Source organism: Salarias fasciatus, chromosome 3, assembly GCF_902148845.1.
Source record: "Salarias fasciatus chromosome 3, fSalaFa1.1, whole genome shotgun sequence".
Classification (NCBI taxonomy): Eukaryota; Metazoa; Chordata; class Actinopteri; order Blenniiformes; family Blenniidae; genus Salarias; species Salarias fasciatus.
Genome location: NC_043747.1, coordinates 25,031,796 through 25,099,793, shown reverse-complemented (window position 1 = coordinate 25,099,793; position 67,998 = coordinate 25,031,796). Strand labels below are relative to the sequence as shown.

The 67,998-nt window shown below is 46.2% G+C and overlaps 7 protein-coding genes across 8 annotated transcripts in view; 2 read left to right on the top strand and 5 right to left on the bottom strand.

Annotated features, from left to right (window-relative positions):
- Positions 1–11,779, bottom strand: part of LOC115409974 (OTU domain-containing protein 4) — a 12,747-nt gene extending 968 nt beyond the window's left edge. Inside the window, exons 1-21 of one of the 2 annotated variants that reach the window (XM_030082161.1) lie at positions 11,416–11,779; positions 10,752–10,835; positions 10,512–10,562; positions 10,393–10,439; positions 8,424–8,496; positions 7,939–8,020; positions 6,946–6,997; positions 6,835–6,891; positions 6,632–6,680; positions 6,436–6,538; positions 6,131–6,195; positions 5,958–6,058; positions 5,767–5,855; positions 5,548–5,692; positions 5,273–5,405; positions 5,014–5,091; positions 4,172–4,835; positions 1,744–2,631; positions 1,621–1,661; positions 871–1,447; positions 718–791 (exon numbers count right to left, since the gene is read on the bottom strand). In XM_030082161.1, coding sequence (XP_029938021.1) covers positions 718–791; positions 871–1,447; positions 1,621–1,661; positions 1,744–2,631; positions 4,172–4,835; positions 5,014–5,091; positions 5,273–5,405; positions 5,548–5,692; positions 5,767–5,855; positions 5,958–6,058; positions 6,131–6,195; positions 6,436–6,538; positions 6,632–6,680; positions 6,835–6,891; positions 6,946–6,997; positions 7,939–8,020; positions 8,424–8,496; positions 10,393–10,439; positions 10,512–10,562; positions 10,752–10,835; positions 11,416–11,550 — 3,588 coding nt within the window. In that variant the 5' untranslated portion in view covers positions 11,551–11,779. Of the gene's footprint in view, positions 1–717; positions 792–870; positions 1,448–1,620; positions 1,662–1,743; positions 2,632–4,171; positions 4,836–5,013; positions 5,092–5,272; positions 5,406–5,547; positions 5,693–5,766; positions 5,856–5,957; positions 6,059–6,130; positions 6,196–6,435; positions 6,539–6,631; positions 6,681–6,834; positions 6,998–7,938; positions 8,021–8,423; positions 8,497–10,392; positions 10,440–10,511; positions 10,563–10,751; positions 10,836–11,415 lie in introns of both variants that reach the window. The other variant, XM_030082153.1, reaches the window with a different exon arrangement.
- A 1,623-nt stretch (positions 11,780–13,402) lies between these two features.
- Positions 13,403–24,008, bottom strand: LOC115382591 (zinc finger protein 827-like). The gene is made up of 10 exons (XM_030084405.1): positions 23,888–24,008; positions 21,610–21,747; positions 21,193–21,381; positions 19,031–19,585; positions 18,802–18,862; positions 18,680–18,729; positions 18,553–18,601; positions 17,133–17,318; positions 16,501–17,037; positions 13,403–13,415 (listed from the first exon to the last, which is right to left on the bottom strand). The coding sequence occupies exons 1-10, from the start codon at positions 24,006–24,008 to the stop codon at positions 13,403–13,405; spliced, it is 1,899 nt and encodes a 632-aa protein (XP_029940265.1).
- A 3,585-nt stretch (positions 24,009–27,593) lies between these two features.
- On the top strand, positions 27,594–33,002 carry si:ch73-14h1.2 (reelin domain-containing protein 1). Its single transcript, XM_030084392.1, has 5 exons — positions 27,594–27,696; positions 29,005–29,061; positions 29,107–29,275; positions 29,361–29,467; positions 32,701–33,002. Exons 1-5 carry the CDS (start codon positions 27,594–27,596, stop codon positions 33,000–33,002), a joined length of 738 nt encoding a protein of 245 aa, XP_029940252.1.
- Positions 33,003–36,247: 3,245 nt separating this feature from the next.
- On the bottom strand, positions 36,248–43,018 carry LOC115381498 (sodium/bile acid cotransporter 7). The gene is made up of 11 exons (XM_030082943.1): positions 42,794–43,018; positions 41,529–41,611; positions 41,274–41,410; positions 40,967–41,042; positions 40,831–40,869; positions 40,661–40,696; positions 40,263–40,512; positions 38,514–38,565; positions 38,162–38,235; positions 37,848–37,993; positions 36,248–36,894 (listed from the first exon to the last, which is right to left on the bottom strand). Exons 1-11 carry the CDS (start codon positions 42,891–42,893, stop codon positions 36,862–36,864), a joined length of 1,026 nt encoding a protein of 341 aa, XP_029938803.1. The 5' UTR covers positions 42,894–43,018; the 3' UTR covers positions 36,248–36,861.
- Positions 43,019–43,492: 474 nt separating this feature from the next.
- Positions 43,493–46,974, bottom strand: LOC115382575 (uncharacterized). Its single transcript, XM_030084380.1, has 10 exons — positions 46,955–46,974; positions 45,992–46,075; positions 45,485–45,544; positions 45,121–45,359; positions 44,862–45,017; positions 44,697–44,774; positions 44,239–44,650; positions 44,025–44,148; positions 43,784–43,873; positions 43,493–43,642 (listed from the first exon to the last, which is right to left on the bottom strand). Exons 2-10 carry the CDS (start codon positions 46,072–46,074, stop codon positions 43,493–43,495), a joined length of 1,392 nt encoding a protein of 463 aa, XP_029940240.1. The 5' UTR covers position 46,075; positions 46,955–46,974.
- A 3,864-nt stretch (positions 46,975–50,838) lies between these two features.
- On the top strand, positions 50,839–54,850 carry LOC115381414 (endothelin receptor type B-like). The gene is made up of 7 exons (XM_030082762.1): positions 50,839–51,361; positions 51,533–51,660; positions 51,742–51,940; positions 53,745–53,897; positions 53,972–54,105; positions 54,189–54,297; positions 54,725–54,850. The coding sequence occupies exons 1-7, from the start codon at positions 50,885–50,887 to the stop codon at positions 54,818–54,820; spliced, it is 1,296 nt and encodes a 431-aa protein (XP_029938622.1). The 5' UTR covers positions 50,839–50,884; the 3' UTR covers positions 54,821–54,850.
- Positions 54,851–60,216: 5,366 nt separating this feature from the next.
- Positions 60,217–64,761, bottom strand: LOC115382571 (NLR family CARD domain-containing protein 3-like). The gene is made up of 5 exons (XM_030084366.1): positions 63,017–64,761; positions 62,317–62,490; positions 62,048–62,212; positions 61,622–61,626; positions 60,217–60,731 (listed from the first exon to the last, which is right to left on the bottom strand). The coding sequence occupies exons 1-5, from the start codon at positions 64,759–64,761 to the stop codon at positions 60,217–60,219; spliced, it is 2,604 nt and encodes an 867-aa protein (XP_029940226.1).
- Between the last annotated feature and the right edge of the window lie 3,237 nt (positions 64,762–67,998).

The following is a 67,998-nucleotide window of genomic DNA, read 5'->3' as shown; positions in this document are numbered from 1 at the left end:
ACACTGAGGCGGGGCTTCCCTGGTAGTTAGCGGATAACACTTGCTAGCGTAGCGACATTTGTCTATATTTTTTAAACGTAGCGGGCAAAAATTCAAGCGTAGCGGGGCCGCTACGCTATAACGCTTTAGGGGAAACGCTGTTGTTGAAAACATACACTCTATGGAAACATTGTTTTTTTTTTTAAAAAAAAAGTTCTGATTCTAGAAAATGAAACTTTTCAAAAAGGCTACAACCTCGCAAATTCTGTGGAAAAACAACTTTTTGAAAACCCTTCGACTCTGTGAAAATAGGAGAAAATAACTATTTGAAAATGCCTCGACTCGTCTTTAAAACACTCCAACTCTGTGGAAAATATAACTTCTACAAAATGCTCAGAATATGTGGAAAAAGCAACTTCTCGAAAATGTTCTGATTCTGTGTGGAACAACTTTGAAAATGCTCAGAATCGATGGAGAACAACATCTTGAAATCATTCTGATGATGTGGAAAACGCAACTTTTCAAAAATGCTCCGAGTCCGAAAAACAACTTTCTGAAAACCCCCCGACCTTATGGAAAGCACAACTTTTTGAGAACACTCCAAATGGAAAAAAAAACAAAAAAAAAAATTTTGAAACTCCAGCTCCTACACTGCCCTGCCTGGACGGTTTGAGTCGACGCGGTGGAGCAGTGTTGCTCCTGGTGCGGTCCGACCTGGACCGTATGCGTGCGTCTTACCAGCGATCTGTTGCTGAGCGGCGGGTCCATGAGCATCATGGGTCGGGTCACGCCGTCTCCCGGCTCCCTGCCACCTGCAGGAGGAAACAGGACTCAGCTGTCTGTGCGGACGGCGGCCGCCGTGAAGACGCCACGCGGACGGAGCGCACGTACCGAACCCGGGCGCCACCATCACCGCTCTGTCGCTGTTGGCGTTAGCCATGGTCGCGGCAGGGGGAGGGACCCCCAGCAGACTGGGGCCCGGAACGGGGCCCAGGCCGGGCATGGGGTTCCCGTTGGGGGGCAGGCGGGGCTCCATCGCCCCCTGCCGGCCCTGGAGGTCTTCGGGGACGTGCTGGGGCGGGTAGCCCAGAGAGGGAGGGGGGTACTGGGGCATCACCGGGGGGTACACCGGATGCCCAGGAAACTGCCCCTGGTGGTAGCCCTGAGAGGAGGGCGGGATGGGGTACACCGGGGGCGGGGGCGGGAACCTGCTGGGGTAGGGGGGGTTTCTGGGCGGGGGGAGCTGTTGCCACGGCATCTGCTGGGGCGGCGGGGGAGGGGGCGGGGCGACCGGCGCCCCGTACCCGGGCTGACTGTACTGCTGAGGCGGGGGAGGGGGGGGCTCCGGGTGCCGGGTGGGGGGGTTCACCGGGGAGGGGGAGCGAGGGGGGGAGGGGGGCTGCAGGAAGTGGGTCTGCATCAGAGGGAGGATGTACATGTAGGGGAAGCACATGGGCATGGAGTAGGCCTGCAAACAAGACGGGACACTTCCTGTTAGAACGGCTTCCCGACAGCGAGGACCGACACCACGACTCAGTCCTACTGCGCGAGCCGACGGTACGTGAAGGGTTATCGAGGACCATCAAACACACTAAGGAGCTCGGCTCCGCCCACACTGTGGTTCCTGTTCCGGCTGCTCACCTTCACTCCCAGGTTGAAGAAGAACCTCAGGACGTTCATGTCTGCAGGACCAAACAGAAACAGGTTGGCTTTGTCACCGGCTTCTTTCGCTTTGGCGTTTCTCGGCTGTGGGGAGCGGCTCACCTCGGGGGAGGTCGTCTCCGGACTTGTTGGTGGAGTAGGGCAGAGTCGGGGCCACGTCGTCTTTGTCTCCTTGGGGCAACCTGTTGTACAGGAGGTCCTGGTAGACCTGGGGCAGCTGCAGCAAGGGGGCGGGGCCTGGAGGGGGCGGGGCCTCTCCCTGCATCATGTCCTGGACCTGTGGGGCCAGACCTGGACCCTGGCTCTGGATGTGGGGTCTGGGAGGAATCGTGTCCTGGTCTTGGAGTGCAGAACTCTGGGTCTGGATCTCAGCTGGGGGGGTTCTGGTCTCCTGATTTTGTAATCCTGCACTTTGGAAATGAATCGGAGCTGCAGGGAACATCTTGTCCGGGTACTGCAGAGGAGCCTCTGGATTCAGAGTCTGGATCTGGGATCCTGAAGGCATCAGGTTGGGGTCTTGCATTGCTGAACTTTGGATCTGGGATCTGGAGGGGATGGCTTCCTGGTTTTGCAGGTTCTGGATCTGGGGCCTGGAGGGCACGATCTCTGGGTTCTGGATATGGGATCTGGAGGGGACGGTTTCCTGTTTTGGCATGTTCTGGATCTGGGGTCTGGGGGGCATGGTTTCCTGGCTTTGCATGTTCTGGGGTCTGGGGGGCATTATCTCTGGGTTCTGGATCTGGGGCTTGGAGGGCATGCTCTTGTGGTTTTGCAGGCTCTGGTTTTGGATCTGGGGCTTGGAAGGCATGGTCTCCTGGTTCTGGACTTGTAGTGCAGGACTCTGGGAAATGACGTCTTGGTGCTTTGGAGCAGGAGCAGGACTCTGACTCTGGATCTGGGCTCCAGAGACCTGGGTTTGTGTCTCAGCCGGCGGGGCCGAGTTCTGGATTTGGTTCTGGAGCAGAGCGGATCCGGCTTTTGGCATCGACTCTGAAAACAGAAAGAGGAGTTCTGTTACGACTCTGCTGGAGTTGTTCCGATTCCGATACCAGTATCAGAAATTGCGCCGATACTGCCGAAAATGCTGGCATCGGTGTGGGCGAGTCCTGGAGTCCAGGCACCGATCCGATACCACGTCATTAATTCAATTAGTAATCTATGTACTGGTCAGCTCCGTTAGCTCCATTAGCTCCGTTAGTGCTGACACTTCTTCTTCTGTAATGTTTTACGGCAGCCTGCATCCCGTTGGTTGCACTACCGCCATCTGCTGGTCGTTAGCTCTGACACAGTTCTTTGCCGCGCCGCTGTGCTGCAGCTTGCTGTTTTTGACCGACAAGGAAGAATGGATCACGTGACAGACGTACAGCGCCTTTAAAGAAGTCTTTGTTTTGTTTAGAGTGCAGCTTCTGCTCTTTGGATTTTTATTTTTTTTGAATGTAACTTCACAGGTTGGTTTTGGACTGTAACATTTTGGAAAGTAATCTTTTAAGTTGCTGTTGAACTATTTTTTTTACTATTCTATTTAAATTCCGTGTTCATTTTACTATGTTATGTTTGCACCTTAAAGGATTAGTGCGGTTTATAAATTTTTCACGTTGTTTATAGAATGAAGAAAAACAATACGGTGTGTAGCCTCAGGTTGCCGTGGAAACAATGAGCCGTACCGCGCATGCGCGTGGCAGCCATAAACGAAGCTTTCAGTAGATTCGTTTAAGTTACTGTTGCACTACTGTTATTTATATATACTGTTGAAGGGATACTTCAACATTTTGGCGTAGTGAATGTGCGGATTATAACGTGTCCACCAAAGTGTTTTGGGGTTGTTGGATTGAGTATTTGATGAGTTTGATGAGGGGGAACAAAAATACCATCCACTTCCATTGTGTTCGTCCCGAAAACCTTCCTCTACTCACCTCTGATTAAACAACAGCTCGCCCTCACAAAAAAGTATGCTGTTCGAAATGACTAAGGAATTGCGCTAAATGGGCCAATTTGCCAAAATGTTGAAGTATCCCTTTAAAACTACTGTTCTATCTAAATGCCTTAATTTTACAATACTGTGTCTGGAAATTAAAAATGCAACAACATATACTCCTAGATTTGTCGTTGCACTATTGTTTCATATTGTTCTATTTAAATTCCCTTTTAATTTAAAAATATTGAGGCTGCACTTTAAGTTATTGAAACGAATTATCCCTAGATTTATTTAGTTCAGTTGCATTTGCACGACTGTTTTTTAAACTGTTCTATTTAAAAATAAATGGCTTGAATTTGCTGCATTGATTCATGTTTTACAAAGAGTTTATCAGCCAGGCCTCACCACAGTGATAATAATGTGACAGTCATGCAGGCGTGGCATGGTGTTATTTTATAACGTACTGGTATCGGATCGGTATCGGCCGATACCCACAGTAAAAGGATCGGAATCGGTATCGGGAGGCAAAAAATGGTATCAGAACATCTCTAGACTCCGCCTCCGTTCTGAACCGTAACGGTTAGCGATTAGCAGTTAGCTTTAGCGGGGTCTTACTCAGACTCGCTGCCGTCGGATCCTGGAACAGCCCGACCGGACGGGCGAGGGGGGGCGAGGGGGCGGTGGGGGGGCTGGCGGAGGGCCGGGGGAAGCCCGTGGGCGAGGGCGCGATGGGGGCGATGAAGGTGGGGGGGGAGGCGGGTGGGGGCGTGCAGGCGGGGGGCAGGACAGGGGTGAGGAAGGAGAACATGGAGGGAGGGGCCGCGGGAGGGAGGGGGGCAAAAGGGGGCGGGGTGGCGGGGGCAACGGCTGAAGAGTACGACTGTGCGCCTGCTTTCGGGGCGCGGGCGGACGCCGTCGCCGTGGTTACGTCCAGCATGGAATCCCCAAGGAAAGTCAGCTCAGCAGCCGGGGGCTTGGAGCGGGCGGGGGCAACTGGAGCGGGGGCGACTGGGGCGGGAGCGACTGGGGCGGGGGCAACTGGGGCGGGGGCAACTGGAGCGGGGGCGACTGGGGCGGGGGCGACTGGGGCGGGGGCGACTGGGGCGGGGGCGACTGGGGCGGGGGCAACTGGGGCGGGGGCAACTGGGGCGGGGGCAGTTAGTGCAGGGTTGGAGGCCTTTGCAGCAGGTGCGTTCGCCCCCGGGGCGGGCGGGGTGGAGGATCGGGGTCGCTCTCTGCTGGACGGAGACGGCGGCCGGACGTCTTCAACTGGACTTTTCTGGAAAAGACAGAGAGAAAGAAAGACAGTCAATAAAAACCCGGCGCAAAGTTTCATCCATTCCATCGTTTCATCCATCACTGAAAAGTCGGGGGGTGGGTTACTTATTGTGCTTTTAAAATAAAGGAATGTTTTAATCGACAGTAATGAAGGAAACTTGTTGGATGTTTCATCTCACCGTCTTGTTTCTCTGAGGCTGGTTTCTTCTCTCGCCTGATTTTTTCTTCCCGCCTTCAGTCGACGCCGAATTCTGTTTCTGGCAGACGAAACAAAACAAAACTTTAGAGACAGACGTGGACTAACGCTTCATCAATCTTCCAAGATATGTTTCAGAGCATCGTCCTCCCACTGACTGAGCTTTCAGGTTTAAAATCTTCTCATTTGGCTAAGGACTAAAGGAAGCTGTGGGGACCAGAGAGGCGTCTCTTTCGTCTCACCCCCAGGGCTGGAAAGCTGAGCTCGTCCCGGAGCTGGATCTCCACCAGCGCCACGTTCAGCTCCTCCTCCTCCCGGGCCTTCAGCAGCTCCTCCGTCAGGCCGAACGCCTCCTCCACCAAGCTGAGGGACTTCCTGTCAACCCCAAACGTGCAAACGCATCAGGACGGCGCCCTGTCGTGGCTTCCAGCTGCGTCGTCGTGGAAACGAACGACCCAAACTCTACTGGAGGTGGTGTTCTGACGTAGAGGGACGAGTGGCGGGACGGGTCACCGACCTGCCGCTCTTCCCGTGCTCGTCCACGGAGGACTGGGCGTGCCAGGAGTGCTGCTTCTGGACGCGCCCGCCGGATCCCTGCGTGCCGGACGAGGACGCCGGCGTGCTCCTCCCCCGTCCTCTGCCCCTCCCCTTCTCCTCCCAATCTGAGAAAAGAAAAAAAATCCAGATTAGGACGAGGAACGGCGGCCCGGCGACGAGCGGCGAGCACGAGCTCCACCTCCGTTGTTGAGCTTCCTTTCTCGGCTGACCACGGTGCTCCAGCCGCCGTCCTCGCGCGCCGGCTGGATGGACCACAGAGGAACATGTCTGCACAGAAACAGGCCGGATGAGACTCTCCTGATCCTCCCTCATCATGCAGCACCGCATCAGAGTCCAACTTGAAACGTGACGGCAGAACGAAGAGCTCACTTCATGCCCAGCTCCTCGATATAGACCGACATCAGGCCGTTCTTCTGAGGAACCTCCTTCACCGTGGCGCTGTAGCTCCGCCCGTTCGACTCCAGGCGAACCTGAAGGCAGCACACCGACGTGGTTAACGGAACAGAGGAACCTGAAGGCCGGGCGATTCGCTCGGCACACACCTGGCAGCGGTCGCCCACGGAGAAGTGCATCCCGGCGGCGATGCAGTAGTCCATCTTCTGCTGAGCTGAAGGGAAACGGTTCAACTGAAATTAACTTCCAGCGTTCCTCACCTTCCTTCTTAATCATTTAAAACCACTTCAGCCTTCTAAGAAACAAACGTCCTCTGGGTTTATGTTCCAGAAGACGAGTGGTGCCGCCGCCCCACGGCACTGAAAAGCCCCGTTGACCTGTGCCTTCTGAAACCTATCATCTACGGACACTTTGAGACTCCAGAAAAGTGCAGTCTGGAGGCTCCCGCCCTCACCTCTCTTGCTCTTCTGCCAGACGTCATACTCGACGTTCCGGAGCAGCGTCGGGTTCAGAGACCGCCGCACTCTCTCAGGCAGGTGTCGACCACGCCCACGACCCTGCTCGACAAAGACAACAAAAACAACATGATTCGGATTCGGTATTCTCCAGGCGAGCAGGTGTGCGGAGCTGAGGAGGCGTCCGAGTGTTACCCTGTAGTTGTTTGGTTTTGGTGGCATGGAGCTTGTTCCGTTCTCCACCCTGCAGCACAGAAATGTAGGATTTTAACTCAAGAGCTTTCACAAAATTACGGTTCAGACCACGGCTCAAACGACAGGATAAGGATGACTGTGGTCGTCGAAACAGAATTCTTTAGAAGCCGTTGCCAATGAGCCACCGGACTCGGTCCTCTCACCCCGGCGGCTCGTCGACGTCCCCGTCGGAGTCGTCGCTGCTGCGGCAGGCGGCCAGGCCGTCGTCGATCAGCACGCCGGTCGGGCGGCCCGGCCGCTGGCACGCCGCCAGGAGGTTCCGGTCCACCTTGAACACGCCTTCGTACAGCAGCTCGTAGAGGATGGCTGCGTCAGACCAGCAAAAACAGGAAACGACGTTACAAAGACGCGCTTCGATCAGATGAATCGGCTCGTCACAGCATGACCAGAAAACATGGCGGCCACCAGAGGCTACGGCTCGGGGTTGACCCTGAGCTGACTTAGGAATTTTAAAAAAAAGAAAAAAAAAAGTTTTAAAATCCTAAGAGCTAAAAACAAATTAATTCATGGTAATTAAAAAAAAACTAAAGTTTAATAAAATGAGTCAAAACATCATAAAAAAGTGAAATATTGAGTGAAAAAAAGTCATTTCTGGTATTACAAATTAAAAATGTGGAGTTATTTATAATTTCCTTAGGAGGACTTTAAAAAAATCTTGAGGCAAACATTGTAAGATTTTACATTTTGAGTAAAAATAATACGGATTAAAAAAGTTTGTATTATCAAGTTAGAAAAGTTAGAGAAACTGCTAAAAAGCCTACATTTCCAAGTAAAATGTTGAAATATTGGAAAAAAGTCAGAAAAATGAGTAAGCAGATATTGACTGTTGAAATAAAAGACTGAAAGGTTTGAATATTGAGGACCACAGTGAGATTCTAGGGCAAAAAATAAAGTTTACATTTAGAAAGGCTTTAAATGACTTTGAATATTGATACAAAAAACTATGAAAGTTTAGAAAATTCAGTTACATTTAAATAATTTCAAGAAAATTTAAATCTTGAAATGAACTGCTCAGTTTGAAAAAAAAGAATGATATGGATAAGACTTTGAAATATAATCGGAACTACAAAGTTAAAATGAGGCTAAATGTTTAAATGGCGCCGCAAACGGCCGAATTGGTGTCACTGCATCAAATTCCTTGTACGGGCAACTGCACTTGTCCAATAAAAACGATTGTGAAACGGTTTCCCCTGAGCTGAATGGTCTCGGTCTGGACTGACGGTTGAGATGCTAACAGGGAGACTCACACTGGCACAGAGCGGCGTTCTTGATGTGGCTTTCCGGATAAACGCTGTCGTAGTGATTCCCGTTCAGGAAGCACAGCTGGACCTGAAGAAGCACATTCAGTGAGAAGAGAAGGCGAGCAGGAAACACGCGCTTCACAACCATTAGCCCTGCAGTGAGCTCGCGTCGCCTGACCGCAGCATTGAGGTCTGAAGTCGTTCCACCTCCGAGCTAACAGGAGAGAAACTGTACAAGTGTTCGCAGCTTTTCGCAAGATGTGAAGAGGAGAACAAACCGAAACGTTTGGTTCTCCAGAAGGGAGGCTTTGGCTGCATCTATTAAAGTGATCAGAGCCGATCAGGTCAACGGATATTAGAACCACTTTAACAAGAGTCTGGTACTTTGATTACAGAGACAGATTCTCCGGACTGACTCCAGGGCGGGGGATGGAGGGTTTCCAACACATTGCTCTGGAAACAGGAGCTGGACGGCGGTATCGGAGCCAAACCTTGTCCTTGAAGTTGTTGTCGGTGATGGAGACGGCGGGTTTGCCGGGTTCCTGGAAGATCAGGAAATCCCTCCTGGAGGAAGAACACGAAGATTCCCATTTACCAACTCATTTAGAATTCGATTCTGATTAAGAAACGTGAGACAGAAGTATCCGTCTCCGGACATATTCATCAATAAAGAAGTGTGTGTGTGTGTGTGTGTGTGTGTGTGTGTGTGTGTGTGTGTGTGTGTGTGTGTGTGTGTGTGTGTGTGTCTGTTTTAAATCGGGAAACGGTTAGGATGCACTGCTCAGACATTTGCAAATTATTATTATTTTAAGTCAACCTAAAAAATAATTAAGATTTTATTATGAAAAAAGAGGTATATTTCTATCATCTCATCCACCTCCATCATGGTGCTTAAAAAAAAAAAAAAGAAAAAATACATAAATGAAAACTTCAGCTGTGAATTTTTATTATGAAATGCGTCATTTCCTCAGTCAGTCAGTTAATTCCGTTGAAGCTGAGCAGTTAGTTCTGAATCTATGCTGATTGAGACAATATGAATCTGTGAAATCAGTCACTGAAAAGCTTTTCTAAGAATTTGGATATCTGATAATAACTGCTGCGTCATCATTGCTTCTTAGAAACAACAAAAATGTCAGGATGCATCGATACTGGGGGTGTGACGAGATCTCGCAAGATTAAATCATTACGAGATTTTTCGTCTAAATGAAAAGCTGTCTCTCAGGCCCAGACTGTCAAGACTATAAACACACACCTAACAGAGAGGACCAGACAGGAAAACAGCAAAAATGCGGTCAAAATACAGTTTTTAAGTCCGTCTTCCAGCGTCCTGCAGAAGCTACCGATGTTACTTGGTTGAATAAAGCTTCATCTTCTTGTTTTGTCTTCTTCTGTGTTTTTTTGTGCTACAGCATTACAGCGCCACCTAAAGACCTGGAATATGAACTATCTGGTTTTAAGTCATTCTCATGATTTCCTGTGGATCCAGACACACTTAACCCCGAAATTATTCCTATTCCAGGCAAATTTAAGCTCAAAGTTACTTTTATTCAACCAAAAAGTTTTTTGTTTTTTTTTTTTTAATTTACCAGACATGATACAGGCAAATTCTAAAAGTTAATAAGATGATGTACAGGAAGCATTATTGTGGGGAAAAAAATACTTCTCAGCTTGTATTCACATATGAATAAAAAGTAAAGTGTCATGTCCACAATTATTCACACCCTTCTCAATATTAAAAGTCTTCATTAGCTGTTACAGCAATTAATATCTTCCTAGACTTACTGAGCAGTTTTTTTTTCATGTCTCCACTGGGATTTTTGCCATTCAATTTCAGCAATGAGCCCAACTCTTGTTTTCAACATGTCCTCCATTTAGTCCTCATAACAGGTCCCTCTAAAGACACACCTGTCTCCATGGGACACTACCGCTTTGATTTTAGGGTGTCTCCTCATCAGACCTGTGCACAAAATGCACCTGTATTGTTTTATGACTGTCAAATAAAAGGTCTGTTTTCCAATCATATATTTTGTCATTTTAGCTTTCTTAAAAGCAAACTGGACATCTTGTCTCATCTCATGATCGTGACCCCAATATCGTGTCTCGTCTCGTGAGCTGAGTGTCTCGTCACACCCCGGTACCAACATCCGGTCCGGTACTCAAGAGGAGGTGAAAACTAGCTGGTACAACACCAGAAACCTGATTACAAGTGACAACTGGACCAGCTACGCTGCAGGCTAAAGAGTGTCAGGGATCGCACACCAGTGATGCTACATACTAAACATGATGAAGGTCTGACTGATTCACACATCTTATGAAGTCTGCATTTGGCTTCAAGTCATTTAATAAGTACTTCTACTAGTACTTGGTATCAGAAAGTATCTAGAGGTTTGTCCTGTTACTCTTTCAATTCAAAAATAATGCTGTATTCAGAGACAACAAGCGGGACGATGCTTTACTCACTTGTACATGATGGACAGAGCGTGGATCTCCACTTCTCCCACCCATTGCTGCCAAACACAGAACGCTCGTTACTTCATCAAACATTTAGAGGACCGAGTGAATGAGTGCGAGCTGTTTACCTGCGGGTCCCGGAGCTTGAAGAGGTAATCCTCAAAGTCTCCTTCAATAAACTGCAACACAACAGACACAAAGCCTGGATTGACATCGACGCCGCTCACGTTTCACGTTCATTATCGATTCGGATAGCTAAAAAATATTTTGAATCATGCACGACCATCTTTGTTCTCTGGATCACGAAAATAGATCAAAAGAGCACACTGATAAAAACATAACCTTGTGGAGTTACAAAAGCTTCGTACCGCCTCGTAGTCGCTCCGGTTCTGCTTCAGGAAGTCCACACATTTGGCTCGGATTTCCGTATGGAGGTTCTGACAGTGCAGCACCTGGATGAGGACACGATCAAGGAATCAAGTTCATTGTTTTGACAACAAATCAACTATTTATCAAAACACAAATCAACTATTTCTGAAAACAAACTCCAAAGAGGAAACATTAAAAACAAGAGACACAGACATCAGAAGAAATTACATTCATAAACAGTTTCTCTCTCTCACACACACACGCCTGTTTTACAACATCCTAGTCCAATCTAAACACACCCAGTTACATTTTAAGCAGTTTGAAGTGATTTAAAAATAGCTTGATTCTCATTTAAAGAATCCAGATGTGTTTTCAAGTGTCTTCCTCTGGATTTAAGCATCCAGATCTAATTGAAATAGTTTTGAAAAAACGCTTGCTCTCTGAACCGGAAGTCAATGGAGTAAAACAGATACTTTAAAGAGTTTCACGTTGTAAAGTTGAGAAACGTCCTCTAAACACTTCGAAATCATTATGGATGCATTTTTAAGCATTCTTTCTTGAATTCGGCTAACTTTAATAAAAACTCGCAACTAATAAATCGGCCTCTAAACCAAGCTAGCAGTGACTAATAAACTTCGCCTGGGCTCCGTCCTCCACTTTTACCTGCTCCGCGACGGCCCGGAACAGACACGATCCGTCTTTGGCGACCTTCTTCCGAACCAGGCCGATGGACTTGAGGTATTCGTCCATGAGCTTCTCGGCTCCCCGCTCGTCGCCGCTCCGCACGCCGCCCTCCATGCTAGCCGTGGCGGGGGAGCTAGCCGCTGGAAGCTCGCTGTCGCCGGGTCAAAACTTCCGCCTCTGGCGTGCCGGGAGTTGTGCAAAACGCCTTCCGAGGAGGGCTAAAGTGGCGGCGGCCAAAAGCGAGCCTCGGAGGTGGGGACGGCGGCCGCGGCTGGTTTCGTTTCCCGGGAAGCTGCGCCGAACCCGCGGTGCGCCGCGCGGCGGTTCGTCCCGTAGAAAGTGAAAGTTGTTCAACCCGAGCTCAGCGGTTAGCTTCAGGCTAACAGCTAGCGACGCGCCCCCTTCGGCCGTGACGTCATGACGTCAAGACGTACGCAACGTGCTGGCACGAGACCATGCGGGGAAAAAAATAAATAATTTACATTTTATTCAGTTCTTTATTGATTTTTGATGAACACATTAGAATATTATAAACATTACATCAAAAAGTATATAAAAAAAAACTATTCCAAAAGCAGAATGTCACCCTCTGCTCCCCCTGTCCACTTCATGTTTATGTTTAGGATAAAAGTCGACAGCACATCTTTTGTTTGAGTTTCATCTTTGTAAAGCCATTTGATTTTTATTCATTACTGTGAAAACTTGTCTGTCACATGTGTTTATTGTCACTGTTGATTTAACTTTTTTTTCTTCTTTGTTCAAAAAAAGCTTTAAAAAACATCGTTTTCATTATTTTCATTATGATTATGTATTTTTTTTGTCCTTTGAAAGAGTGCTATCAATACATCCCTGCCTCATATTAAAAGATCTCCAGACCGTGGACATTACTCTGCTGACGCTGACGGATGGCTTCACTTAATTCTGTCCAGGTGGTCTTTTTACAAGTACAAGTACAGGTACAGGTACAGGTATTGGTCCGATACCTGATACTGTCATTGTGGCATCTCGCATACAGGCTTTCACAAAATAGGTTTGAAAAATTTGTTCTTTTTTATTATTATAGAGATGATGAGTCCTGTTTCCTGTTCCTCAGATCTCAGTGACCTTTGTGTTCCCTCTTTTGAGCCTCGTCCTGAGCGAGCACGCAGACCTACAACATGCCAGGTAACCATGGCAACCCGCGAGGAGGAGGCGGATGGGGTTCCTGACACTTCTCCTCCTCCTCTGTGGTGAGTGTGACCTTCATCCTTCGTCTTCATCCTCCACCCCAGCTGTTGGCGAGGAGACGCCAGCCACGGTCTGATTTCAGTCTGAGAGCTCGGCGAGCGCCGCTTCACGTGCACGGTGACCCCACATTCACGTGCACGCCCACAGAGGAGGCGTCGGTCTGATGGGATCAAACTTTATTGACGGTTCACGGTGCGTTTGGAGGATGAACACAAATAGAAGCACACAGAAACGCTCAGATGATGAATTATTGGGTTCGAAACGACATCCGTGATTTTATTTTGGTAAGAAATAAAAGTTTGTTTATGATAAACAAACAAATATGCCAATAAAATAAATAAATAAATAAATAAATAGATAGATAGACAAAAAAAATGAAGGAATGAATGGAAAAATAGTGGAGGCCGCAAAAAAATTAAAGAGTAGAAACTGGATTTTTTTTTTTTCATTGTTTCAAATGAAAGTGTTTTGGGGTGAATCTGCTGTGTGTGTGTGTGTGTGTGTGTGTGTGTGTGTGTGTGTGTGTGTGTGTGTGTGTGTGTGTGTGTGTGTGAGTGAGAGAGAGAGTTTCAGCATTACAGGGTGAATCACATCAACAGGAAACATTCATAAGAGTGAAGTCAACAACAACACAGCAGAATCCCTGAGAGAGAAACAACACGAGCAAAACAGACGGATGTGAAAGGACAAGAAAAGAGAGAAGAGGGGACGAAGAGATCAAGAATGAGGCAGGAAACCATCACCCCCACCAGCTGATGACACAAAAACTTCACAAAGATGTGTCACTGAACAACCATCAACGGGTGCAAAACAGCGCAAAACGACCTTGATGAGATAAGAATGGGCTGCGGAATCACTGACCGGTAACACAAAATGAACCAGAACGACCAAACAGTGACGCACAAATGACAAAAGGAGACAAACAGGACACAAAATCATCGCAGTGATACACAAAATGTCAGGAAAATTACAGAAAACGACCTCAAAGTGATGTAAAACAAGCAAAAAGTGGCATGAAAAGACCAAAATGTGACAAAAATATGGAAGAACAAAACTGCCATAATTTAAACACCAAAATCTAAAAATGGACTCAATAAACAAATGTGTTTGTAAATAAATTATACAAAATAAATATACTATATGAAAAACTCATAAAATGTAACCAAAAACGTATTTACTTTGTGTTTTTCAACAGTTTTAATGTAAATGTGGATTTAATACTTCCATTTATTTGCTTTTCCATGTCAGTTCAATTTGTTTATTTATTTGGTGTTTCTTAAATTTCTGTCTTCGCTCATTTTCATGACTGAATTTATTTCAGAATTTTTTTTTCAAATTTTCTTTCCTCCAAATGATATTTCTGTATTTTATTTTCGTCTGCCCTACAGTGTCTTTTATGTTAAAGCTAATTAGCCAATAGGCGAGGGGCTGACCCCAAGACACGCCTTGAAACCCCGCCCCCTTATTTACATAACGAGGCATAAATACAGAAATGTAAAAAGAAGACACAAGATTAGAAATAACAAACACATAAATGTGACCGTGAATAAAAAAGGTGTCAATAGATAAAGAAATAAAATGTCAGATTAAAAATGAGACAATAAATATACATTTTTAGTCATATTTTGTAAGTTTTTCATTGGAAAAAAAAAATTTCATGTATCATATATTGGCATATAATTTTTGTTTATTGAGCCCATTTATATATTTCTGCATTGATTTTCAATTATGTCAGTTTCTGTCCTCCAAGGGTCCAAAATGGCAGCGAAGTGGCAAAGTTAGATTTAGCGCGTTCAGCCTGTCGGAGCGCAGGATGGAGGGCAGCAGGACAGAAAGGAGGAGGCGTCACTCAGGCTTCAAAGTTTAATAAATATTACTTGTCAAAATCCTTTTTGGAAACTTTATTGAACGCTTGACGCTGCTCGTGGCTCGCTGATGGTGCTGGACGAAATGAGGCGACCTTTGACCTCTGCGTCGGTCGTCAAGTTTCTGCCTCATCCGCCAGTCGCTTAACAAAATAAATCAACAGTTGTGGTTTCGTGAAGCAGTTAAAAAAGATTTCATGACTCTTTTTGTTTTGTTTTTTTCCCTCTTCTTGTCTAATTAAAACTACATATAGTGCAACTTTAAATTAAGACATTTGGGACTCCTCGGAGCCGCGTGTCGTCATGTAAACACAAATACGTCATCGATATACAACACAAGTATCAGAAATAGTACCACGGTCCTCCAGAAACCGGCCGCTGCTCAAAAAAAATCCTCCAAGTCAAACAATGTTTTTAAGCAACGCTGCCGATATGGGACGTTTCTCAAACCAGACAAGCGACCTGAGGACGTTACATTCATGGCTTTCTCAAGTCTGAAACACCGAATACCAGAAGTTACACACCGCTAAAAATGGAAACATTCTCATTAGCCTCAGCGGCGTCATAAAAACTCCAGTGGACGAGCGCTAGCATTGTAGCAACACTCTCAGTCGTCATGGCTGCATTCAAAGTTCAGCGCTAATAAGTTATCATTTCCAAGCTTGCATTTCCCGTCGTCTCGTCTTAAGTGCTAATTAGAATATTTAACAGTTCTTTTACATACATTGTCGCAACATTCCCTTTAGCTAGAGCTGATGCTAATTCGCAGACATTAGCATACAAACACATTAATGTGTCACTTTAAAAAAAAAAAAAATCCTTGTTCTGAACATAAATCAGCGTATTTTGGAGTTAATGCAATTAGCCATGTCGGCATACCAACAAATTCATTCCCCATTTACACAACAGTGTTTTCTTAGACATGTTCTATAATCTTCAGGATGTTTCTGATGAAGACGTTCTGGAAAACCGACACAAGCCATAGCTATAAAGACCTAATTACCAAAAGAGAAGAAAGCAAAATACTTCATTCAGACTGAAGGTCATGATCAATGTAAAGACGGGGTCACAATTTCAATTAAGCGTCAAATGCTTGATGTTTGGAGCAAGCTAGCAAATGTCACATGCTAACATGCCGAAAACTCTTGACACTGTTGTGGAAACGGGGCTAGAAATTGTCGGTGTTAATATAGAAACACACAAAACTGACATTACCGTCAGATACACTCAGCTTTTTTTCTGCTTTTAAGCAACTGCTAGCATGCTTAAATGCTAAACCGCCCATTTTCGCTTTGACATACCGATGGTTAGTTAGCAAATCAGCATGCTAACCGAGTAATGACATTCTCAGTAGCGCCACTGTTATGTTTTCTGCTAAAAGGTAAATACAAGCATGCTAACGTGCTAAGCTAGGTTACTGAAAATAGATGACATACGGTGGATGACGAATGGTGCTAGTGCCGGCATTGTTAGCATTTTAGCATTGCACATGTAAAAAAAAGGGAAAGTGAGCTGCTGGTGGAGACAAGACGGTTGTATTTTGGTTGGGAGGATTTTTCTGTGGAGGGTTTCTGGAGGACGCGAGCGACGGGCAGTAAATATGTCACAGGGTTAAATAACCACGAGCTGGGTGGATAACATGACGGCTGAAAGCAGGCAGCAAAACATCGACGAGGAAGAGGAGGAGGGAGAGGGGGGGAAGGAGGAGGGGGAGGAAAACTAGATTAATAAAGAATCTTCAGCTTGAAGTAACTCAAGGAGCGGTTGGTTTGTAACGAGGAGGAGATGGAAGGAGCTGGAGCTGTGAGAGGAGGCGGTGCTGGGGGAGGAGGAGGAGGAGGAAAAGATTCATAAAGAAGTCTTGAGACCGAGGTAACCCAGGAAGGAGTGTTTGGCTGGAAAAGAGGAGGTGCAGGAGGAGGAGGAGGAGGAGGAGGAGGAGGAGGAGGGGGAGCAGCGTGGTTTCAGGGACAGGAGCGTGGTGATGGGCAGGAGCGGCGATAACTCCCTCCATCCGGGGAGCGAGGGGTGAGGCGGAGGCTTGGAGGAGGCGCAGGGCGGCGTGTGCAGCCGCTGCACGTGTTTGTTCAAGCGCTGACTGTCTCCGTGCACGTAGGAGCGGTGCGTGTGCACGTGCTGCCCGGCGGCGGCGGCAGCGGCGCCGATGGCGGCGCCGTGCTTGACCTTGCGGTGCAGCCGCAGGCTGTCCCTGCGCTTGGCGCTGTACGGGCAGAGGTCGCAGGTGAAGGGCCGCTCGCCCGTGTGCACGCGCACGTGCTCCACCAGCTTGTTGGCGGTGCGCGTCAGGTGACCGCAGCGGTCGCAGCGGTACTGGTTGCCCTGGCGATGGCCCTGGAAGTGAACCAGCAGCTCCTGTTGCCCTGGAAACGACCTCTGGCAGATGCGGCAGCGATGCTCGGAGGTGCTCTTCTCGGGTTGGGTTGCCACGGCAACTGCCAGCGTGCAGCCAGAGGCTGCGGCGGCGGCGGCGGGACGGGCGCCGGGGCAGCTGGGATTGAAACAGACGACCACACAGACATCCTTTAGTGAGCTGGACATCGTCCAGGTGGAGCGAACGCCAGCAGCCGCCCGGTCTCGGCCCACCTCGTCTCTCTGCTGTCGCCCTGAAGGTGCGTCTCCACGTGAGCCCTCATCTCCGCCTCCTGATTGGTGGAGAGCTCACAGGTGCAGCAGTGCAGGGAGAAGGAGCCGTGCTCCCACGGGCGGTGCTCCGTCATGTGACTCTGGAAGAGGGCGTGGCCTTCGGTCTCAAAGCCGCAGACGTGACACCTGCAGGGGGTCGGGAACCGTCAGCTGCTCAGAAACACACCCAGCATCAAAATCCACAAGTGAACTGCTCTGAAACCGGTCCAAACATTCTCTGAGCTGGTCCTTAACCCAGAGCTGGTGCAAACTGGTCTAAACAAGACTTAAACTTGTCCTGAACGTAACCTAAACTAGACCAAAGCTAGACTAAATCTGGTCTAAACTAGTCTGAAACAGACACAGATATCTGACTCTTGTCCTAAGTCAGTCTTATACCAGTAAACTAGTTTGAAACTGGCACAAAATGTCCAAACTAACCTAAATTAGTCCTAAAACTTTCTTAAACAGACCTGAACAGGATGAAACCGGCAGAAGATGTCTCAAACCAATCTAAACCAGTCCTAAGTAGTCCTAAAACTGGCCTGAAGTAATCTGAAACCACCATAAGATGTCTAGAACTCGTCTATATTAGTCCTAAAACTGTTGTTAACTAGTTTAAACCAGCATAAGATGTCTCAAATGTGTCTAAAATACTTCTAAAACTGTCTTAAACTGGCCTAAACTAGTCTAAAAACAGCATAAACTGTCTAAACTATCCTAAGTAAACCAATCTGAAATGTGCATATGATGTCTGAAACTAGTCTGAAACAGATTTGAAACTGTGTCAAAACTGCCCTAAACTCGTCTGAAACCAAAATAAGATGAATACAACTAGCCCTAAACCAGTCTTAAACTTTTAAATTTGAATTGATAGGTCTATAACTAGTAGTCGTAAACCTGGTCTAAACATATATAAGCTAGTCTTACTACTTCCGAAAAGGCCGGAGCAAGTCTAAGCTTGTATAAACTAGTTGAAACTGTCATAAGACGTCTAAAATTAGTCTAAACTAGTCTAAAAGACAAGAAGACAATCAGCCCAAACCTCGTCTGACCATGATGTCCTAGGCTACTCTGACTGCTCCATAAGTGGTCAAGGACTTGGACAGTTTAGATAGGTCTAAGCTAGACTAAAACCAGTTCTAAACTAGTACTTACATGATTTAAACTAGGCTGATAATTGAATAATGTAGTCTAAAACTAGTCCGAAGCTGGTCTAAGATAAGTCTAACTTATTTAATACTGGTCTAAACTCGTCTGGAGCTTGCTTCTTCACAGGTCTTAAACTAATGAAATTCAGTCTAGAAGCGTTAACTCCAGTTGCCATGGCGTCAATCTGGAGCGAGGTGATTGGCCGATGAGCCGCTCCAGGCGTGGTTACCTGAAGAAGAAGGCGGAGCCAGCCGAGCTCTGATCCCTGCTCGGAGGTTCTGAAAGAAAAGGTGAAGAACAGGATGAGAAACAGAGAAACGGGAAATGTAAATAAACGAATGAAGATGAACGGTTACCGTGTGGAGGATCCGGGGAGGGGCGGGGCTGGTTCACCTTCATCACCGGACTACATCAAACACAAACACAGCTGTGAGGACGGGCCGACACGCCACCATGAGCGACAGGAAGCGAGACGTACCTGCTTCTGGTGGGCGGAGTCATCCTCTCCTGCTGCTGGCCGCTGGATTTACCTGCTCGCTCTGCAAACGACCAGACCGAGAGCTGAGAGAAATCTGTTTGATCGTTGTGACTCCTCCCATCAATGTTAACTAACTAACTAACCTACGGTACCGATAACTAAACTTATTGCACTTCGTCTGTCATATTTTTGGCCACATTACGCTCCAACCTTGGCCGCTCTTGCTCACCTGAGAGCTGGTGCAGCAGCGTGGACGCCAGGTTCACCGACATGTCCTGCCACAGCACGGCCCGGAGGCACTGGTCCTCCATCTTGGCTCCAAAGAAAAGCTGCTGCTCCTCCATCTTGGGCCCGGACACCAGCAGGTTCTCCATCCTGGCCCCGGACAGAAGCCCGTCCTCCATCTTGGCTCTGGAGAAAGGTCGTTCTGCGATGGCCGTATTGAAGAGGAGCTGCTCCTCCACTTTGACTCCGGAGACACCGCCGTCTTCCATTTTCACCCCAAACTGACACCTGCTAGCGTCGCTGCCGGCCGCTAGCGAACTCGCCTCCTCTATTTTCAGTCCCGGGAGCCGCTGATCCGCCATCTTGGCCCCAGGATGCAGCTGCTCGGCCATCTTGGCCCCGCGGTGACCCCGGTCTTCCTCTGTCTGAACTGGGAAGACATTCAGGGTGGGCGTGGTCACCTTCTCTGCGATTGGTCGGTTCTGGACCATGGCGTCCACCTCCATCGGCTCCTCTTCCTCTTTCAGTCTCACCACCAGGCCGCTCTCCTCCTGCCGCTCTGTGATTGGTGGGAAATATACCACATGGTGTGTTCACTTCCTGTTACAAATCAGAGTTCTTGCAGAGCCAAACAGAATCACCGAAGATTGAAAAGGTTAAACCATAGTTGAGAATTTTAGAGTTTGAGCTCAATTGTTTGACTTTTATTTCAAATGCTTTTTTTTTTCAAATTGTTCAATTTTCTTAACTAAATTGATGATACTTTATTATTCTCCTTGGGGAAATTCCTTTTTCCGCATTCAGTGATATTACAGTATGAATTGTTCACAACCTGTGAGTCACGCTGCTCACCGATGACTAACGAGTCATCACGTCCATTAACTCGTTCACTGAGTCATTCATGCTACAGCTGACCAGCTGCAAAGACGAAAACAGACATCTGGTGTCGGGTCACTGGATGAGTCAGTCAGTCAGCCGTTAGCTTAGTTACCGGCGTTATTGAGCTGCTGGCTTAACCACCGGCATCAGCCAGCTGTTAGCTTAGCCTCAAGCGTCAGCTAACTGTTATCTCAGCCACCAGCATCAACCGCTACCTTAGCCACCGGCGTCAGTCAGCTGTTAGCTTAAACACTGATGTCAGCCAGCTGTTAGCTTAGCCTCAAGCGTCAGTCAGCTGTTAGCTTAGCCTCAAGCGTCAGTCAGCTGTTAGCTTAGCCTCAAGCGTCAGTCAGCTGTTAGCTTAGTGTCAAGCGTCAACCAGCTGTTAGCTTAGCCTCCAGTGATTAGTGAGGGAGGAAGTACTGAAGCTCAGTACTACTTAAGGAAAAGTACAGAAAACCAGCAAATTTTCAAGTCAAAGTAGAAATTTTAACAGTCCTACTTAAAGGTGCATTAAGGAGTTTTACAACTTTAAAAATACTTCTTTTCCACCATAAATATGTTACACATTTTTAATGATGTGTACAATGTGCCCTGACATATTCATTACAAGAACCTCTAACAGCGCTAAATTGTCACTTGAAAGTTGCAGTGCCGGTCTGGCAACAGCATTTTTTGGGGGAGAATTTGAAAGGAATGACGTAATGCACGATCCGGCTGGATAGGTTTCGATTTGTCCGCCATTACTCCGCCAGATGCTTAGTGAGCAACAACTGAGCAGGAACTTCGAGAAAGTAAGAACAGACTGGCTTCGAGCACTGCCACAGCTCCACACAGACTCCACCAGGTAGAAGAAACTTAAATCTTACTTGAGCGCTACTAAATGAGTGAGGAAGGAGTCCCCCTCTTCCGTGCATGCGAGCCAAAGGGACGAGTTTTTCACTAAGCTGCATTATGCCCAAGGCCTGCAGGGGGCGCTGTTTTGCATAAAACGTGCAAACTCTTTCATGCACCTTTCAGAAAAGTAACAAAGTACTGACGTTTAAATGTACTTAATTATTAAAAAACTCACAGAGTGGGGTGTTTCTTAATGTTTCAAATAAAAAAAACCACAGTATGGGGCTGTGTTACCCTGTTACACAACATATAATCTACAGAGCTTTAAATCACAATTCTGAATTCAGAGTTTCTGTGGAAATGGACGTTGTTTTGTAATCGTGAAACTTTTCCGAATTGGAAACATTAAAACGATGTTTTAACGTGAATCGTAGCCGTGGAGAAAAGCACCTGCGAGCTTCCGGAGCAGGTCGGACGCCAGCGTGTCGGTGGCGGCGGCGTTCCCGTCGGGCGTGTGCGTGAGGCAGGGCGGCTCGGGGCTGGCCCCGGGGCCGTCCGGGGAGAGGGCGGGGCCCGGCTCGTCCTGATTCCCCGCCTCCTCCCGGCTCCCAGGATGCATCTGGGCCTTCTGCGTGGCCTCTGAGGAGAAGGAAGAGCGGCTGAATTAGTGGAGTCTGATTCCACTTCGCTGTAATCAGATTACTGCAGAGCGGACGGCGGCCAATCATGGACAGATCTTCCTCAGATCAGATGTTTATTTATTCGTCATGAGGAAAGTGGAACAACGCATGAATCACTTTAAAAGATTCTGATTCAGGAAACTGGACAGAAACCGTGTGTGTGTGTGTGTGTGTGAGAGGGGGGCACCTGACAGCCTGATGAGCAGGTCAGACGCCATCTTTGCGCTGACGTCGGGGCTGAACAGAGAGGTGGCTGCTGGGAAGGGACTCGAACCTGCGGCCCGCGCGTCGGGCGAGCGCTCGCCGTCGGAGTGTGTTCGTGTGGCTGCATCAGGCGCAGGCTGCAACACACTCGACCCACGCTTCATTTTCCCGTGACAGAGAGAGTGTGTGAGTGTGTGTGAGAAGAGAGGGAGTCAAAACTCAGAGGAGAGGAGGGCAGGAGAGAGAGAGGAGGAAGAGGAGGAGGAGGAGGAAGGCAGAGTCACTAAAATAAGATCAACATATGGAAGAGAGGACAACATGGTGGAGAGGAAGAGGAAGAACGGAAGAGAGGAAGAGGGGGAAGCGAGCGAGGATTTGCTCTTCAGACCGAGCTGTTGCTGCTCTCATTGACCTGAAAGAGAGCGAGGAGGAGGAGGAGGAAGAGGAGGAGGGGAGACAGGGAGGATGAAGGGCGAGAGAGGACACAGAGGAAGAGGAGGAGGAAGAAGAGGAGGAGAAAAGGAGTGTGAACAAAGTGAATCTGTGAATGAATAAATTATTGAACGAGCCGATAATAAGGGGATAAATCATCGCCGGTATCGCCATGGTAACGGGCCCTGCTGTGCCGTCTCCTGCCCTGACCTCCGCCGCCAAACAATCGCACATCACCATCGATTATTATCGGCCGCGAGCGTGTCCTCCTGCTGCCCCCTGCTGGCCGTCCCACTGCCCCCTCCTGCCCCCCGCTGGCCGGCCGGATCACTGCGCGCACAGCGGTACGCAAAATATTGATAAATAAATAGACAAATAAATAAATTAACATGACACAACAAAGCACAATGAACAAAGGGATAAATCAATGAATTAATCAAATTTGTTCAAAGAAACATAAATAAAAAAATGTGAATCAATAATCAAGTGAAATAAAGTTAAATCCCCGCAAATATTTTGAAAATTAAATTAAGCAGCGAAGATGAATGGAAATAGCCCGGACACACCAAATAAATAAATAAATGAATAAACATGAAATTGCAAAGAAGCAACAAAGACGCATCTGATAGGTGAGGAAATAAAGAAGCCTGTGAAATTACAAAAAAAAGAAATAGCCTCAAGTAAGTAAATAAATAATAAATAAATAAATAAATAAATATTTGGAGAAAAAACAGAGGACAAACCATTTTTGATGGATCCAAAATAATTCGGAATTCATTTGCAATAAATTCACTTTGGTAGCATTAAATTTTTCGAGTTGAGACAAAGCATCCTACTATTGTGTTAATTAATATTAAAGTAAATACATTTACCCGTGAAAAGGTCTGGCCTTGTCGGTACTAGTTTGGAAACCTAAATGCATAAATTAAAGATGACAGGTCTTGGACAATGTCTCATCAAAATGAACACAAAAAAATGTAATACAATAAACTAAATCAAACTAAATTTAGCTTAAGGAGTACTGCCCTGGTTTGGATTATTGGGTGTCCACCTGAATTTAATTAAATTAAGAACCCAAATATATTTTAATCTTTTGAATATTAACCATGCAACAATAACTTGAAATAAAATGTGAGAATAATTTAAATGATTAATTGATTTTAAATGAATGTAGGAAACTAGAGGTAAAATAAATAAATAAATGAACAGAGTGAAATGATGGGTCCATCGCTCGACCCTCACCACCTCCTCCGCCTCCGCGCGGTCTGCCGCGCCGCGCCGCGCCGCGTCCCGCCGCCGCAGCGGAGCGGCAGGACGCGGCGCGGCGCGGCGCGGCAGACCGCGCGGTTCCCCCCGCGGCGCCGCTCCCGGACCCCCTCCCTCCGGTACCCCGGTGTCAGAACCCCGGGGGCCCGCGGCCAGCGGCTCACCTCTCCCTCCAACTGCAACATGGCTGAACGGCACTCCGGCTCCGCAACACCCCGAGTCACAAAGTCCTCCCCCGGAGCGGGACGCCGCGCCGCTCCGCTTCCCGCCGCCGAGCCGCGCCGCGCCGCGCCGCTCGCGCTATCTGCCCGCTTTATTCCTCCGCCGCCGCCGCTTCTCTCGCCGGTACCGGGAACAAGGGCAGGTGTCAAGAGCTCGAGCGTCCGTCCCCCCACCTCCTCCTCCTCCTCCTCCCCTCTCCTCCTCCTCCTCCTCCTCCCTCCTGCAACATGGCTGAACGGTAACCCGACCTCACAGGACCTCAGAAGTCATCTTCACGGGTCAGCTCGCGTCGACAACCCGCCTCCGTTAACCCGCTCCCGGGACGAGCCGCAGACACTTACCGGTACCCGGGGTGCAGGTGGCGGCGGAGCCGGCGGAGGTGGTGGAGCCGGCGGAGCCGGCGGAGGTGGTGGAGCCGCAGTCCGGGGCAAAACCTATATATAGACTATAGATCTGCTCCATGTTCAGTTTCCATCTGCTCCTGTCACATCTCTCCTCCTCCTCCTCCTCCTCCTCCTCCTCTGGAAGCAGGAGCCGCGGAGCAGCGGGAGGTGATCCGTCTCCTTCCCCGAGCCAGAGGATGACGGGTCGGTCACCGAGCAGGGCAGAGGGAGGTTTCCGCCTCCTCTTTCTCTCCGTGTGAGAAAAGGAGGAGGGAGGAGGGAGGGTGGAGGTGCAGAGTGTACTTCTACTGCAAATAATACTCCAGTCCGGGAGGAGAACCGGCTCCCCGCTGCAGTCTGACTGAGACCGCCACATAAGACATGCCAGAGAAATGTAAATCCTGGAGAACGGTCCCTCAGCCTGACCTGGTTCTTCTAGAGTCCAGATAAAACCGGACCAGAACTCTTTAGAACAGACCGGGATTCTGCAAAGTCGACTTTTCACCCTTTGAACTCATCCTGGAAGTAGTTTCTTTAAAATGCAGCCAGAAATCAAACTGACTGGACCCAGACGCTTGAGACAAGAAATTTCACTGACTCGTCCAACAAAAAGCAGACTTTAAACTTAGTGTAGAGTCCTGGGACTCCAGCTGGACCCTTTAGACCAAGCCAAGACTCTTCAGAAACCAGACCAGGACTCTCTACAGATCTGATCAGGACTCTCTACAGATCTGATCAGGACTCTTTCGAGACCTGACCTGGTCTCTCAGACCATGACTGTTTAGAAACCTAACCAGGACTCTTTAGAGACTTGACCGGGACTCTTTGGACTAGACGTAGACCCTTTAAAACAGACCAGAACAGACAGAACTAACCTAGACCATTTAAAAATGAGTAGGACTTTTTAGACCTGACCAGGAATCTGTAGACCTGACCAGGACTCTTCAGAGACCTGAGCAGGACTCTCAGACCAGGTCTTTACGGAAACCTGACCAGGTATCTTTAGAAACTTTACTGGGTCTCTCCAGACCTGACCAGGACTCAAAGCAGGACAGTTTACAAGCTTGACCAGGACTCATCAGGAACCTGATCAGGACCAAAAGACAGAACAGGATTCATTAGAAACCAGACCAGGATTTCTTATAGACCTGACCAGAACTCTCAGACCCGGACTCCTCAGACACCTGACCAAGACTCCTGAGAAACGTAGCGAGGACTCTTCAGAAATCTAAAAAAGGACTCCTTCAAGACTTGACCAAGACTCTTTAGAAACCTTATCGGGACTCTCTAGACTTAAACAGGACTCTTTAGAGACCCAACCAGGATACTTTAGAAACCTGACCAAAACTCTCAGACCAGGACTTTTCAGAGACCTGAGCAGTACCTTTAAAATAGACCAGGATTCCCTAGAAATCTGGCCAGGAGTCTTGAGAAACCAAACCAGGACTCCTTAGGGACTTGACCAAGACTCGTTAGACCTGACCAGGTACCGGTTCTTGAGAAAAGACCAAGGTCTTTCTTCACAGAGTCATCAAGTCACAATAGAAACAACATTTTTTAAATTCCCCAAAAACCAATAAAATACTCCAAAACAAGTCAACATCACAGTACATTATGGAATAAATGTAAATAATAATAATCTGCATAATTAATGTGTTTTTCTTGCAGGTTTTTATCCTTAAAGGAGGATCAGAGCACTCCACTGGTGACTGTAATGAAAGTGAAGTCATGTGTACAGACAACAAAGAGCAGGGAATCAGACCGGGGTCCCAGCTGTGACCCGGAGATCCTGGAGGAGGGCGGTCACAGCTGGGAGACATCCTGCTGTACAGAACACCACCGCCAGAGAGGAGGGGTTCGAACATGAGACCCAGAGGAGGGGTTTGAACATGAGACCCCGAGGAGGGGTTCGAACATGAGACCCCGAGGAGGGGATCAAACTGAGAACCTGAGGAGGCGTTCAAACATAAGACCCTGAGGAGGGGTTCGAACATGAGATCCCGAGAAGGGGTTCGAATGTGGGACCCCAAGGAGGGGTTCAAATTTAGAGAACCCGAGGAGGGGCTCCGACATGAGACTCTGAGGAGGGGTTCAAACAGAGAACCCGAGGATGGGTTTGAACATGAGACCTCGATGAGGGGTTCGAACGTGAGACCCGGGTTTGAACATCAGACCTTGAAGAGGGGTTCGAACATGAGACCCTGAGGAGGGACTCAAACATCACCTGCAGATGACACCATTACACTACACATCTGGATACTTGAAGAACTAATTTTCAGATGCGAGGAATGAAACTCAATAGCTCACTCAAAAGAAACTGTAATTAATCAAGTAGTCCTAGCCACTAACCAGGTCACTCCACTGCCCCAACATTTAACAGAGGAACTGTCATAAAGTACCAATGCTCAGTAGGCGGGAGCGTCACCGGAGCTTCATGGTTAAAATGTGACCAATGGATGACGACCCCTCACCCCCACCCCACCCCGTCCCCGCCCCCGCCCCCTCCGAACCCCCCAGTAACTGAGCTCTGTCTGCAGACCAAAGCAGCAGCAGCAGAGTCCCTGAAGGTGAGATCCTGTTTTTATTATTCTGAATGCGTGAAACTTTGTGTTCAGCTTCATGACGGCCACTCCGGTTGATAATACTCACAATTATTTTAGTTCGTATTAGTTGATCTGTTGTCATTTACTGACACACGCCTAGAATTTCTGATTCATTTAGATTTATTTTTTTCTTAGACTGAAGAGAAAATGCATTGTTTCTGAATATATTAAGCTTTATTAGTCCCAAATGACAGCTCTAGTGTTGCATCCACATGGCAACATTCTGAAAATGATGTGCTGCAGCCGGAGTGTTTTCAGGGGCTCTGAGCAGCGCTGTCATGTAAACTCAGCAAATCTTTAGCATTTCCCCTTGCAAACCTTGAAACCTTGCAAACAGGACCTGTGCTGTTTTACGCGTTTTGGTTCATGTAGTTTGTTATTTTTAGTATTTCTTCTCCTTTTTGTAATTTCTGTGATTTTCTGATTCATTTTCAAATTTCTGCTACTAACTTACTAGTTGCTACTAGTTCATCTGTATTTTCTTGTTGTTGTTTTATAAGGTCAATGCTATTTTTGCTGATCTCGGTATTTCTTGTAACTTCTTTATTTTTTTGTTACTTTGTTTCACTGTTCAGGTATTTTATTTCAAATTTACAGATACGTCTGAAAATGTGGCTCCTTTTCGTTGTTATTGTCATTTTTTTATATTGTTATCTTGACAGTTTGTCATTATCATTTTAGGTTTTTTTTGAACTCTTGTTGCTGGTATTTTGACTGTTTTTCATCGTTTGTCTTGTTATTTTGATGGGTTTTCATTATTCTTCTTCTTTTGTTTAAAATTCTTTTCATTGCTGTTCCTGTTGTTTTGACTCTTTTACGTTATTTTTTTTCAAATTTGTCACTTCAGTGAATATTTTCTCATTAATATTTAAAGCATTTTATAACCTTTTTAAGTTATTTTTTATTGCTCCATCTTTTTTGCCTGAAACATAAACATGTTTGTGTGTTTACAGATGATTTTTCTCCTCCACTGGTTTTATGTGGGCGTGGCCTTGTTGTCACTGGCCCCGCCCCCCACGGCATCCTTCTCTCGTGGCGCTAGCCCCGCCTCCTGCCGGGGGATGACCCCGAACCACATCCGAGCCCACCCACAGGACTCGAGGCAGGGCTACGTCACCGTGCACACGTCCGCCTCCTCCTACCTCCCCGGACAGCTAGTGACAGGTACTAGTTAACCAGTTAACTAGTGAGCTCACTGGTTAGCTCACTTGGCAGACGATTATGCTTTATTATGTAACCCTATCAAATATCAGAGATATTTATTTTACAAAATTATTTTCACATAAAGTGATACCAAAGCCACAAAACTCATCAACGGCCATACTTACATAATAATAATAATAATAATAATAATAATAATAAAAAATTGAATTAATTCTTCTGAAATAATTTGGAAATAAATTTTTCTTTTCTTTCTCATTTAACTTTGATGCTACAGCTTTAAAAAGGTCCACATCTTTAAGCTTCTGTCATCCACTCTTTTCATGATTTTCATTTCTCCTATTAAAGCTAGGGTCGGCGATCTTGGAAAACTAGCATGCAGCACGAATGTAGCATCTTCCCAAGGCTCCGCCCAGCTCCCACCCCATTGGAGGAGCTCCCGTTGGGAGCGAACGCACTGGACGCGGAAGCACCACACGCACGGAGTTTGTGATCGCCTCCAATGTTATTAACCTTTCTGACTGCCCGCACACAAAGCGCATAGGAGCGCAGTGCGCCGCTCCGCTTCATTCTATGTTTCACGCGAGCCGCGAGCGCCGAGGCAACGCCCGCGCGCACTGAACCAGGGACAGTGCACGCGCGAAATGTACGCGCAGGGGGCTGGTAGAACGGCGAAGGGATTTGATTGGTTTCTTAAGAGTGGTCCGTGCCTTATGATTGGTCGGAGTTTTTACTGTCCTTTGGCCGCTACAGTGGTCAGATTTTTTTCCGCACCTTTTTCCGTCCACATAATGTATTGACTTCTCCCAGGGGGCAAGGAGCATTTCACTCAGTATGACTAAAAGTGCTTTTGGACAACATCGTCTACCCTAGCTTTAAATAAATCACCTCAGTTTGAGTCCAACGCTTGCTTTGGGCGGCCATCTTGGAATGTGTGTGTCATGGTGACAGGAGAGAACGGGCAAGACGAATGGAATTAATTTAAAGCTTAATACATTCATACATGAATGAAGAACTATTAAATCTGACTACAAAATCATTAAAACAAACTCTCCAGTTCACAATTAAGTTCAATTTAGGATAAAAACCACCTTTGTAATAAATTCAGTTCTAAGCTATTTCCAGTGTGAGGCTGCCAAAGCTAGCTAGCTCGTTAGCAGTCATGCATGTAAATTTTGGCTTTTATGCAGTAAAATGAATATCTCAATTAAAGCCTTTAAGATTACTATAGAGTTTACTAGTTATTTCTTCAGAAGTACTCATGCTGCCAACTAGTTGAAGTAAAGAAAAAGATGTTGCCTGTGTGCTCAGTGACCGTCCGAAGCTCTCGGGACTTCATGGGCTTCCTGCTCCAGGCTCGCAGTGTGGGCGCCGTCGGCCTCGGGGTCGGTGCTGGGAACGGGTCTCTGGGAGGGGACCCGGTTCTTCTGGGGGGCAGCTGGGCTCTTACGCCCCCTGGAGCTCACACCCTGCACTGCCTCTCGGAGGACGACACAGTCACACACTCCGACAAACAGCTGAAGAGAAACCTGTCGTTTGTGTGGAGAGCTCCCGACACGCCGATTGGAGACGTACGATTCTAGTAAGTCAGTAGACTTTGGATCAGGACAAGGTTTTGGCATCCGGTCGACCACCCAGCATCTAAACTTGTGTCGTCTGTGCTTCAGCATTACCGTGGTGCAGTCCTACTTTGTGTATTGGGCGGGTATCAAATCTGCAGTGTTGCATGATGGGAGTGTGATGAAGAAAGCAAAGGCAACCTTCACCATCCCAGGTAGGGGAAAGAAAAAAAAAAGTAGCTGGGATTTAATGATGCATTGAAAAATCAATGCAAAGATGTGACAAGTTTAATAAAGCATTGAAATTAGCCTTTAATGATTGAAGAGATTTTCTTAATTGTTTTACATATTTTAAAATTGAGTTAAAGGTGCTGTAGGCAGGATTCCGCATCTCCGCCATCTTGCTTAGGGTTACCTAAGCAAGATGGCGATTTGACCCATCTAAGATGGCCATTTGAAACCCAGCACAGCCAATCCTGTCCTGTTTTCTCTGACATCACGCCCTTACGCAAGTTAAGCCCCTCCCACAAGAACGTGCGACGATCGCGCCTCGACCAATCATGGTTAGAGCCTCATGGGCTCTTCTGATTGGTCAAAGATACCGGGAGCAGCAGAGATTCCTTTTCAGCTCAGAACAGAGACAGATGGAAACGCTGCGCCCTTGCGGTAGTGCAATTATGCTGCACTCCTAAAGGATTATCAATGGATACTCTAACATTTAATCCAAAGAAAACACAGAAAAATTAGCACTGACTAGCAAAATCCTGCCTACAGCACCTTTAATTCATTTGATTGTTCAGAAAGAAAGATACTGTAAGATTCTTCATTTTTTTTAAATAAATAAAAGTGAATATACCTTACTTCAGGAGTCCATAATGACCATACCGTTTTTAGGATTTCGGTAACACGTAACTTGAAGCACCCAGTATAACACATTATAAGTACATTTGTTAAGCATTATAATGCCATTATAGCACATGTGGCTATAGCTATAAACACTCATAAATGATCACAATACCAGGACCTATGCTATAGTGGGTTATAAAGCATTGTGATAATGTATGAGTGTTTATAACTACTTATAATGTGTTGTATCGGGTGCTTCAAGTCAAGTTTTATCAGGATTTCCCACCAGATAAATATTTTCTGGAGCATCAAAATTTAGAAATTCCCTGAAACCAAAAGAAGTCCAAAAAATATCCCTACAAAAACTGAGATTACATTCATCTATTGTATTGCATATGTCTTTTAGCTTTTGTTGCCATTTTCAGATTTTTTTCCTTTTTTTTCTTTTTTTTGAGGGGTTTTCCTATTTTACCCATTTAGAACAAGTTTAGAAATTACAACATTGGCTTCAATAGAAATAACGAAAAGATTTCAGTCAAAATTTGTCTGGAGTAATTTTTTTTTTTAAATTCATATTGTGAATCAAATCATGAGCTCCATGAATCTTTACATCTTGAATACTCTATGACAATAGACTTTTCTTCCTCTTCTTCTTTAGTACCTCCAGTGTTGCGAGTCCTTCAAGACTCAGATGATGATCAGAAAGAGACAAACACACATTTGACTCAAACATCCCCAATAAGACGAAGCACTCAGCCTCACATCTACACATCCATGAAGAGTCCAACCCCAGTCACTGGTGTGGCTTTAGAGGAGAGAAGCTCTTCATCGATGAAGACCTTCAGAAAGTCAACATCAGGATGGACTGAAGAAACGAGGACTCACCCTCATACCGAAGACCTTCTGAGTTCTCTCCCTGTCACGATTTATTTCCCACAAGACACAGAGGTGAACGCTGTCTCTACTCGGTTCCAAAACTCCTCAGTGGCCATCTCCACCAGTCCTCCTTCCTCACTCCAAGACAGGAGCCATCCAAACCCCAAGAGTCCAGCACCATTCATCAGCCCTCAAGCATCAGAATTTGAAATCACCACCGTGGGTATGACCTCCATCCGTCGCAGATACCACCAAACACATCAGACAAAAGTGAGTTTCCAGAAGCCAAAAGATCTCATTCAGGAACTAGAAAGTTTGATCAGTCTAACAGAACCCAAAACCAGTCCTCCACAGTTAATCTTCCAGAAGTCAACATCTGAGCCTTCAAAGGTAAAAGTCTCCTCACCAAACCCAATCCTTCCATCCAGAGCTCATACTCTTCATCCGTTTTCCCAATCTGGTACAGCTCCAGAACCTACTGAGGTCAGTCCTCTATCAAATCAGAGCAGAAATCCTTTAACGAGTCCTGCTCAGACCCTCCTCCTCCTCATCTTCAGCAGCTCTCCTCGACCTCCATCTCTGAACAGTTCTCACCAAGTCTCTCCAGACACCAGCACGACTCAAACTGAGGTCAAAGTTACAGTCACTCAACGAGACCAGTTTCAAAGTGAAAAATTACCTGAAACCTCGAGAACCTTCCCTCAGCCGTGGACCAAACCGTTATCTTCAGAAACTCCAGAGGGTGAGGGTGAAGATGACCTGATGCTTCAAACAAGTTCAGAAACTGCAAGCTTGGCCGCTGCTTCAAGTTCTTCATCTTCCACTAATGTCAACTCTTCACCCTCCTCCAAATCCACATCTTCTTCTGTGGATCCGACTGTGTCATCCATGGTTTCCCGGCATCCAACAATCCTGAAACAGTCTTCATCTTCCACAACAAACCAACCTGATACAGCTACTGCTCTTTTCAAGCTCACCACTCTGTCACTGATTGACGTTCCTGTTCAACAACCTTCTGTCCAGAACTCTCAGCCATCTTCAGCCTCTACCATCCAACCGTCTGTCCAAAACTCTCAGCCATCTTTAGCCTCTAGTGTTCCTGTTTACCAACTTTCTGTCCAGAACTCTCAGCCATCTTCAGCCTCTACCGTCCGACCGTCTGTCCAGAACTCTCAGCCATCTTCAGCCTCTACCGTTAAACCTTCTGTCCAAAATTCTCAGCCATCTTTAGTCTCTACCGTTCCTGTTTATCAACCTTCTACCCAAAACTCTCAGTCATTTTTAGCCTCTACCATTCCTCCTGTAACCTCATCCAGGTATCCGTCTGGATTGCCTTCACCCATCTCATCGACTTCTTCTGTGTCTCCTTTCACCTCCTTTCAGTTGAGATCAAGTTCAGCTTCTTCTTTGCTTTCCGTCTTGTCTTCCACCTTGCCAGTGCCACCTGTGGAGGATCGTCCAGGACCATCTCCCGCTCCACGTCGCTCTCTGAACACTGCCCTCAAGTCCTCGTTGGTCCCTCTCCCTTCTGAGAAACCCGCCGTGAGCCAAAGCTTGACGACTCACCACCACGTTTCAACACCTGATTACAATCTGAAGCCGACCACTTCAAGACCAGCAGTTCATCTGAACCCCAAACCACATCCAAACCTCAAACTTAATCCGGGCCACGAGGCCAAACCGAACCGTCCAAACAGCAAAACGAAACCTCCCGCCGAGACTCCAGAGAAGGAAGGGAAGTACCCGGAGATCGTTCCTCGACACAGCGACTGGGAGCTGGGCATGCTGCTGGGCTGCTCGGCCGGCCTGGGCATGGCGCTGGTAGTCGCCGTGAGATACGTGTACCGCAAGGCCTGCGGCAAACAGACCCAGGTGACGCTGAACGACCGGGAGCGAGAGTACCCCAGAGGGGACCGGGGTCTGATCCACGTCCAGGAGTGTGGAGATCTGGTCCGAGTCCGGAAGTTCCGCGAGAACAGCTTCGTGCTTCTGGCAGAGTACGACATCCTCGCTACGCCCACAGACTGAAACAGAAGCCGCGACACCAACGACCACTGTGAGGAACTGGTGAGACGAAAATACACCAAAACTGAGTCATGAAGTGTGAATGTAGATAGATATGTTTTTGGTTTTTACATTTTTAGCTTTTGTGGCCATTTCTAGAGACTGTTCTTCTTGATTCCGCAAACCTTCTTTATTTCAGTATTTATAGTTGTTGTGCAGATCATAATGGTGATAATGATTAGGGCAATTTTAGAAATACAAGCATTTTATGTCTTAATTTTTTCTTGGTTTCCCCCCTTTCCTTTCTCCCATTTTTCCTTTTTTTAATTGTAATTTTTTTTATCCTTTTATGTTATAATTTTAACCTTTTTCTTCTTTTCCTGAAAAAAAAAAGCTAGATGAGAAATTTAAATATTTTCAGTTTCACCCCCCCCCCCCCCCCCCCCCCCCCCCCCCCTCCTTTTTAAAGCTTTTTTTTCCCCCTCTATTTTGTCAATTCAGATGATTTTGGCCTTCACATTTAGACTTTCGTTATGAAAAATCAGTGTGAAATTCAAATAAAAACATTAATTCAACAGTTTTATTCTAATTTAATTTTCTTTTTTAATCCATTAAAAAAGAGTGGCTCTTCGTATTTTTCTATTTAGTTTCAATACGAGAGTTTACACAAAAATAACACAGACTGTGATGAGTTCTATTGTTAAACTACACTGCTATGTTATACTGTAGATCTACTTCTCTGCTTTGTTCCCACAAAAAAATCGGACAAAACAAACATGGCTAAATTCATACCACCATTTTCATAAAAAAATGTTACTAAAGAGTCAACTCGATGTGCCACACTTCATTTCTGGGCCAGTGTGTGAGGATGTTTTACAGACTGTGCAGCGCTGCTATTGTGCTACTGAAGACTGAAACTACATTTAGGCCTTGTTTACGCCACAACATTTCAGGTGAAAACGCATCGCTTTGGTGTTTTCATTTCAAAAAAGTTTCATGATTCCATGGCAGAAAGTGTCATTCTCACCTGTTGATACACCAACAGAAACAAAAATTTCCACCATGGGAGTCACTTCCAAAAAGTAGCATTTCCTCTCGTTTCTATGGAGATGGCATTGGAGCATTTACAGAAGTTGTGTTTTACCCCATTTCCATGGGGACGGAGTCAAAGTGTTTTCAAAATCTGTTTTCCAGTTAGATGGAGATGGGACATTTCCAAAAAGTTGTTGTCTGTTTCCACAGAAAAAGGAGTATTTCCAAAAAGTTGCGTTTTCCCTGTTTCCATGAGGACGGAGTCAAAGCGTTTTCCATTTCCACAGTGAAGGAGGTTACACGAAAAGTTGTGTTTTACCCTCTTCCCACAGAGATGGGAGGTTTCCAAAAGGTTGTGCTATGGGTGACAGTCATGTAAACAAACCCTCAGCACGCAAAAGTTTGGAGTTCTCAACTGAACTCATAAATGTGCATGTAAACTAAAACCATTTAAAAAAAATCCCTCCATAAGCTCCAAATAGTCCAGAACTCTTTCGCCCACATCGTCTCCAGAACCCCCTCCTTTCCCATTGTCTCCAGAACCCTGCACACTTTCGAAGCCATCCAGCCAGCCAGCCAGCCATCCTCTGTCTGTCTGAACCTTTCAGCACTGCAAGGAACTGAGTTTTCCGTGGGTCCACTCTTCATCTCTGGTCCTTACTCCCACCTGACGTCCGTACAGCGACCTTGAGAGTTTTGAAGGGTGCTTTGAAAATGAAATGTATCATTACCATTTAAGTCAGATCCATAATAAAGTGCATACCATTGTGGTATTTCAAGGCCGTTTCAGTTTTAGCTCCACTGTGTGTTTAAAAAGTTCTGGAAGGTTTGTTGGCAGGAATTTAAGAGCTTCAGTTTGTAACATGTGATTCCAGGAAGTGTGACAGCAGAGCCATCCGACAGGTGAAAATAGAAAGGCATCCCTGTAGTACCAACACTGGCCAAAAGGTGGCAGTGGAGCACAGAAACCAGAGTGTTGCAGGACTGTCATCAAATACCTTTAATTACAGAAGAAGAGTCAGAGGCACACACACACAAACACACACATTCCTCCAGTCACACTCGAAACAGCAACTCAACTCCTTTAAAACCATAAACCTGTTAGTGTTTTAATTGTTTTCCTGCTAAAATTAATGATTAAAAACAAATAAAACACTCTTTTACACTGCGAGTCCGATGGATTTGCTGCCTAAATACGATTTCTTTTTGACTGTGTGGTTACACATGTTTTATTAAGTGACTCAGATCGGATTTTGTGATAAACATGGCACAAGTTTACTGACTACTTCTGAACCGAGTGCCAGCTGCGAAGACAAAAAACACAGCAGATGACCAATGTTTGTGGAGTAGTGAAGAATCTCAGGTAAAGGAGGAGGAAAAGGTCAGAAAGCTTGGAGCTTCTCACTCATTTACCTCACTTTCACCATCTATAAGCTAGATGAACACAGATTTTCATGGAGTATTTTTACTCAAAATTTGGCTAATAAACAGCAAAAAATAATAATTCAGATTAAATCATTATTATAATTAAATAACTACTTTTTTAGGAAATAAATTACAACTTTTCATTATATTGAAAAATAAAGTGACTATTTCTAATTGAATGGAATGTGTGAGTATTAGTGATGCACCGATACCGATACCAGTGTCATGCTATCGGGTCCAATACTTCACGGAGTAAAAAGCTTCCCTGTTGGGCCTGACGAGAATCACATGGTGTCATCCGTCAGCAGCAGGGAGACGAGAGAGGACGAGTGGTGTCTGGACAATGCAACTCAATTAAATCAGCATGCTAATGCTTGCTATTTAGCTCTAAACTCAAAGCTTATATTTAGGAGAATCATATTGATGAAAACGACAAAAGAAAGACAGACTGTACACTCTGTGCTAAAACATCAAGAGGAGAAAGACAGTTGATACAACAGCAGCAACTGAATCAGCAGTTAGCAACGGTGTAGCTCGTTAGCTTAACTGCTCGTAACGTTGAGCCGTGCTAAAGAGTTTCAATGCAGATTCTTCATGTAACATTTTCTCATGGAACTTCAAGCATTTAATAAGTCCTAGGTATCGGGGAGTAGCTAACGGTTAGTACTCGTCCTTTAGGAAAGTGGTATCGGTGCATCGCTAAAATGATGGTTAGTATGAAATCAGATGAAGACAAAATGTTTTCCACCCGTTGGAAAAGTTTTTGTTGGATTTTGTTTCACAGCTCAGGAACAAAGAAAACAAAAATCGAACCCAGTCAGACCTCAAACTCTTTAAAGGAAACAGAACTTTGGTGTCATGGTAACAGAAACACTCAGATATAGAAGAAACAGGATCATCTGCATACAGCTTGATATTGTGACCTGATTGTTAGAATAAACGTAACAATTTTAGCCTTTCCCGTTGGCTTACGAGAGCCTTGACCTCTGGTGATTGTTCGATCGAGAAGTAAACAGATGGAAGATGATTTGACCTGTGGGTTCGAGTCCCTACCTCACGGCTCGGGTGGGACTTCAGAACGTCTGGAAGAGCCCTTCGCTTTGCTGGATCCCCAAACCCAGCTTCAGTTCAATCTGTAACAAAGCTTCCAGCAGTAACAGCTAGAAGAAAAGAATAAAAAAAAGAAGCATCGATGGTCCCGGTAACTCCGCCCCTTCAGGCACAGACCCCGCCCCCCTCCTGGTCCATTCAGGTATTCATAGAAAAATAAAGCTTCTTTTTAAATATAAAACACTATATGATGGAAAACTCTGTAGAAACACGTCGAGGCGAGCGTCCGCCGCGTTGAGGTCTTCGTTGATTGGTTGTAACAAGGCACGTATTGTGGCCACGCCCCCCTCCCCCGCCGTGGTCGTCCTCTGGTTGGTCAAACGGGCTCCAGCGCCGTCAGCTTCACCTCCTGAGACCAGACGGGAAGAAGCAGGGAGAGTCGGGGACGCTTCACACTCCAGAGACGATTCAATCACGCATGCTGCGATCGTTTCGACACAAACCGACTTCAGTAACGAGGACGGTCTGATTCCCACCACCGAGAACGCAACACGAGCAAGGACGGCATTCCACTCCACATTCACGCCAGGGTGGATTTGTAAATTCATCATAATTACAAGATTTGACCCAATTTCATTGAAATGAAGAAAAACAATAAAAGTCTGATTTTTTTTTTCTTTTTTTCAAACTGATTTATGATATTAAAAGTGTAAATTTTCTCACATGGCCAGTTAAAAGGAAAAAAATAAACTAAAAGCTCAATTAAATAAGGAAAAAAATTAAATTAAATGTTTAATTTTCATCACTTTAATTACAATGTAATCTATTGAAATCAGTAAATCTAAAAGAAAATCCTCATTATAATGAAACAAGCTTGACTAACTTCACATATATATATTTTTTCATCTATTTCATATATGAAGTTTAGAAGATTCTCCCAGATTTATTAGACTGATTCCTCCTAATTCCAATATTTAAATCAACAAATTAAAAAAAGAAATGAACAAAATTGAAACGAAGAAATTTCTAACATAAAAATAGAAAAAAAAATCTGCATTTTTTTTTATTTAAAAGATTATCCTGTAAGATGTTTCAACAAATTGATTTGGCCAAAAAAAAAAAGCCAAATAAAAAACTTGATTTGAGAGAAAATCAACATGAATTAAATGATTATTTTGTGGGAAATAAATTACAAGTTTTCATTATGTTGAAGCGGAGCGACGGGGAGGACTCGGCCGTTTACTCACTCAGCTGAGGGACTGTTTCTATCTCAACAACAGACTAGACTGAAGGAGAGGACACAAGTCAGGGGGTTAGTGTGTGTGTGTTTCAGCGTGTGTGCGTGCGCGTGTGTGCGCGCACCTTCTGGCGGCTGTTCATCCAGGTCTTGATGGTCGGGACGAGGATGGATCCCAGCAGGATCTGAGCCGGGTGGTAGATGAGCAGAGGGACGGAGATGAGGGAGAGGTGCTGGTAGCCTGCGAACACGATCTTCAGCATGGGGATTCCTGCAACACACACACACAAACACACACACACTGTGTAAATAGTTTTTCTCCGCATGTTTGAGCTTTCCAAAAAACAAACATCAGTGCCCACTCGTGGTCAAACAAACAAACACGGATCAGGAAGTGAACTCTGATCAGGCGGAATCTTGAAACGTTTCCCGAACCTACCGAGCGTCAGGGACTTGTGGGTGGAGCAGAAGACGATGGCCACGGTGTCGGCGGGGGTGAATCCTGAGCCCGACCTGCAGAGACAGAGTCCTGGTCTGAATATGAGGATCTAAAACAGGCCTTCCAGTCTGCCGAGGATCGACCGTCAAACTGCTGTCGAACTAAAACTGACGGACGGTTCAGAAACACTCCAGCTTTCTGTCTACTCTTCTTATGGACGGGGTTCAACTTGTTGTTTAACTTCTGCTACCTACTAAGTTCTTTTGTCTTTGACCTGGTCTACACTGGTGTCTGGATGGCCTTTGACCTGGATTTGGTCCGGTTTGACCTGGTGGGTTCTGGTTGGTCTCACCTGGTAGAAAAGGTGAAGGTGAGCAGCATGAAGCTGATCTGGATCGCAAAAACTGCAGAAAACAAGCAGAAAAGACATATTTTAATTTTACTTCAGCGTTGGTGAAACACCCAGAGAATTTAAGTTTGTTCAACTATAAACTGTTGGAGTTCAGCTGTGACTGAGTCCTGATTAAGAAAATAATTTCTTCCTCAAACTAAATTCAGTGATGATTCTCTGACTGTGTCAGCTCTGTCCTCCACTGAAAAATACATTTGCGTTCTCATGTTCACTTCCTGGTCTGACTCTGGCTTCTGGATGTTCGGTCTGCTTGTTGTCCTCGCTGTCGTCTGTCTGTGGACTCAGATTACTTAAGTAAGTAAAGGTTATTATTGAAGTGCTTTTCAGAGATAAAATCACAAAGTGCTGCACAAGGTAAAAAAGACAAATATTTTAGACATCATAGATTTTTCTCGTGAGACATTCGGCTAAAAGCAGGAGTTTGTGGTCTGAAGACTGAAGGGTTCTCTGTGAGGAGTCACCGGGGGGCCTCGCCATGCAGCGCGGGAAAGTCAGAACTAAAATCTTAAAGTCAGTCCGAGACTGAGCAGGAAGCCAGTAAAGCCCGGACAGAACGGGGGTAAGGTGGGATGTTCTGGGTGAACCTGTCAGTCGTCTAGCTGCTGAGTTTTGTACGGTTTGGAGTTCGTGGAGAACAGAAACAAGCAAAACGAGAATTACAATAGACTAAAGCAGGAATGATCAGCTCAAGGTCTGACTTGGACAACATTCTTCTGGCCTGAGAGATATTTCTCAGGTGGTAAAACAGTTCTGAACAAGAGGCAACAAGAACAACAAGAAGAGAAGAGGACCTAAAACAGAACCTTGAGCAACCCCATAAGACAGGTTTTACACATCACACGTCACATTGTTGACCGCCGCATTAAAAGTTCTTCCTTTTATTACATACGAGGAGAACCATTGGAGGACAGACCCTGAAAACCCAGTCCCAGATTCCAGCCGACCAGTCAGTGATCTACAGTGTCAAATGCAGAGTGCAGAGGTCAAGTCCAGGCAGACCAGGACTGTGTAGCGACCGGAGCCGGCAGAAATAACGTCACTGGAAACTCAAGGGAGTGAAGTTTTGGAAACTGGTTGATATTTAACATATAGCTTGTGCTGCTCCTAAACTGAAGTTAGCTGGTTAGCCACCACTTTGTTTTAATGGACTGGTTTCTCTATGGTTTTGGGCCTGTTTCCTGTCCGTATGTTGGCCCATGTTTGGACTGGTTCTCTGGACTGTTTGGACCTGGGATTAGTCTGGTGTAGATACTTTCAGAATCTTTTTTGGGGAATTATTATTGGATTATTGGGCCTTGTGGGCTGGTTTTCATCCTGGTTTCTATGCTGGTTTCGGCTTGATTTTAGTGTCACTTCAGGCTGGTGTTTGGCCTGGATATAGCCTGGTACTAGTCCTATCTCCAGCCGGTTATGGGCTGGTCTAGGTCCGGTCGTGGTCTAGTTTCAGGGCTAGTTTTAGTCGGGTTCCTGTCTGGTTGTGGTCTGGTTTTAGGCTGGTTTTGGTCTCGTTCCTGACGGGTCTTGGTCTAGTTTCGAGCTGGTTTTGGTCTAGTTCCTGGCTGGCTTTGGCCTGGTTTCTTAATATTCTTTACTGTAAAGTGTTTTCAGCCAGTTCTGGGTTCTTCGTTTTCCCTTCAGTAACGGCAGCCCTGAACGCTGGAGTGATCTGGGCTCGCTGGTTCTACTCACTGATCAGGACCACCAGCAGCAGGCTGGTGGGGTCCAGCTGGATGCTGGGGTTGCTGAAGGTGTCACAGAAGGTGGTGTAGATGATCATGAGCAGGACGGCGCTGCTGACGGTGCCGAACGGAGGCTTTCGCCGGTCCAGGAACTCCCGCAGGAAGCTCCGGCACGCCTGGCCCAGGACCAGCGGGACCACCACCGTCATGAAGAGCTGCGAGAAGATGGAGGAGAAGGGGACGGAGGAGGAGGAGCCGAGCTGCAGAGAGGCGGGCGGAGCCAGAAAAACCGACGTCAGCGAGCAGAAGATCAATTCACATTAATGAACGGAAACAAAAACGCCTCTCAAGAAGACATTTTAAACCGTCTTCAGTCTGGTTTCTGGATGGGAGGGTGTTCAAACTTACAAACAGGAGCAGCAGTCCTGGAGTCACTATGATCCCCTGCAGGAAGACAAAACACACACACACACACACACACACAAAGAAACACACACACACACACAATTAGAGGTTGGATGCCTCAAAACCTTCAAATGACAAAAAAAAAAAACCTCAAAAAAATCATCAAGTCTCACCAAGAAGCTTCCAAATGCTGAGTTGAAGATTGCAGCTGCCTACACACACACACACACACACACACACACACACAGATTAGAGGACCGCGGCAGCGACGTGTGTCGCTCTGAGGGTGAAGAAGCAGGAGTTCGTTACCTCGTTTCCTCCGACGGCCTTGGTGAGGATCACAGCGGAGGAGACCGGGGGGGGCATGCAGCTCACCGTTTGTAACCTAGGCAACCACGAGACCAGGATGAAGGCTGGCGAAATGAAACCCAACTGACTCACTTCCTGCCTCCTCCATGTGTGAGGAGAGCGAGGTGAGAACGCAGGATCTGACTTCCAAACCCTCGCTGAATACAGAGTGACGCCGACACCGGACCACAAACAGACCGAACACAGACCAGCGCACGGCGAGCAGATCAACACCAGACTGATCTATCATCCACGGTGGTGGTCATACCCTCTGAGCAGCCATTGGTCGATGGCGGTGAACGCCAGCACTCTGAGCAGCAGCCAGACGGCGAGCGGGAAGAAGACGAGCGTGAAGGACTGAACGAATAGGTGGAGGCGGACGTGAAACAGAGCACTGGTCAGCTCCTGAAAACACACACACACACACACACACACACACACACACACACACACACACACACACACACACTGTGAGGTCTCCCAGCTGCACCTGAACGCGCCGCCACATCACTGAGGGCGTCACCTCGGATTTCAGCGACAGGCCGCTGTTGAAGAAGATGAGGGCGACGGCGACGTACGCCACGGTGACCTCCGGCTTCAACGGACCTGGGAGAGACAGACCAGGGTGTTACAACGCTGGTTACCATGGTAACCGAGGTGACGGCAGGAACCCTGCTTGAGGTCGTTCTATTCATCGTTCTGGTTCTTCATCACAGTTTCGTAGTATAGGAGTCATTTGCATCTTTTTGTTGTCATTTTGCGTCTCTGGGAGGAAGTTTTACCGGTTCGTGCAGTCATGATGCATTTCAATCTCTGCACCAACACACACACACTCACGCAAGCACACAAAGACAGGTGTGTACAGGTATTCTATGCTATTATGTGCACATAACTCATAACTAGATAGACGGGAAAACACACACTTCATGCCTCTTACAGGTTGACACTTTATAACATTTCCTGTAATTCTGTGTCTCTGAATGATGTCTTCCCTCTCATATGATACTGTGTCTCTCTGGAAGAGTTTAAAACCCCCCCTCCAGCAGTCGTTACACTTTTCGCCCCACCTCTAATCCAACAACCTGCCGGAAAACAAGAGTGAAGTACCAGAATCAGTGAGTAAATATGAGAGCTGTGTGTGTGTGTTGACACTTCTGCTGAATGCAACGTGTCATTACTGTGCCAGGTATGGACACACACACACACACACACACACACACACACACACACACACACACACACACACACACACACACACACACACACACACACACACACACACACACACACAAAGGAGCCCCTGTAAGCTGGAGGTATGTACCTCACAGTATAAAAAAAACGAGACTCCGTTTAAAAAAACGGAAGTTTTGCATTTTTTTGACATTTAGAACTCGACGCGCATCATTATCAGACTAACTGCAGTATAATCCCAATCACCCAGTGTCACTCGTTATTTCGGCACATCTCGTGTCTACAGAAAAACTCCCACGTGAGGAGAAAGTGCCACATTTTGGATCACTTCTCCGTTCATGCTTGTAATGAGACGTGCGAACGACACAGTGGAAGTGCGTGTTAAAGTTGGTGTTTTGTTCGAATTAAAAAGTAGGAAGGAAAAACAGAATGATGCCGATTTATTAAGTGACTTGAGAGGATTTTAAAACAGATGTCACGTTTTAATCTGAGCGATCAGGTGAAGCCAGAAACCCGGTGTGGATGAAAAATGCGTGAAACTGAGCGGAAGTCTGGTCCGGAGCCGTTCGGGTCAGTACGGAGCTCCGAGCCGCTCACCTCCTCTGACTCCGAAGCTGGGCTGCACTTTGGCGGATAGGATGACCAGTACGATGCCGATGATGAACCACTCCTTCCGTATCACCGCCAGGATGCCCATGGCTCAGCCCCCCGGTCCTCCGGGACGCCACCGGGACTCCTGCGGGACTCCACGCCGGCCCCGCTGTCGCAGCAGGCGGACTGAAGTTTTCTCAACTCCGCCGCTTTCCTCCGCGAATATTTCAACTCCTGACAGCAAGGGAAGAAAAAAAAAAAAAAAAAAAAAAAAAAAAAACAACACTCACACACAAGCAGAGCAAATCTTCCGGTCACGTGACCCGCTGACGGGCCGTAAACATCGTAAAAAGGACGCAGCAGCAGATTTATGAAAACTACCGTAAAGAACCACGTAGACCAGCGGTGTAAACATAAGGCTCAGACACCAAAACCGGTCCATGAGAGGTTCAAATGCGGCCCAGGACATGACTAAAATAACGATTACACAATATTACAAAGACACTAGGAATGAGAACGACCTTTACTGAGTACTGACGATAGTACTTAAAAAATACCTTAAACCCTAACCTGGAACATGAATAAAGAATACAAAAAGGAAAGATGTGAACAATATGATAAAAGGAAGACGATTCAGTATCAATGTCTGAACTGGATTTATTACGACAGATCAAAGCTAACGAAGGGAGGTTCCGCGAGCACCAGTCAGCCCTCTTCAGCGCCGGAGTCGGGGTCCCGCTCGGCCCCGGCGGCCTCGTACCGCCGGAGTCTCCGTAAGGCCGACGGCGAGGACGACGCCACGTCGGCCATGTATGACTCAAACGAGCTGCGGGCGCGACAGACGCCCACCATCACCTGGCAGAGAGGGAGAGAGAGAACAGAAAGTCTTGGCAACAAGAACGGTAAACGACAACTCTGTTGCCATGGTAACGGGAGAATGCAACTTTTTGAAAAAAAAAATAATATTTTTTTCGGTTGCTGAGTGCAGCAGTCTACCTGAGCGTCCTCCAGCAGAGACCGGTTTCCGGCGTCTCTGGCCGCCTGGCAGCTCTGCAGGAAGTAGTCACAGGCCGTCCGACACCGAGCCTGCAGGCGAGAGAGGCGGCCAATCACTGAGAGGCACACATCAGAGTCTGCTGGGGACGAGGACGGAGGGACAGCAGAGACGTGTGGCGAGCTTCACAGCTGGTGAGGTGCTGTGTGTGTGTGTGTGTGTGTGCGTGCGTGTGTGTAATACCCTGTTGTAGTAGTTGTTTCCCAGGTGCATATAGGTCTCAGCCAGTTGCTCCTGCAGTCCGTTGCTTCTGGTGATTTCGACGACTTCCTCCAAGCACTGGACGGCCTCATCATGGCTCCCCTCACTGATGTCAACACACACACACACACACACACGCAAAGACAAAAATATGAAAACGAACGGTGAGTGTGTGTGTGTATGTGTGTGTATCCACCTCTCCAGGCACTCAGCGGTCGCCATGCGAGCCTCCAGGAGTCCGTCTGTATCTCCCAGAGTTCCACAGATCTGCATGCAGCTGTTGAAGAACTGGACACACACACTCTCATCACCAAGTCTTCCTCTCTCTCTCTCAGGAGACGTGACGGGGTCAGCCCGGAACCTGTCGGGCTGCGTGGTGGTTCCCTGCGCTCTGATTGGTCCGTCCCAGCTGGAGCGCGGCCTCCGCCTCCAGCCTCTTGTCTCCGACTGAAACAGAGATGAAGAAGTGTTTGGATCTTCATCCTCATCGTCACAGAGGATGAAGTGCTGATGTCCACCGACTCTCCATGACGGCGCCGTGCGCCCGCCGGAGCAGCACCAGGGCGGCGCCGCAGTCCCCGGAGTCCAGCAGGGCGGCGGCCAGCCGGCTGAAGGTCGCCCACGTCACGCGGCGCAGCCGGAGCTGCAGGGGACCACGGTTCCAGTCCAGATAGCCGTCTCCCAGCTGCTGGAGCAACAGCTCCACCTGCTGCCTCGCACGGTGCAGCTCACCTGAGGGAGGAGGGGGAAGAGCGTGTGTGTGTGACTCTGGTGTGTGTGTGTGTGTGTGTGTGTGTGTGTGTGTGTGTGTGTGTGTACCTTGCTTCAGGTACTCCTCACTCAGGCTCAGTTTTCTCTCAGCGGAGCTTCTGGAGCCTTCGTCCTGCTCGGCACCGTGGAGGAAGTGAAGTCTGAGCCAGGCGTCCTCTGGAGCCGAGAGGAGGCGAGCCAGGAGCAGACGCTGCTCGCACGCCCCTGCACACACACACACACACACACACACACACACACACACGGAGTCACATTACGCTCTCACCCTTGTCAGGAGTCACAGAACATGTCAGTTTGAACCCAGCACCGGTCCGATCTTCCTCCTCAGCCCGGGTCAGGTGGATCTGGTCCTGATCCAGGTGGACCCGGTCCCGGGTCAGGTGGACCCGGTCCTCCTCCTCGGCCCGGGTCAGGTGTTTCCTGATGAGCTGCAGTTTGTCTGCTTGTTCCTCCAGAGGCGTCTGGGAGCAGAGAGCTGACCCGGGTTCTGCTGCTGCTCTCCGGTCCCGATCAGAACGCAGCAGACTGTAGAGCTCCGTGAAGGACCTGACACACACACACACACACACACACACACACACACACACACACACACACACACACACACACACACACACAGCTGGGCTCACTGCTCAGTGAAAAGGCCAGTCAGTACAGGTGAGTGGACAGACCTGTGGTTTCCCTCCTGCAGCATCTCCACACACACCAGCTGTTTGGGACTGCAGGTCAACCTGCCAGAGGAAGAGGAGGAGCCGCGGTCGCCCCGCAGCATCTTCAAAACAGTGTCCGTTTCCACAGAAACGGCAGAAACACTGACAACAAGGGGTTTGTTTTTTAAGAAAAGTTGTGTTTTTCAGTGGCTTTGAGGGCCGTTGTCGTGTAAATGTACAACCAAACCACAACCCGAGATTGTGTTTTGTCTTGATACAGTTGCAGTAAACAGCAACCATTAGTCAACTTTAGCTACTCGTCCACAGATCTGCAACTTTCACGACCAGAAGAAATGTGTTTTTGTACTTTTTGAGGCTTTTTCTGGCAATTTTGACTGTTTTTCCTCTAATCTGGTGTGTAAATAAAGGGAAAAATACACAGAATTTTCATGTGAACCGATTACGGGAACTTGAACACATCTTGTTGCCGTAAGGAGTCAGCGCGGTTACCATGGAAACCAAACTCACTGTGCGATTTCTCTCCTGGACATGACGGGAGCGGGTTCATCCGACGGGGACCCGACTTGCCGAGATGCCCTGCCCGTCTTCATCCTGTGACCACACACACACACACACACACACACACACACACACACACACACACACACACACACACACACACACACACAATTTAAAGAAATGATGTCCAACATGAGGCCTGCGGACCAAAACCAGTCAGCAAGAGGCTCAAATCTGGACAAACCATCAAGCAAATAGAGAACATTTCACATAAAATATACAATCTTTAAAGCAAATTTCTTAAGAGCAGAGATCACAACCCATCAGTGAGATCTGAGCTGAGACGTTAACCTCGAACCCATGTTGTCAGGGCAGGGTAATTTGTAAAAATACCCATAATGCAACAGTTTTGGGGGGATATTTCACTATAATTTGCATCATTAAAATTGGTTTCATATTGACATTGTAATCAATTTTTCTGGTAATTACTTTAATTTCTGAAAAAAACATTGACATCTTTTCACTGCAGTCATTGTACGATGTGTTTATACTTCTGCAGTCAGCATATAACTGTATATTTAGTCAACACACTCATATTTATCTATATATGTACATCTGTGTACTTATACTTCTCCACATTATATATATGTCTGTATGTCAGTGATTTCTTTGAACTTTTTCACGATTTTCTGGATTGGAGCGTCCGGCGGGCCGGTTATGGACCGCAGGCCTTATGTTTTGACACACCTACTTAAAAACACGGATTAGCCATTCATTTCTAGTTTCTGTGTTTCTTTGTGGAGGTGATTCAGGGTTAAAACCCTACGAGACTCTGTCATAAGCTGAACAGCATCAGTGGGATTGTTTATGCTTTTTTCCTGCTAAACGGTGAAAAAGCCACTCGGCTCTGATTTAACGCCACCAAAGACCGAACATGATTAAAGAATGCACGTTAAAGCTGTGTTTACTAACCTGTGTCTTTCTGGCGACGGTCAAGTTGCTCTAAACTATGAAAAACTTTCGGAGAAATGAGGAAAAAAATAACTTTTTTCTGGCAGGCGGGACGTACGTTGCGTCGTCACCATGGCAACGCCGTCACCTCAGGCCGCGTTCCACACCGGAGTGACAGGTTCTGTCCCAGCGGCCTGGTTCCATTCAGAAAGTCACAAAATGACCCTGGAAATTCAAATAAAGACACGAAATGACTGTATAACCCCCAAGAACAGTGGACAAAAGAAATAAATTACTGAAATAAGAGACGACAACACAACAGCAGAAAGACATAACAGCAAGTAATGCACAAAAAAGAAACACACTCACAACAAAGCCACGTAAAAAGTCCAAAAAGTAATTTTAAAATCTTTAAAAATCCACAAAAGAGCTGCAAAGGCATGAAATAACTAACAATACACTCTCACAACAGAAACATACAAAATACACAAAACAACTAGACAACTGCAAAAATGCAAATAATAATAATATTGAAAAAAAATCACCAAAATGATAGAGACTGACACATGTTCTTCATGAAGGTTTACTTTGCTTCGTAGATGGGATGGAAACTGTGGTTGTGGTAGATGGATGGATGTACCCCATCCCTTCAAAGGCTTTCTAATAAAGCTTCACAGTGGAAATCGGCATCAGCTGAGGACTTGTTTCCTCCTCGGAGAGGGTCTGAGCTCGTTTCTTCTCTTTCCAATTAGTTTCCAGTGTAATTTGTTCGTGAACGTGGAGGCTTTTGAAGAGCGAAGTGAGAATTAAACCTGGTGGGTTTGACGATGCCTCCACCAGTGGAAACTAATGAAACTAGCGGCTGCTGTTGGTGGTCGACGCGTCTGATCTCTCCAGCGAAGTCAGAAAGTAGAGCAATAAAAGTAATTTGATCAGAGCAATAAATCTGTTTGGTTACACTCCTTATCACGCCTTCTGTTTCAGCTTTCACAAATACAAGACAAAGTCTTTCTGCTGTTTAGGAGGTAATTAGCCTCAAAAAGGACATGAAACACCAGCAGAGCTTTCAAACACAAAACACAGTGAAAAACATGAGTGACAGAGTGAAATATATGTATGACAGAGTGAAATCTATGATATCCGTGCATGGGATATCATGTAGGGCCCAGGGCCTTTGTCCGTTCATCTCTGTAACAAATAAACACACACACACGCACGCACGCACGAACACACACACATACACACACACACACACGCGCGGTGATAAAGATAACAGGCACTTCTCGTCACTGCTCAGGCTGAACTGAGCCCCAGAAAGCACCTCAGGGTTCCAGACAGTTACATCAGCTGTTCATGAAAAAGACCTACTTCCTGTTCACTCGACAAGATTTCAAACCAAAACTGATTTTCAGAATCTTGTTGTGAAAACACCAAAGCGATGTGTTTTAACTTGACTCGCTGAAGCACGTGGCTTTACAGAGTTTGTCTTGGGCTTCCTTTGGATCAACAGCTGTTTCCTGCTGCCGGAGCTCCAGATGTTTGCTGGTAAACCGGCTCTTTGTTGAAAACCGTAAACTCTGTCTGGAGTCTGGCATCACGCCGCAGTCACTCCGTTTACAGCCCGGCATCAGAAAACCAACCGACTCCCGGAGTCCGTAAAAGTTCAGAGTGACTCTCGACTCGGCCGTGTTTATGAGATGTTCCACTGTAGCTGAAGGGGGTGGGTGGGGGGTGGAGGGGTGTTGAGTGGCAGAAACCATTCCCAGCTATCTGACGGAGTCACGGAGGGAGGAGGCAGGGAGTAAAACTCTGCTCCATCAGTCAGACTCCAGCAGAGAGAGGAGCGGAGAGCGCACGTCCTCTCTGGCTGGAGCCGAACCCGAACCCTCCCCAGGAATCTGAGACACCACAGAAGAAGAATCAGGCAGGTGAGAGGAGGACAGACCTCCAGCTGCTACTGCTACTCTGAGAGATCTAGGCAGGAACTCAAACTCTATGATTGAGAGGAGGGGAATGAGTAACTGTATCATCGCTGTACGACTGTATATTTATGTGTGTGTTTTGGATGCACTGTGTGAAAGAATGTGGATGAGAGATGAATATAAAATGACATTGCAAAAAAATAAAAATAATTGCCACTTTCAACATATTTTATACAGTGGAAAATATAAACATGAAGTTTTATATTTGGGAATGTATTGGCTAAAATATTGCATAATGTTTTCAGATAAACTGAAATCAATTTTTGTTTGTAAAGGTGTTTCAAGAAGAAGGATAATTGTCAAATTTGATTATTGAATATAGGAAAAGTGGTCGGGTTTAATAACCTGGACTTCATTCTATCATTTTCAGGCATGTTGAATTAGATGTGATGAGTATAGGTTTGTGTACACCTGGATACAGATTATTTTGTGTAAATGTATTTTCATAAAATATATAATAGTTTTTATAGAGTAGTTACAATAGGTTTCAAATATGTGTATGTACATATATATGTACGTATTTACTCTGTATACACATAATGTGACATACATGTGTGTAAATAGGTGAATATATGCAGATAAATTCAAATTCTGATGACATTTTTCCTCTTCTTTAGGAAATATCTATATTTTGAATATATCTGAATTTAATAACTGAATAGATAAATAAGCAAGGTTAAACAAACCCAAATAATGCCAAAAGAAGATGCACTTATGATTAAATTGATTTTCTCATTCAAAACTAGAACAAGTGCAGCGGCGACACTTTTCACTTTATCTACTTCCCGATACGGCACACAGCTGGAGAGGAGGCTGTTGTTGTACGGACTATCTTTCTCCTCCTCCTGATTTTTTGGCCTCTGGCCCATTCTGGACCAGATGCCTTCGTAAAAACTGCAATATAAACAGTCAAACACAACTTTCCCTCAAAGTGAAGGTAGCATAAGTTAAAGTTGCTTTAATTTATCACCCGTTAAATGAGATGAATCTGTGGAACCTCAGAGAGTTTGTTTGTTCCTGAGGACGTCCATATTTGATAAGTATGGTTTCAACCTCGAAACCGACCGCTGCGTCACGATATTATCCCTGTTCTGGAGCTCTGTTTTCAGGAAACATCTGAACCGATGTGTTCCCGGAGGTGATGCCTGCTTGTTTTTTTCTCTCCGCAGAACAGATTTATCAGCAACGACTCAACTGCTTCCCTCCAACCAGATCCTGGAAAATATTCTGGAGGAAGAGCATCGACCTGATTGGTTCTAGGATCTCACAGACATCCAGAATCCAACAAAGCTCTAGAATGGACTTTGTATGAAAACACAGTTCTGGAAAAGGTCTTAAACTACTGTGGACTTAAGAATCTATACTTTTTTTATATATATAAAGAATTAATTTATGATCCAAACCAAGTTCCCTGACCACTGTAGGCTCTAGAATCAGATAAAGTTTAAATAACTAAACAGGGTTCCGAGTCAGCTCCAGAACCACGGTGGGTTCTGTAGTCAGAGCATGTTCCACAATACTGATGGAAATGAATCAAGGCTCCAGGTAAAGTTCTTGAATTGAATCAGTTTGGAGTTTGTAGTCAGAACAGGTTCTACATAACATTCTGTGGTCGAATAAGGTTCAGAACTTGCATCCAGAATCAGAGCAGGTTCTGGAAAACCTTCTGAATTCAAGTCATTTTTGGTTAGAAGCACTTTGGGTTCCAGAAACAGTTAATTTCCTCCCGGATCAAAGCTTTGTTCTAAGTTTTTTGTTAAAGTCTTCTGGAAAGCTCGGGATGGTTTCAGGAGTCAGGGTAGTGGATCTGGTGAGAGGCTTTGGCCTCAGAGATGGTTCTAGAAGGAGTCCCGGTCCGCCCTCGACCTCCCACTTGTTCGCCCTGCTGCTGGTCGTCGGCTTTTTGGTGTTTGTCGATCCGGTCGGCTGCTACAGCAACTCCACCTCCGAGCCGTCCCCACCCGACCTGATGATGTCGGACTCGGCTGACTTCTACGGCAGCGACCCGCCTCTGGGACTGGAGCCGGGTCACCGCGCCCCAAACGGCGCCTCGCATCTGCTGCTGCTGCAAGAGACCGCCGACGAGCCCCCGGAGTCCCCGGGGACCGGACCGGAAAAGCTGAGACCTTCAAGCAAGCTCAAACACAAACATGAGCGGAAACCTCCGTCTCACCGGTCCCTGTCCAACACGTCGGCGGGGGGCAACGGCAGCTCACCGTCGCCCCCCACCTGCGTGCAGGACACGTCCATAAAGACGGTCTTCAAGTACATCAACACGGTGATGTCCTGCGTGATCTTCGCCGTGGGGATCATCGGGAACGGCACCCTGCTGCGGATCATCTGCCAGAACAGATCCATGAGGAACGGACCCAACGCCCTGATCGCCAGCCTGGCCCTGGGGGACCTGATCTACATCGCAATCGATCGACCCATCAACATCTACAAGGTAGACCGTCCGTTCTAGAGCGTTGGTGTGGAGCCACGGTGTTCCAGGACTGCTGAGCACTGCGCTGATAATCAGGTCGAAAATAAACTGCTGATAGTGATAACACACACACACACACACACACACACACACACACTGCTGCACTGAGAACTCGTTTCTTTGTGTGTGCAGCTCCTGGCGATGCAGTGGCCGTTCGCCGACAGCTCGCTGGGTCTGTTCCTCTGCAAGCTGTTCCCCTTCCTGCAGAAGGCGTCGGTCGGCATCACCGTCCTCAACCTGTGCGCTCTGAGCGTGGACCGGTAACGCAGCGCCACAACCCCACCTGTTACACCTGTTTGCTGCTTGAGCTTGAACATCAACGCCCCGCCTCGTGGTTGCAGGTACCGTGCCGTGGCGTCCTGGTCCCGGGTGCAGGGGAACGGCGTTCCCATGGCGACGGCCGTGGAGATCGTGGCGATCTGGGTGCTGTCCATGCTGCTGGCCGTGCCAGAAGCCGTCGGCTTCAACATGGTCAACTTCGAATACAAGAACGTGACCATGAGGACGTGCATGCTACAGGCCAACACGCCCTTCATGACTGTGAGTGTGTGTGTGTGTGTGTGTGTGTGTGTGTGTGGACTCTACGTGAACCACACACATCTAAACCATACAAATGTTAAACTTTTAAAGGTGCCACAGAGACTGAGGAGCTTCGTTATGTGGTTCCTGTGTCGTGTTCCCGTTTCCATGGCAACGTTTCAAGCGAAAAGGAATCGCGAGCCGCTCATACTAGCTATCCGTCACGCTAAAGCGGAGCAGAGCTTCCTCCATCAACACGGAGCCCCGAGTGTTTTCACAAAGTGTCGTTTTGGCCCAGTTACACGGCTAAAGAAGCCAGGTGTTTTCAAAAAGTTGTGTTTTCCGTGGCATCGAGCGCCGTTGTCGTGTAAACACACTCTGGTTGTGTGTGAGCGGGGTAAACAAGCTGCTGGGTAAATTCCCATCATCTTTTTGTTGATGTTTCTGGACGGGGGCTTCGCCGTTCAGATGGTTTATGATTTCTCTTCCTGTTTACGCCTCCGGGTCACGACTGGACCAAACAACCGCTCTTTACAGTCTGAACCCAGGTCAGCTCGGCCGCCAGCAATCTGTCCGTTCAGCAGCGGCTTGGAATGTAAATTATCTGTTTAATAACTTGCTGCTGACGTGAGGAGGAACATACAGTACGCTGCGGTTTGTCACGATGCTTGTTTCCGTGTGTGTGAACACATCCAGGGGAAAGATGTGAAGAATTAAGACACTGTGTTGAGGAAACTACTCGAAGGTGGAACTTCTTGGAAACGCTTGCGCTCCATTGTGGTAGATGACAGAATCTCTGATGCTGGTCTTTCTTCTGGTCTTGGCCCTGGTCTCCACAGTCAATGTAAACAGCTGCTCTGCACCTGCTCAGTAGATGGACAATAGGAACAAGCGTCCTGACTCCCAGTCCAACAACCAAAAGACAACAACAACAGCCAACATGCCAGCTACGTTGTTTTCAGTGTTTCTGCCATAAATAGAAACATTTTCTGAAACGAAAACAGTGTGTGTTCACCTGAAATGTTGTCTTGTAAACGATCCTGACATTTGGGGGAAGGTTCTACTGCTCCACAGATGTTTGACTGACAGGAAGTCATGTAGAGGGTGACGAGTTCATCCAAATTTTTTGGATGAACTCTTTTGTGAAAATTTCTTTTTAAAATATGGTCTGTTTTTCTGAATTAACCACATGAATATAAACTTTTGGTGAATTCAGGAAAACAGATGATATTTTCCATTGTAATTTTTTTTTTACTGATGAATAAATGTGTTAATTCAGAAAAACAGGGATTTTTTTGTAATTTCTTTTAAAAATAAATTATAAAAAAACTGGGTAATTCAGAAAAACTTAATTTTTTGTGAATAAAAAAAAATGGGGGGATTCAGAATAACATTTTTTTGTATCTTTTTAATAAATTATGAAAAAATTGGCTAATTCAGAAAAACCTCAATTTTTGTTTTAGTTAAAAAATATTTTAAAAATGAAGGGATTCAGAGAAAACATTTTTTTTTTCAAAATAGATTATGAAAAAAGGATAATTCAGAAAAAAACAGCCTGCTGTTTCTGTGTGTAATTGATGTTTTCTGGTAATTACAATTTAATTATCTTAATAATTCAGAGAAAATTAAACATTGAAACAGAATATTTTTGACAATACGTTTCCATCAGGACACTGAATAGAGAGCAGAGGTCGGCTTTACTGCTGAATGAGGAAGAAGGGACGAGGCGGGGACAGGCTTCATGGGACTGAAAACCCGATGGTGACCACTCGGAGGCCTCGGAGGCCTTCAGAAGAGGTTCTGAACCGGTCTGTTCCTGTTCCAGTTCTACCGGGACGCGAAGGACTGGTGGCTGTTCGGGTTCTACTTCTGCGTGCCCCTGGTCTGCTCGGCGGTCTTCTACGGCCTGATGACCGGCGAGATGCTGCGGCACGAGAAGGGCAGTCTGAGGATCTCGCTCAGCGATCACCTCAAACAGGTAAACGCTCGCGGGGATCCGGGGTTCCGACAGGAAACGCAAGGTTCTCACCGTTCCGCCGTCGTGCCGTCCAGCGCAGGGAGGTGGCCAAGGCCGTGTTCTGCCTGGTGCTGATCTTCGCCCTGTGCTGGTTCCCTCTTCACCTGAGCCGCCTGCTGAAGAGAACCGTCTACCGGGAGCACGACGCCGGCCGCTGCCAGCTGCTCAAGTACCGACCCGCCCTCGCTCAATCCGGTTGAACCCGGTCCGGCGCCAGAAGACTTCACGCTTCACTTCTCACTGTCGTTGCAGCTTCCTGCTGGTCCTGGACTACTTCAGCATCAACATGGCCACCATCAACTCCTGCATCAATCCCATCATCCTCTTCTTCGTCTCAAAGAAATTCAAGCACTGCTTCAAGGTAAGACAGAGAGACGAAGAGAGGAGGAGGGGGCGGGTGTTCGGCGGCCAGTGTCTCTCCGACATGAGCGGGTCGGGGGGTCGGGGGGTCGAGGGGGGGCGTGAGACCCTGATACAGCTCCGACGTTCTAAACTTGGAGAGGTCGTGACCTTCGATAAGAGGCTGCTGGGAATCCGACACGTTCGCCCCGAGAGGCCACTTCAGGCTTATCTCGGGAAGTTTGAGCAGAAATGTAGCAGGAGCGTGGGTTTGAATCTCCTTTCATGGTCGTGGAGGCTGAAATAGCGACAATTAGATTTAAAAAAAAACAAAAAAACAAGTGAGAATATGACTGAGAAAATGAAATGTAGTCATAACGTACCTTGAGTATTCTCTGAAGACACGGGGACCGGAGGCGTGTGTTGACGCCTCCCGTCTGTCTCCCCAGTCCTGCCTGTGCTGCTGGTGTTCGTCCGGCTCTCTGTCCAACAGCCTGCTGCCGCTGCACCACGGCACCAGCCAGTACAAACACACCGAGCACTGACGGAGCGCCGCCCTGCTGGACCGCAGCAGCTCCTCACCACAACCACACGCTGGTCCGGGACGACTCTTCTTCACTGTACTTTCACAATAAAAGCTGTAAATTATTTGTCAAACTGCTCTCCAGTTCTGTTTTTATCTGCGCTTTCATGTATTTGTCCACACTTCTGAGCAATTATTATAACAGTATTATTAATAGTTTCTAAATAGTATTTGTAATTAAATTGTTTTTGTAATTGTACTAATAATTGTGAAAAATTTTATATTTTTGTCATCACCAATGTTGTTCACACATTAATGTTTTTGATATATTTCAATTTATTCTTGAGTCTACAGTTGCATTTTAAAATTTTGACTATGCTAAAAGAATAAACAGGTCAGCTTGAATGTAATATGTTCAAAGACTTTTCATAATTAAAGTCATTACATGCAAAGCTTGCGTTATTTAACATACAATACAATGGCTTGTGGCAGCCAAGCGTTCATAGCGACGTCGCTTTTTGATCGTTCGATGTCGGCTCTTCCTATCATTGTGAAGCAGAATTCACCAAGCGTTGGATTGTTCACCCACTAATGGGGAATGTGAGCTGGGATTAGACCGTCACAGGACCGAGACAGGTTAGTTTTACCCTACTGATGATGTGTTGTTGCAATAGTAATCCTGTTTGTTGGTTTGTTGGGATGAAATAACATCAAATGGCTGTTTAATTTCAACTTAATACTGAATTCAAACACTCTTTATGAATCATATCCACAAGTTTTTTTTTTGTTAAGTAAAATTACATTTGATTGTCCTAAGAAGCTGCATGTGTGAGTATACACATATAGGTCTATTTACACTTATTGACATGACTTTCATTTCTTAGTTAAAGGTTTTCCTATGTACTAGTGACGTTCTTTTCAGTCACTCTCTCCATTTCTTTCAAATCAACAAAGACGTGAGAACAAAAGACAGTTCATGATCACGCATATTATGATTCTTTTATTGACTAAACACAACCACAGAATAACTGTAACAATGCTTTATATTGCGCTTTTCTGTATACCTTCAAAGTTGCTTTAAAATTGCACTACTCATTAATTCCATTCTCAGACATGACAATCTGTGTGTATAATAATAATTAAATACTTATAAATATGCATAAGAGGATATCATATGCAAAAAAAAACAAAACAAAAAAAAAAAACAACTGGAAAACTACGGAATGCAAACAAACTATGATGAGGAAACTTCTGCCAGTGACTGGATGTAACAAAGTATGGCTGAGAAGCAGAGTCTCACTCAAGTAAAGATTAAAGGTGTAACACAGGATTTTCTCGAAAAGACGAAGCCAAACGTCTGTTACTCGCTTTTTGAAAAATGTGCATGCGCCAGACCGTCCCACCTGCTCGACAGCTTCTCCAGGGGAAACGCCTATCAATGGCTCATCTTCTCCGGGCGTGCATGGCATTTACAGTTTCTGCGATCGGCCTCGCTCATAAAGCTTATTTTCTGAAACAGTTACAGTTTCATTATGTCAGACTCGCCATCGGTAAGGAGCTACTAGCTGAAACGGAAGCTCACCGGCTACATAAACACTCTGAATGCGCATGCGCAAAAGGGAGAAGCTTATTGGGAGCGAGCACGTAGAACCACCTTACGAAAGCAGCTCGTCAGAATGATTGACAAACAGACCCACCAGTTATTTTGATGATCCACCCGGAACTCAAAGCAAATGGAACATCGTATGTTACACCTTTAAATGAAAAACCGAAGTACAAACATAATCGGTATATTAATACTTCAAAACTTGTCATATACTACAATATCTGCAGTCTTTAATGCTGGTGGATGCTCTGATGAATCCACCAAAGCCTCGTGACCTCTTAACAAAGATAGCGACGAGCGTCACGCGTCTGAATTTATACTTTCAGTGTTTTTATCTGCTGGGTATCTGCTCAAGCAGTGTTCAAACAGTGTCTCGACACGCCGCCTGGTTCTGTGTAGCGATGACCCTCTGCGGGCCTGGTAACCCCGTGGCGAGTGAGCCGACATGGACTGATCAGGACGTTTGGACACATGTGAACAGGGCCAGTGTTTCCTCTAGGATTTTTTTCAGCGGTGGAGCCAGGCTCTCCAGTTAACATGACACTTGACTGCAGATTCTAACAATTCTACCTCCATTATCAGTGTGGTAGAGCCATGACTGCAACCTGCAAGTTTTTTTTTTTTTTTTTTTTTAACTTCTGAGGACCCCAGTCCGGTCGCCCGAGTTTCCCTTTCATGTTTTCTCCTCAACCTCTCTTCCATCTGCTTCATTTGGTTCTCGTACTCTTTCATTTGATTCTCCTGCTCCTTGACTTTGTTCTCCCTTCTGTACTCAACTCTCCTTCACTTGGTTCCACTGTTCCTCCCTGTCTAAAGTTACTTGTCTTACCCTATTATATAAAACATTAACGTTAGATTATGTACACTCACAATACATGATGACAAGTGTGAACACTTTTTTTTTAAACTACAACATTATGTAGCGTATTGATCCATAATTACTGTCTTTCTTTTCTTAGAGAAATATTTGAACAAGTCCGTCTGAAACTGCAGTCAGTAGCACATTATGGCGTGTAAATGTTATCTTGATGGCACAGGGCTCACATGAGGTTCACAGACACTTCACATTGATTTTGTGGTGTCTCAATGTGCCCTCTAATCATTTCAGTAAACATTGTTAAATTCCAGTTGTTCTTGAACGCTTCATACTGTGATGTCTTTGTTAAATGTTGCCTCAACATAAAAATCCTGCACCAAAGTAAACTGTGCTGGTCATCTCTGCTGCATTAAACTGCTGCAGCATTAAACTCTGTCGTGACACTAAGCTGACACACCATACAAACACACCACACAAACACACACACACACACACACACACACACACTTCGTGAGTACCCGACCCAGTGCAGGAGTCTGATGCGAAGACATGTGGCGACGGTGGTGTATGTGCGACCCCAAAAAAAAAAACAAAAAAAAAAAAAGAAAAGAAAAAAAAACATAGAAAAAGCGGCAAATACAAATAAGGAGTGGCGACTTGCTGCTCCGAAATGAATATAAATAGGAAAGCACGATAATGATCGGTCCGATAAATTATCGGCCAATTTGGAGTGAAATGACGTCATTTTTATCGGTCTGATAAATTAATCTAATCCGATAAATTAAACCGATAAATTAATGGGTTTAGTCAAATTGCTTGTTTTGTGAAGCATCGATGTGCCTTAACTTCTGTAACTTCTGGCTGAGGAGATGGCACCGGCGGTACGGTTTATTCCGCGGGTTCATTGCTGCCCTGCACCTTGACTGCTAAGGAGGGGGTTTTTTGCACCCCTTGTAGCTTCCAACAGGCCTGCAACGTTTTTTTTTTTTTTTTCCCATCCAGCGTAGGTAAGCTAACTGTGAGTGTGTGTATGGGGCCCATGTGTTTTTGTTATTGTCTGCGGTTTGAACATTAATTTGTGTTAATATTTACTGGTACTGTTCAAAGTTTCCTGTTGTGTATTGCGGTTGCCATTAATTACAGAGGTTTAGTTCTATGTGCACATTATTTGCAGAGAGGGGGTGGGCATTTTATTTCACTTACCTGACAAAAGTAATTTAAGTTCTTGATTTACTCAGTTTGGTTGAAGATCAAATATTCATTCTATTAAATTGTAGCAAACTATTATTTCTTCTAAACAGTTTTCTGGACTTTATTTTCATTTTTTGTGTTTTTAGATTTGAGGTTGCCATGTCAATGGATTTAATTTATTTCATATTTGAAAAATATTTGATTTTTTTTTTTTTTTACAGATAAACAAGTCACAGTTCTGTGAAATCCTTTTCTTGAAGGATGCAGTTTTTGTTTTAGTTGGGATTTGATGTCATATTTGATATACTGAGTTTTGAGAAGTTTGACAGCCTGTGTAAAGTCACAGATTTCATTTTTGTTTTTGTTTGAAAAAATCGACTGCTACTAATTTTAACTGTTTGATATTTTTGTAAAAAAATAAATGAACAGTCTGTACTGTTGTTTGCTGTTATAGTCAGGCCAGAGCTACTAAAGTATTACTTTTTTTCATCACTGCGTCTTCAATGTTTATACTCTCCTTAGTACGCAAACTGCAGATTATTTTAAAGGGACTTAAGGCAAGATTTGTGAAAAACTACACATGTATTTCCAGTTTATTCAATGCTAATGGGTCGTGAAGCATTAAAAACCTAAAATAACAGGCCAATCCACGTATCTGTCTGTTGCCTTATACAGGCTGTGTGCCAAATAATTTGTTGCTGTTCGGGGTCCGAATTTCCCACGCAATCGTGGGGATGTGATGTAAATTGATGCTGTATGCGCGCTGCCGAACAGGAAGAACATGGCCGCCATTGACACGGACTCAAACACTACATCCCTGGTTCACACAGGACGCGCCGCGCGCGGAAGCGGTAACACCACGCATCGAGTTTCGGATCGGCGCCCCTGTTAACCTATCTGACAGTTCATACAGGAGGCGCGGGGTAGCGCTGCTCCGCTCCTCTCTATTTTCTCCATGAGCCCCGAGCGCCATTTGTCAAGTTGGATCAAGCTGATCGCACCAGACAGGAAGTCGGGAACGGAAAATACGAGAGAATCCGGTCAATTTTCAAATTAAAATAAAGTAAAATAACTTAAATTATGTTGCTTTTTGGTTTTCCTTTTCAGATAAACACACACAGGGAGAGGGGGCGAAAGGGTGGGTGGGTGGGTGGGTGGGTGGGTGGGGGGGGGGGGGGGGGGGGGGGGTAGAGATTCACGTGATGGTGGGCACTGTCCAGACGCAGTTCACCAACAAGATGACGGAAAACACCGTGCTGCTTCCTTCTTTTATTGATTGGATGAACCCACAAGAGAGCCAGGACTCTCCTTCTCTCCACGGGCGTCGATGTCTCCGGTGCGCAGAGCACAGCAGAAAAGGCTTCCTGTATGAACAGCCAAGCGCCTGCTGCCTGGTGCTGCGGCGCCTCAGCGTCCTGTGTGAACCAGGCGTCAGTATGCTTCCCCGTCGCATCGACGCCGTTCCTACGCCATGTAGGCACCTAGGGCTTGATGCGCACCGAAAGTGTTTGTGCGCGCTCCCGTGCCGCCTTGGCTGGTGGCTGCAGTTCCCCACAGCGCCTATCGCGGCAACACTGAGGTAAATTTTGTAAAGTTGCCTTAAGTCCCTTTAAGATTATATTGAATATAAAAATCTGAAATTATCGGTTATCGGTATTGGTCATAAGAAGTAGTTAATTTTCGGTTATCGGTATCGGTTAAAATTTTCCATATCGTGCATCCCTAAATATAAAGGAAACATTGGAGATGAAGACACTTTGTCCCAGACAGAACAGGACAGGAGGTCACCTTGTTCCTCCCATACTCACACTGGTGAACTGAAGGTGACGGAGGAGTGCAGGTGAAGTCGGACGGCGGGTTGGAGGGCGTCTCTGAACGTCTCTGTGAAGGTGTGGAGGCAGGTGAGACTGTCGGAGGAAACTCTGTAGAAGGACAGAACACCAGCTTCCCAGTCCAGATACACTCCGAGGAGTCTGGAGTGCCAGTTGGGGGATTCGACTTCGACCTTGTTTCTCCCGTGTTCAACGTAACAGTGTCCATCAGCAACGGTGAACACCCACGACTCGTCGTCCCTTCCCAGCTCACATTCACCTCTTTTCTCCATGACGCTCCCGTACGCCAGCACCACGCTGCAGGACTCCAGTAAGTCCACCTCCAGGTAGCAGCGCTCCTTCAGGCTCTGCTGGCTCAGGCAGATTTCAGACTTATGACGTTCTGCTGTTGTCTGCTGCTCGACTGCCCAGCTCACTCTTCTGTTCCCCTCAGACAGCAGCAGGTTCTTGCTCACCGTGTTGGGATCCAGAGTCACGTCACAGGCGTCTGCAGGTCAGAAAACACCGTCTGGGTCAACGACCGACGGAAAACTACTGCAGTGTTTCTAGATCTAACAACACAAAGGCAAACACCGATGCAGATGACACTCAGATTTACATCACGTGGTTAGAGGAGCTGTACCCAGAACTGCCACCTTAAAATGGTGGGGAGTTTGAGTGACAGTATGATCCCAGGAGCTATGTTGTCGAGGGCTTTTGATAGTCGGGCTCACCTTCACACATAGCTTGGGCTCTGGAATACAACTTCTCAAGAAGGGCTGGACTATTCACTTCTCTGGTGTTGCCCACAGTGAAATGCGGGGGGCTGGTATGGGTTTGCTTACAGCCCCACAGCTCAGTCGCCATTTGTTGGAGTTTCTCCCAGTGAACGAGAGGGCTGGGTCCCTGCGCCTTCGGGTCGGGAATAGGTGCCTCACTGTTGTTTCAGCTTACGGGCCGAACAGTACCCGGCCTTCCTGGAATCCCTGGGAGGGGTGCTGGACAGCGCTCAAACTGGGGACTCCATAGTTCTACTGGGGGACTTCAAAACCCACATGGGTAGCAACAGCAAGACCTGGAGGGGGATGACTGGGACGCACGTGCTTAAAAAAACAAAAAACAAAGAAGTAAGGGATGCCGTCTAGCTGAAGAAGGAGTCCTATCGAGTCTTGTTGGCTCATGGGACTCCAGAAACAGCTGACAGATACCAGCAGGCCAAGCGAACCGCAGCCCAAGTGGTTGTGAAGGCAAAAACTCGGGTCTGGGAGGAGTTCGGAGGCCATGGAGGAGGACTACCGGTCAGGTTCGAAGAAATTCTGGCAAACTGTCCCGACACCTCAGGAGGGGAAAGCAGGTCTCCACTCACACCGTTAACAGTGGAGGTGGGGAGCTGCTGACCTCGACTGGGGATATTATAGGACGGTGGAAGGAATACTTCGAGGACCTGCTGCCCCCGCGACCCAGTCCCGGAAGAAAATGGATGGATGGATGGAGGGATGGATGTATCAACAACGTTGCTTGCACATACACAAGGGAGGACGAGTGATGTCTGAGGTTCGGAGATTCCTTAATATTGATGAGAATGACAAAAGACAGCCTATAAACCATGTTCTGACAAAACATTAAGAGTTGGTTGAACAGTTGGTAAAACACCAGCAACTGAATCACACTACTTACATTTTTTGAACCCTGGCTTGATCCGTTCAATCGACCCGTGGTCACACCTGTAGGTAAGAAAGACTGATGTAACATTTGGCAAATATGACCGGAGTGTATTTTCCTCAAGGTGTTCAGTGTGATGGTAGCACGGTTTTATAAGCTCACCTCAGCTTGAACTCCGGATCATTCTTGATTTCTTGAAGTTGATTTATTCCTGACTCTTCTGGATTGTTGTAGCTCAGGTCCAGAACTTTCAGATGGGTCGGGTTGGAGCGCAGAGCCGACACCAGGTGACCACAGCCTTCTTTAGTCACCATGCAGCCCGACAAGCTGAAGAAACACGGCAAAATTTACTGTGTTCTGGATCTGTCCAAGAGGCTAGCTGTGTCAAAATGTTGGGTTGGTCTGCTGTTGTTGCATTAACAGATGTTTACCTGAGCCTTTCCAGTCTGCAGTATTGACTCTCCAGGCCTTTACACAACTCCTGCACTCCTGAGTCTCTCAGGTCGTTGTTGCTCAGGTCCAGATCTCGCAGAGGAGAGTGGGGAAACCTGAGTCCAAAGGCCAGATGTTCCACCCACTGAGCGGTCACTCCACAGTTTGCTAGTCTGCAGACGGATCCCAGGGTTATAACAATTATCCAAAAAAATGCAAAGATATTTTGTAGAAGTGTTTCCCTGAGGGTTACTTGATTTATCTACTCATTCAAATTTTTTTATTTTTCCTACAGCAGTTTCCTTGCTAAAATACAACCAATAATGTGATCAAATACACTTTAGATTGATGTGGTGATAATAAGACGACTGAACGAAAATACTATGTTGCACATTCTTCCAGAATTTTACCGAGAACAATATGTTACAAAGCTTCTTCAAAAACAGTCGTCAAATTTAAACAAGATTTCTCAGCAAATGTGACAATGCCAGTCATTGTCAGTGAAAATAACCACCAAGGCGGAACTTTTCTGAAACAATTTGATGCCAGCAGAGTGATACCAATACACATGCCTACCACCAACATGGAAATTAGCTCTGAGGGTTGGAACTGATTGATCTTAACTTTCTGAAGATCAAAGACAAAGAAAGGGAAAGTAAAGAGCTGAAAAGTGTCATGCGGCAGGAAGAGGAAACTCACAAGGCCTTTTGGCTCCTCCTCACTGCAGGGATCAGCCTCCTCCGGCCCTCCTCGGACGTCCTGTAACTCTTCAGGTCCAACACTTCCAGATCGTTCTTTGACACCTGCAGCATGTTGGCCAGTGCAGAGCAGTGCAGCGGAGTCAGCTCCATCCCTGAACGATCCTGCACTTTCAGGTATTCCTCAATCTCATCTTTGACTTTGTGGTCTCTCATCTCCACCATGGTCTGGAAAAGGTTGATGCAGCCATCTGGAGAGATGTTCTTTTTTTGGATGGATTTCAGGTGAGTCAGGATTTTCTTCTCAGTGTCTTGACTCAGACCTGATGTCTTCAGCACACCTCCAAGGACTCTTCGATTGGCCTCAACCAGGAGACCAAAAAGGAAGCGCATAAAGAAATCCATGTGGCCGTACGCCTTTCCCAACACTTTGTCAACAGTCGTCTTCAGAAGATCCAGTAAAGTGTGTTCACTGTCTTTCATGTGAAGGAAGTCATCCAGCTCTGTGATATCGTTGTTTAAGAAAGAGTCAAAGATGTAGAGAGCTGCGAAGAACTCCTGTACAGTCAGATGAACGAAGACGAAGACTTTCTTCTGGTGGATGATTTTTTCTTCCACAAGAACTGTATTGAAAAATTCAGAGCAGACGGATGCTTCTTTCATGTCGATGCCACAGTCTTCAAGGTCTTTTTCGTAGAAGATCAGGCTGTTCTTCAGCAGCTGCTGGAAAGCAAGTTTGCCAAGCTTTAGAAGAAATTCTCTGTGCAGGGCCAGAAAGCTTTCTTCAGTCTTCACAGGCATCCCACCAGATTTTTTCATTCTGCGTCTTGTTTGGGTAGACAGAAAATGTGCCATCATCTCTGTCAGAGTTTGGGGAATATCAGGCTCTTCATCTCCAAAAACCTCCTGAAAAAGCAGGGCGGAAATCCAGCAGAAGATGGGGATTTGACACATGAAGTGGAGACTCTCTGAAGACTGAATATGTGATGTGATTCTTGTTGCCAGATCAAGATCTTCAGCAAACTGCCTCTGAAAGTACTCTTTGATTTGACTGTCATTGAATCCTCTGATCTCCGTCATCAGTCCAACATGCTCCACAGGGATCATATCAGCTGCTGTTGGACGGGATGTTATCCAGATGTTTGCATCAGGAAGAAGGTGACCCTTCATGAGATTCACCACCAGATTTCCCACAGACGTCTTTTGATGGACAGATGTGACCACCTGATTGTCCTTGAAGACCAGGGGGAGTCTGCTCTCGTCCAGGCCATCCAGGATCACTATAATCTTGGTGTTGACATAATCCGCAGGTGCAGTCAGATGGAGAAGATCGGGGTGGAACTCAGTGAGGAGCTCATGGAGGCTTTTCTCACCGGAACATAAATTCAGCTCTCGGAAAGCAAAACTGAACACGAAGTCAATGTCCTGGTTGGCATCCTCTGTGGCCCAGTCCAGAGTGAACTTCTTCACACTGAAGGACTTTCCAATGCCAGCGACACCCTTCGTCAGAACGGTTCTGTACTTTTCTTGACCAGGGGAACATTTGAAGATGTCACTGAGGTTGACTGAAAACTCATCGTTGACGAGTTTAGTTTCATTCAGCTGAGCTCGAAGCTGTTTGGACTCGTGTTCTGCACATGGTGCTTCACTCCCTCCAGCGGTGATGTGGAGTTGTGTGTAAATACAATTCAGGGAACTGTTTTGGTCTTCGTCACCTTCAAAGACCATCATGTTGTTCTCTTGCATGGTTCTTTTAAAACGTTGCTTTACTTTTGACAGATTGCTTTCACCTGAAACAATCAAAAACAGGATCAGAAAATGATAGAATTGAAATTTTGCGTATGTGCCCAGAGTGCAAGTGGCGTTAGGAAAGACTAATGTCATTTTCCATCCGAACATCAAAGCTACCAAAGGTACCTGCACACTACCCTATCTTTAGAGTTTACTGGTGCCAAACCATAGACAGCATATATCAAATCGTGATGACCTGGCTCCACAACTGAAGCCAACCCGGAAGTATCAGACACTGTCAATATCCCAGAGTCTACCAGGCACTGGTTCCAAAACGGCTTTTGCTTCATAGATTCTAATTCAAAATTAAATATTAATATAACTGGATCCCTATGATTCTACAGCTCAGGGTGATTTTATCATTACATCTCATGGAGCAGAAAATAAATCAGGTGGTCGATTCAAAAGTAAGTCAATACTGAACTTAAAGCTAGGGTTGGCGATCTTGGAAAACTAGCATGTAATCGAATGTAGCATCTCCCCAAGGCTCCGCCTAGGTCCCGCCCAGCTCCCACCCCATTGGAGGGTCCCTCCAATGGGACGCACTCGCTTACATGCACGAGCACCGCTGTTACAGTACTAACCTGTCCTCAGCGCTTCATTTCTTCATTTTTCTTTATTTGCACTACACCAAGTTATGGCGCACTCAACAGTAAATAAACCCCCAAACATTCTTCTCCGCCATTCTGCAACGACGCCGCGCGCAGTGAACCAGGGTCAGTGCACGCCATTGAAATGTACGCGCAGGGGGCAGGTCGAACGGCGAAGGGATTTGATTGTGGTGTACAACCAAGCTGTCCCGGCAAGACTATTGGTTGCTGTTTTTCCTGTTTTAGTCCTGCTGTAGATAGCGGATATTTTCCACTCTACTTTAAGAACACGCTATGAATCGCTTCCCATCGGGCCATAAAGATAATTTTAAACAGTATTTAAAAAAATGTATCTAATTCAGATTGCCAACCCTAGCTTTAATTCAGAGCGTTGAAGTTCTCATAACCAGGGGGTGTGCTTACTTGATTGACAATCTGGTCTGGAATGTATGAGGTCCATTTTACAGTGGTTGTATCACGGATCCGGAACGGATGCCCAGAGAAAAATTATGCTACACAGCAGGAGCCACAAGCATAAAGATATGGCAACAGAATTAGTCCCCATCGCAATTAACAGCTGTGTTCCGCCGGACCTGAACAGATCCCAAGCTCTGTAGAGGAAGTTGCCTTCCCCACAAGATGCATATGCAGATCACTTGCCACTCTGTTGCAGCTGCGGGGCGTGTCAAGTCACAAGTAAAATGCATCCAGTTGAAACACAGCTATTTATTACAATAGGGGCTCCTGCCAGTCGCCATATACATATCTGTGGCCATTGTTTGGGTTTACGTTGAGTAATTTGTATTAAATGACTAAAGTATGGATTACTTACGGATCCATAACGCAACCAGTGTGAAACAGCAGTGACAGATCATTTTGGATTTTAAAATTATTCAGTGGAACATAGCACTGGATTAACTGCACTAACAGACCTTATTGTTGCCAACTTCCACTCAGTTCTGTGGCTGAGTGTTTCATTATAGCTGTTTTTCTTTTCTTTTCATGAAACAGTGAAATCCTCGGAGGACAGATTGTAAACAACAGTTCTCTTGTTGAAAATCTGCAGCTCATGTCAAATATCTAATGTTGTCCAATGGCAATATTGAACTCTCTTACAACCACAGTTCATGTGACTAACAACATGATCAAAACAAAATTAGAAACATTAACTTGAACTGCTGTCTTGTGGCTGTTTTGTAGTGAGTCCATTGTGAACACAGCACTTGCTTTCTTAATATTTGGTTCAATCTCCACACGTACGTTGAATATAGACATTCTTTTGTTTTATCTGTTTTATCTCATGTAATGGTGTCAAGCATGTGACCTGTGGGCTAAAATCAGTCCTGGAGATGACAGTGAACAATGTAAAAATACCAATTTCTTATGAGATGAGAACTGTTGCTCGCAACTTGTCCAGTGGGCGTCGCAACTGAACAACAGAAGGTTGCTACACTGATACCTGAAAGACCAGTCATGGAAGCTAGCTATTGTATTGCTGATGACGTTAGCATTAGCAGATAGCAAGTCACAGCACAAGGGTGAATTTATGAAACATGTTTAACTGCTGCTGGGAGCTCCAAGGAGATACAAAACACTGGCGGAACAGGTGTTGCGCACTTCCAGTTGGAATTAAGCATTTTATCTTACCTTCAACTTTTTCTCCATTTTTCTCTTCTTCGATTGTTGTTGAACTAAAAGGAGAGATGTATGATCAAAAAGATGAAACCCCAGTCCAATCCCAATTAAACTAAATAAAGGGATCTCAATCGGTTGAAAGCTCTGCTGCTCTATTCACCCGAGTGTCCAAGACACAAGGTCAGAGATCAGATGACATGACAGCAAATCTCAACATTTTGCCAGTTTATACTATGATTCCTCCTTCAAAGAGCAATGAAACGTCAAATCTCTGCTGTCATAAAAATCCCTCACTAGTCCTGTCACGATAGTCAATAAATCAATTAATCGCACGATAAGAAAAAACAAGGTCGGTAAGTTTGCCAGGCGCGATAAATTTACATTTTCCAAAGACACTAGAAACGTCTCAGACTGACTCCTTTCGGCTCTGTAGCGTAATGAGGAGTGAACGATGCACCGAAAATTCGGCCACCGAAATGGCTCAAAAGTGTATTTTCGGCTTCCAGTCGAAAGAAAAAAATCAGCGAAACAACACGGCCGAAAATAATTGGTGATGATGTGGCAGTAATGCCAAAGCAAACCTTTTAATGCCTCATGTCTGCTTGATTAATGCCTGAAATCAGGTTTTAAAATTTATTTAACTTTTTACAGTGCGCATTTGCGCAGCGTCACCTCTCAATCACACTCTGCGCACTCGTTTCCCTGATAAACACGCACACACACACACACAAAATAGTTGTATTATTAACCGTCAATAATAATCAAGAACATATTAAAATTAGTAAAATAAGTCTCCCTGGCTGCACCAGGACGGACACCTCCCCACACCGACCTGTCCTCACCCTGCTCATTTGATTCTGGGACTGCAGGCTCGACAGGACAAAGGTATTTATTCCGAAAATATATTTGTTCGAAAATTAATTTTTGGAAACGATAAATACATGGTTTGCTGTACTTTGATGGAGGA

What these genes read in the sequence shown, in the direction of transcription:
- LOC115381414 (XM_030082762.1), top strand. Translation starts at nt 50,885, where the DNA reads ATGATGTCGGACTCGGCTGACTTCTACGGCAGCGACCCGCCTCTGGGA. An exon ending in CCAACACGCCCTTCATGACT is followed by an intron (nt 51,941 to 53,744) that starts GTGAGTGTGTGT and finishes TTCCTGTTCCAG; the next exon opens with TTCTACCGGGACGCGAAGGA. An exon ending in GGCCGCTGCCAGCTGCTCAA is followed by an intron (nt 54,106 to 54,188) that starts GTACCGACCCGC and finishes CTGTCGTTGCAG; the next exon opens with CTTCCTGCTGGTCCTGGACT.
- si:ch73-14h1.2 (XM_030084392.1), top strand. Translation starts at nt 27,594, where the DNA reads ATGACCCCGAACCACATCCGAGCCCACCCACAGGACTCGAGGCAGGGC. An exon ending in CCCCGGACAGCTAGTGACAG is followed by an intron (nt 27,697 to 29,004) that starts GTACTAGTTAAC and finishes CTGTGTGCTCAG; the next exon opens with TGACCGTCCGAAGCTCTCGG. An exon ending in GCTCCAGGCTCGCAGTGTGG is followed by an intron (nt 29,062 to 29,106) that starts GCGCCGTCGGCC and finishes GGTCTCTGGGAG; the next exon opens with GGGACCCGGTTCTTCTGGGG.
- LOC115382571 (XM_030084366.1), bottom strand. Translation starts at nt 64,761, where the DNA reads ATGCAAGAGAACAACATGATGGTCTTTGAAGGTGACGAAGACCAAAAC. An exon ending in AGGAGGAGCCAAAAGGCCTT is followed by an intron (nt 62,491 to 63,016) that starts GTGAGTTTCCTC and finishes ATCCGTCTGCAG; the next exon opens with ACTAGCAAACTGTGGAGTGA. An exon ending in TGCAGACTGGAAAGGCTCAG is followed by an intron (nt 62,213 to 62,316) that starts GTAAACATCTGT and finishes GTGTTTCTTCAG; the next exon opens with CTTGTCGGGCTGCATGGTGA.
- LOC115382575 (XM_030084380.1), bottom strand. Translation starts at nt 46,074, where the DNA reads ATGAAGACGGGCAGGGCATCTCGGCAAGTCGGGTCCCCGTCGGATGAA. An exon ending in CTGCAGGAGGGAAACCACAG is followed by an intron (nt 45,360 to 45,484) that starts GTCTGTCCACTC and finishes TGTGTGTGTCAG; the next exon opens with GTCCTTCACGGAGCTCTACA. An exon ending in ACCGCTGAGTGCCTGGAGAG is followed by an intron (nt 44,149 to 44,238) that starts GTGGATACACAC and finishes TGTTGACATCAG; the next exon opens with TGAGGGGAGCCATGATGAGG.
- LOC115382591 (XM_030084405.1), bottom strand. Translation starts at nt 24,008, where the DNA reads ATGGAGCAGATCTATAGTCTATATATAGGTTTTGCCCCGGACTGCGGC. An exon ending in CACCTGCACCCCGGGTACCG is followed by an intron (nt 21,748 to 23,887) that starts GTAAGTGTCTGC and finishes CGCCTGATGCAG; the next exon opens with CCACACGAACACACTCCGAC. An exon ending in GCTGCTGCACCAGCTCTCAG is followed by an intron (nt 18,863 to 19,030) that starts GTGAGCAAGAGC and finishes GGTCGTTTGCAG; the next exon opens with AGCGAGCAGGTAAATCCAGC.
- LOC115381498 (XM_030082943.1), bottom strand. Translation starts at nt 42,893, where the DNA reads ATGGGCATCCTGGCGGTGATACGGAAGGAGTGGTTCATCATCGGCATC. An exon ending in CAGCATTTGGAAGCTTCTTG is followed by an intron (nt 40,697 to 40,830) that starts GTGAGACTTGAT and finishes GTCTTCCTGCAG; the next exon opens with GGGATCATAGTGACTCCAGG. An exon ending in CAGGACTGCTGCTCCTGTTT is followed by an intron (nt 40,513 to 40,660) that starts GTAAGTTTGAAC and finishes GCCTCTCTGCAG; the next exon opens with CTCGGCTCCTCCTCCTCCGT.